Raw genomic sequence first — 65732 nt, 5'->3', positions numbered from 1 at the left:
TAGGAACGTGCACAGTGGATAGGATTCCTTCCACCCTGCCGCGAGCTACCAGATTCCCTCCCCCGGACTTTTTTACGCGCACCTCAGAGGATACTTCACCGTGAAGTATGAGAACGCCAGCGCTGTGACCGTCACCTTGTAACCTCAAACACCTCGCTCACCCTGACAGCTTCCCCTTCCTTTCATCTCCACGAGCCTCATCCCCGCCCCCACCCCAAATCCCTACCAAACGTCATCTCCACTCTCAGAATCTATAGCAGGAGTATATTGAACTACCACCGTGACCCCAACTTCCTACTGGGAGCTGGGAGGGAACATCAAACAGAACCCAGAGCCCTCAAACACATACGATCTAGGTGGGGAGGGCCATCACATACCTGCGCAAAAGAAGTCGCCTGTATATCTCTATTAGTTTCCTTTTGCTGCTCTAACAAATCACCACGAATGTAATGGCCTCAAGCAACAAACATTTATTATTGCATGGTTCTGTAGGTCAGGAGTCTAAAAATGGATCTCACTGGGCTAACATCAAGGAGATGGCAGGGGAGAATCTGTTTCCTTGCCTTTTCCAGCTTCTAGAACCACCCACATTCCTTGACTCAGGGTTCTCTTCCTTTATCTTCAAAGCTAACAGTCACGTTACCCTGACCTCTGCCTGTGTTGTCACGTCTTCTCTCTTGCTGACTCTGCTGCCTCCCTCTTCCCTTGTAAGGACACTTGTGATTAAGAACCTGGGTAATCCAAGCTAGTTTTTCCATCTTAGGATCCTTTAATTTAATCACACCAGCAAAATCTCTTTTGCCATGTGAAGTAACATATTCACAAATTCTGGAGACTGGGGCATGAACATGTCAGGGAGGCAATTATTCTGCCCACCACACCCTTCCAGAAGGTAAACTCCGTGAGCCAGGGACCTTCTCACTTCCCCTCCCATGAACACCTCCAAGAGTGCCTGGCACATAGTAGCCCCTTAGTGAACATTGTTGAATATAGATGAATGCGGTGGATGAGGGAAGCATTAAGTAATGGTAAATGTGAGGGGCGCCTGGGTGGCTCAGCCGGTTAAGCATCGGACTCTAGATTTTGGCTCAGGTCATGATCAGGTCGTCACATAGAACCCCACATGGGGCTCCTCGCTGAGCGTGGAGCCTGCGTGGGATTCTCCTTCTCTCTCTCCCTCTGCCCCTTCCCTCCCCACGCAAACGTTCAACCTCTCTCTCTCTCCAAAACAAACAACAGCAACGACTTAAAAAATAAATAATGATAAAGGTGATCATCACAAGGAGTCCAGGCAGGGCATGATTAATTGCCCAAGAAGTGATATAAACCATGGAAACCACGTTTGCCTTACTTCAGAATAGTCTGGGGAGCTTCTTAAAAAAAAAAAAAAAAAAAAAAAAAAAGACCCTCCATCCATGGCTTGGAAGGCATATTTTTATTTTATTTTTTTTAACTTTTATTTATTTTTGAGACAGAGAGAGACAGAGCATGAACGGGGGAGGGGCAGAGAGAGAGGGACACACAGAATCGGAAGCAGGCTCCAGGCTCTGAGCCGTCAGCCCAGAGCCCGACGCAGAGCTCGAACCTGCGGACCGTGAGATCGTGACCTGACCCGAAGTCGGACGCTCAACCAACTGAGCCACCCAGGCACCCCATTGGAAGGCATACTTTTTAATGAGAAGTAATTTTCATGTGGTAAGCTCAGCACCCAACCCTTCTTGGGGAGCCAGTGATGGAGTCAGAGGAGGGAGCAAGCCCCGTGGGCCAGGGTGCGCTGCCATAGGTGGCTTCAGAGCTGGCTTACAGGGATAACACTCCAGGCAGAGGGAACAGCATGTCTGCAGCCCAGAGGGGAGAAATAACATGGCAGATTCAGATTCAGGAAACTAGAAATAGTTTGCGGTCAGTGGATGGAGTGGTGGGTTTTGAAGTCAGAAAGGTTCTGAACATAAAAGGCCTTTGCGCTCTGCTCGGGAGGCTGTCCTCCTCCTCGGGGGAGGGAGGTAAGAATTCTGTGTTCTAGAAATGTGCCCAGAAACTAGCATGAGGATGAACTGCCTGTGAAAAGACTAGGAGTAGAGAGCTCATCTGGACAAGTCCTTCACCTGTCCTGTGCCTTAATGACCTCATCTGTAAAGTGGAGACAGCCGTGATATCTACTTTGAGTTTTGTGATGAGGGGCCGGTGCTTAGAAGAGTGCCTGTCACTTAGTAAATGCTCAATTAAATGTCAGCAAGTATGATTAACAGTAGCGGTATGGCTGCCAGGGCAAGAGATGAGGGGAGTCTGAAAGGTGAGAGGCAGTGAGAATGAAAAAGAAGTAACTGACTTGGGGCGCCTGGGTGGCTCAGTCGTTTAAGCATCCGACTCCTGATTTCGGCTGAGCTCATGATTTCGCGGTTCATGGGTTGGAGCCCCGTGTAGGGCCCCACACTGCTTGGGATTCTCCCTCTCTCTGCCCTTCTCCTGCGTGTGCTCTCTCTCTCAAAATAAATAAATTAAATTAAATTAAAAAGAAGGAACTGATGTCACGGCTATTGAAGCTATTTGAACTTTAAAGGTCGTATAGGAATTAATTAGCGGGGCAGACAGAAAGGAGGAGACCACAAATGTTATGAGTAGACACGGTGGGAGTATTGCAGAGCAGTGAGCAAACGTGTCATGCTGCAGTATGAGACTGTACAAGAAATGAAGGAGAAATAATGATCTAACCATAGCTGGCCCAGGTCGTACAAAATGGTTAAGAGCAGGCTGAAACTTCTTGATTGCAGAGGCAATGTGGTACCGTCGGAAGATCTTACACTCAGATGGGGTCACCACTCACTGCATGACCCTAAGCAGGTTCCCATAACTCAACTGAACTTTTTGCCAAGAACAGGCCCTATGTCTACACTGTCCAAAATATTTGCTACTACATATACGCAGCTACTGAGTATTTGATACGCAGCTAGCGTGACCGAGGAGCTGGATTTTTCATTGTTTTCCATTTTAATTTAAATAGCCACGCATGGGGGCGCCTGGGTGGCGCAGTCGGTTAAGCGTCCGACTTCAGCTCAGGTCACAATCTCACGGTCTGTGAGTTCGAGCCCCACGTCGGGCTCTGGGCTGATGGCTCAGAGCCTGGAGCCTGCTTCTGATTCTGTGTCTCCCTCTCTCTCTGCCCCTCCCCCATTCATGCTCTGTCTCTCTCTGTCTCAAAAATAAATAAACGTTAAAAAAAAAAAATTTAAATAGCCACGCATGGCTAGTACCTACCGTGTTAGACGGCACAGGGACTTCTCAGGACCTCTGTCTGTATAATGGGAATGATGATGATACTTCATAGGCTTGTTATAACAACTGAGATATGTCGAGACACCGCAGTTAAAGTACTTGACACGGTAGCTCAACGAGTTATTGTCACCGCTCTTAAAATTGTTGTTATTGGGGCGCCTGGGTGGCTCCGTCGGTTAAGTGGCTGACTTCGGCTCGGGTCGTGATCTCTCGGTCCGTGAGTTCGAGCCCCGCATCAGGCTCTGTGCTGACAGCTCAGAGCCTGGAGCCTGTTTCGGATTCTGTGTCTCCCTCTCTCTGACCCTCCCCTGTTCATGCTCTGTCTCTCCGTGTCTCAAAAATAAATAAAACATTTAAAAAAAAATTTAAAAAAATTGTTGTTATTGTCATCATTGAACAGACGTAGCATGACACAAGCCAGGCCTTAGGAAGGTTATTTAGACTGTGATATCCAGGTTAGATTTGACGGGAGAAGAAAATCGTAGCAGAGAAAGCATTCATGAGGCTATTTCGGTGGTCAGGTGTGGCATCATTAAGATCTTACCTGGAGAAAGGCCATGAGAATGGGAACGAATGGAAGGATTCTGTTCTGTTCTGTTCTGCAAAGTACATGAGTGTGCCCCACACCTACACGTCTTCCTACGTCAGCTTCTTTTCCAAGGTACTTTCAGAGAGCACATGCCCATCCCAACCCGAGACAGACGGCACTGCCCGCTCCCCCAACAAGACAGATAGCCACTCTCCCTGCTCACTAATGCTCACCATTAAGGGCTCTTCTTCTGGCACATTACCCATCAAATTTGAACTTGGAACACTTCCCAGTGTCCTTGCCGTTAAATTGATGCCATGGGATTGAGTTCTGAACAACGGAATCAAAGTGGAAGCAACGTGTGCCGTTTCCAGGCTGGACCCATGAATATCTTCCATGGGCCCTCAGTTCCCTATTTCCGTTCTTTGATGGTTTGAGGGACCGCATGTTGAAGATGGCAGCACCACATGATGGCAAGAGCCTGGGACCCCTGAATGAATGAATGAATGAATGAATGAATGAATGAAACAAAACCACTCATTCTGTCCTCGTGCAACTGTAATGGGAGTGAAAACTACACCTTTGTTGTGCTAAACCACGGAGATTTGCAGGTTGTTTGTTACAGCTCACCTTGCTAAGCTAGTACACTCATCTCATTTCAGGTCATGTAAACATATCCCATTTGCATAACCTGTCTGGACTATCAGTCTCTCAGGAGTCACTTTAAATTGGGTCCCACCAATACTAAGACAGACTCTAAATCCCACCTGCAGGCATCTTGCCTCCTAAGACATTTCTTCCTCACTCCCCCAAAGCAGACACATTCCAGACATATATCTCCCCCCCACTGTCCCACGTCAAGGATAACACCACCGAGCTGTATTCCAGTTGACCGAGTTTATTGGACTTGTCAGGGCTCCCTCCTCCCTCTCCCAGACAGAGGGACCTCTCCTGCCCTCTGGGGCATGTCCCTATTTACTATGGCTCCAGCCCCAAACCCCAGCATCATTTCTGAGTCCTCTCTTTCCTTCACCCCCACATCCAATTCATTAGCAAGGACAGTCGGGTCTGCCCTGTCCTTCTTCTCCTTCTCCCGGTCACCACCCTAGTCCAGCTGCCATCATCACCACCTGCCCACTTGTAACGGCCTCCTAACCGGTCTTCCTGTGCCCATCCTTTCCCTCCAGTCCATTCTCCAGCCAGCAGCTGGTATGATCTTTTAAAACTAAGAACTGGAACGTGGTACTCCCCTGCTTAATCCTTCTGTCGGCTTCCCATCTCTCTTGGGGTAAACAGGTCAGGACCTTGTCAGCCCCCACTAATACGACTGCTCATTCCAATCCCGGTACACAGGCCTTCTTTCAGTTTCTCGCATGTGCCAAGCTTGTTCCTGCCGTGGGGTTTTTGGATATCTCTTCTCCGAGTGCCCATAAGATTGATGTCTCATCATCATTCGTCAGCTCAGACTCTACTTCCGCAGAGAGACAATGCAGTCCCCCCGTCTCAAGTACAATCCGCCACCTGATTTTATGTCTTTCATGGCATCTATCACTATGTGAAATTATGTGTGTTTTCCCTTTGACCCCTACTTCTGGAACCACTGGAATATAACCTCCAGGAGGGCGGGGGCTTTATCTGTTAGGGACCACCTCCTCTTGGTTTGGGCCAATCCTCTGGCCCAGGACTGTCCTGGTTTTACCACTAAAAGTTCCACATCCCAGGAAATCCCTTAGTGTAGGGTAAACAGTGATCGGCACGCTATTGCCTGCCTTCATTACTTCCGTATTCCCAGTGCCTAACGCCGGGTGCATGGGGAGGAACTCGACAAAGATTTGTGCAATGAATATAAGAACGGCCGGCTGTCCATTAAGAATTCTTCCATCCTAATGGCTACTGGGCTGGCTCAGTTGGTAGAGCATCTGACTCTTGATCCCAAGAATTCTTCGATCCTAGCTCTAGGGGGCAGTCTCCTCCAACCTTGTGTCCTGAGACCCAGAGTTACAAGGTTGAGCTAAAAATCTCCTGTGCTTGAATTTAGGTAGTGAGTTCCACAAGATTCTCCCCAGACATCGCATGGCCCCCTTGCCCACCCCCAGCTTTTGTGGAGTTCAAGGCTGAGAACCCTGAGTAAGATCCCCACCACACTCCATTCCCACCTCCTGTAGCTTTGTCTTTCTCCTGAGGCCAGGCTCATCGACCAGAGTGGAAAAGACTGTTCTAGAGAGGAGGAGCAGGTGACCTACCGAATGGGGCTCACTGTCTGGCCCCATCATGAGCATCCCAGCCGTCCAGACTGCAGGAAGACATTCTGAGTTGTGGGCTCACCAGGGGTCACCTTGCAAATCTCACTGCTTGTACTCCTCCCTGGGGCTGGGGCTGACTTCTGCCCCTGGAAGTGGATGTCTTTGCTTCTTAGAGTGAGAGTGAAACTAATCAGAGTCTGACTTTTTGCGGAGACCCCACTTCCTCTGCCTGCCCACGGACAGCCTAGAAGTCCACACAGTGGGCAGGATGCTGAGTGAGAAGATGCTCAGCCCAAGCAGCAGGTGTCTGAGCTCAAGTGCTAAATTAGCATCAGAGGCTAAGCCAGAGGCAGAGGGGTGGGGAGAGGAGGAGTGTGTTTGCACCCGCAGTACTGCTTGGGAGGGCATCCTGGGGCCCAGGCCTGCTAGTTTCTCCTAGCGTGCTCTGATGACCTCCGTCTTTGGATCTGAGTCCCCAGTCACAGGTACCTGCTCCAACTCTCTTTCCCTTTCCCTGTGGGGTTGCTATTGTGTGAGGAGGGAGGGAGGGGTGAGGGAGGGAGGGCGTGCCTGAACTTCACCTCCATATAGACTTACTCCCAGAGCTGTGGGGAGTGAGGGAACAGTAGGGCTGAGGGCAGGAGAGGAGCGTGCTGACCTTTCCCCACAGGACAAAGCCTGGCACAGAGTTGTATACAGCTTGTCCTTTTGATTGGAGTTTGGTGATTGGGTTGATTGACTGAGAAAGTCACCACAGAAGCCTAATCAATACATGTGGGTCCCACTCCAGTCCAGCTGCAAGGGCACTGGGTGAAGTAAAGGGACTAGAAATAAGGCTGTCACCTGCACTTGGTCCAGGGCACGGAGCCCAAGAATAGTGGCCTCAAGAGTGGCCACATTTGAGGGTGCTTCCTGGAAGAGGGAGGGGATGGACTAGAGATGGCCTGTGGCAGGGCAGGGCCAGGAATGGAGATTGGTCAAGAGCTGGATGGAAAGGTACCAGGAAGAAGACAGATGTGGGGGGAGCCACAAGGGAGGTAAAAAGGACCCACGCAGGAGACGGGGGTTGGGGGAGGTGGGGGATTCATTTACCTGCTGAACTCAAGAAACCTCTTCTGAGGAACTTCTGTGTTCAAGGCCCTGACTACAAAGGGTATGCTGGCCTGAACAAAGTAGAGCCAGTTCCTGCCCTTTGGGAGCTCACATTCTCTTGAAGGAGGGGTCACTAATAATAACTGGGAAGTGATTGAATTTGGGCTGTGGGGAGCATCCAGTGTGTGGCCCTGCCGGCCGTGGGGGCAGCTGGTTCCCAGGGCCCCGGAAGGCACCTGCCTTCAGCTAAGGCCTGAGGAGCAGGGGCCGGGGGAGAACCGAAGGCATCAGGGAGGATTAAATCAGGATTCAGGCCTCAAGAGGTCTCTGTGGAATGAGAAGAGAAATGCCAAGGGGGGCTCTGTGCCTGCCCCTGCATCGTGTTTAAGTCGAGTACGCTGACTCTCCATTTCTCTGGAGGTAAAGCCTCTCGAGGAGGGGGCGGCGCCAAGGCCAAGGGCAGGAAGGACTTCCTGAGGCCCAGGCCTGGGGTGGGAGGTCTGAGCAGCCGGTGCTGCCTCTCTGTCCCGCAGGCCATGACGGACACCAGGGGTAGAGGGAGCAACCTGTCTCTCTCTCTCAGTCACACCTGCAGATCTCCTCTCTCCTGTTTCCCTCTCTGGACCCCATCTTTGTAGCCTCCTCTGGGCTGTTACGTGTCCTCTCTGGAGGAAAGAAATGGGCAGTGCTTCTGACGTCAGATAGTTTTTGGACTTTTCAGCTTCTTCTCAGGCACCAGCCACTCCTGACTGGGATTTGGGGACAGGATTGGGGTCTGCTCTGATGCCAGGAAGGGGCTTCTCTCCATGGCCTGCGTGCCTGATTACCCACATCCCTGCCCATCCTTGGCCAGTGCTCTAGATCCAGAGAGAACTGGGCATTTCACAAGCAGCGACCAGGGCCCTCCTAGGAGCCCTCCTTTGGGCTCCTGCACCTGCTCCTGCTAGAACATTAAAAACACGAGGGCCAAGTGGGTACAGCCTCTGAGTCCTGAACGAAGGCCACGGGCCTAGGATGGGGTGGAAGACTGGAGCTGTGCAGGGCTCCAGTGTTGGGAAGAGGCAAGGGGGAGGGGGCAGTGCAGGTGGTCAGCCTCAGGGAAAGGCAGGGGCAAAGGCAGGTGTGGGCTGGAAGTTGGGACAGAGCTGCAGGAGTGAAGGAGAAGGAGAGGCACTCTGAGCCTGAGGGACAGTGGCTACAGCTGGAATGGAGCTGCCGCTTCTGAACACTGATCACTCAAGGTCAGATGCAGTGTCTTCTGGGTATTCGGAACACAGGCGCGCGCGTGCGCGCGCGCACACACACACACACACACACAACCCTTGAGAAGCAGAAGCTGGCAGGGAGAAAGCGGCTACTAATTTATGCACATTCACAGAACAGCACATTTGCCTGCTGGGCAGGCCTGTTCCCTCCCACACAGCTCTAGACCTGTCCCTGCCTTCCCTCCTGTTCTCCCAGCCTCTCCTTACCCTCCGGCCACCACAGTCACCATCACGGGCCTGTTTTCTGTGATTGTTCCCTTGCCCCTGTCACACTTGACTGGTTTGAGCACCAGCCAGGAAAGTGTGGGGGTCCCTGTTCTTGTCTCCGTCAGCTCCCCACGGATCCCCAGCCCTATCCAGTCTTCCCTCCAGTTTGCCTACCTCCCCCACCTGGAGAAGGCAGGAGCCCAATGCTCTTTTCCTCCCACTCCACCCCTGTCAAAGTGGCCCATGATCGGCTGGCTGTGACCTGCTAGTCCTGGGAAGGTTTGGCTCTGTGCCCATTAGCATTCCGCCTCCCTGCCTCTGTCCCCCACCCCCAGGAATGGGCAGGAAAGGATGGGGGAGCTGAACTGGAACCGCCCTCAGGGGAAGGTGCCTGGGCAAGTATTGAAGGACTTTAATCTTCCAGATTCCAGGAGGTAGAGCCCCCGTGAGGGTACTGGGCTCTCATTCCTCCCGCTTGTGGATCAACCACAGCCAAGGTAGAATCCCAGGGATGCTGAGGGAAGTGGAAGCAGGCCCGGGTACCCCAGCCCAGCTCTTCCATCGTCTGGTCTCCCCTTGTCTGCAGTCCCACCCGAGGCCTGTTAGTTAAATCTTCCTCTATCTTCCCACTGTCCATCCCACCAACTGACCTCAAATGACACAGGTGAGCCTGCCAGCAAAGTTTGCAGTCCAGGACAGCAGAAAAGGGTCAGTGACAGCGAAGCAGGAGGGAGATGGAACAAATTGCCCTGGAAGCTGGACCACCCGGAGCTGGAAAAGTAGCTCCTCTCCCTCCCCTGGCCTGGGGTGCAGGCCCTTGGTGGGCACCTGCTGGTCTCCCACAGTTCCTATTCATTTCATTGCCACCCCTAATCTTTCTTTTTTAAAGTTTATTTGTTTATTTTGAAAGAGAGAGAGGCCGTGAGCAGGGAAGGGGCAGAGAGAAAGAATCGCAAGCAGGCTCCGCACTGTCAGCACAGAGCCCGAGCCGATGCGGGACTCGATCCCGTGAACCGTGAGATCACGACCTGAGCCAAAATCAAGAAGCAGATGTTTCACCTACTGAGCCACCCGGGTGCCCCCCCCACCACTGATCCTTACGTCAGGCATGGTGCTGGGCAGGGAGGCCTGACCAGATAGGTGTGTGAAGGAGATAAAAGAAAATTCTGCTTGGCCCTGTGGTCCTGCAGCCCCCGGTCCGCCCAGTTGCAGATTTCCAGTTTTGAGCTGTATCTCTGGCACTCACGGTAAATGTCGCCGTGGAGTGAACCGAGGATTCCTGCGGCATCGCACGGGAAAGAGTGAGGAAGGCGAGGCTGAGAGTAGCGATGGGAGGCGGTACAAGACGGTGTGGAGCGTGAGCCCTGCAATCCCGCTGCCCAAGTCTGGCTCTACCAGACTCCATTGTGGGGCTGTGGGCAGGTTACTTCTCTCTGTGCCTCGCAGTGTCTTCCCTTGCGAGCAGAGAGTGTTCTGCAAAGTGACGTAGCACCCGGCACACGGTAAGTGCCAGGAGAGGCCACCACCGTCCCACTGCAGTGGCGGCAGGGCTGGGGCATAAGGGATGAATGTAACAGATTATGCGTTGGTCGAATCAACCAGACCTGCTGGCTGATTTGATGTGGGAGAAGGAGAGACAGAGGAATCCAGTTCCTGGCTCAGGCAGTCGTGGGGCTCCTGGAGCAGGCAGCTGGGAGACGCAGGGCAGGAGGGGGGAGTTCAGACATGCCTACCTAGAGGCACGAGGGAAGATCCGGGAAGCTGTGGGTTCACAGCTCAGCAAAGAGGCCTGGGTGGGAGGAATGCAGCCAAGTCAAAGCCAGGGGCCCGGAAGCTCTCCTTACCCATTTACTCTCCCTGATTATTGTCTGGGAGCCTCTGCACTCCTCTGAAGGGAACAGGGCAGGGTTAGGAGAGGTTCTGTCCTGGCAGAGAGCTCATTGTCTGGATAGACCAGCTTCCTCATCTGTCAAATGGGATAACAATCATACCTATCTCACAGGATTGTTGTCATGCTTAAGAAAGTAAATGTATATAAACTATTAGGAAGAGGGACGGATGCATGTTAGCAATTGTTATTATTTGTCTGTCCTAACACTCTTCCAGGCATGGAGGAGGTGTCTCATGATGTCAGGGGAAGGTGAACGTTGTACCAGGGCCTGGCATGACTGTGCCCAAGATGTTCACTATCTGTCTTGGGATGTCTTACTCAGACACATTCCCCTAGTCCCCTGTCCCCTGCAGGCCTCAGCCTTATTTAAATATCTGCTGAGTGGTCATTTTACTAGCCAGCCCTCACCTGGGAATCCTGAGAAGGAAAAACCCAGCCCCATCACCTGCCTTGGTGGAAGGCAGGAGGCTTTGCCTGCCAGCAATAAGAATGAGACAAATGGAAGGTCTGGTTCCTGTGCCCGCCCTGGCCACCAGTGAACAGGCAATCACCCCAGCCATGTTCTCAGTCTCCCAGGAGAGGGGGAAATGGGGAAGAGATGTAAAAAAGAGAAAGGTAAGGAGAGAGTAGTGTTGAGAGAGAACATGGATTGGGGGAGGGGGTAGGTTTGAGACACTTCATTTTCACTCATTTGAATGACTTTTTTTGGAGACTTGCAACCCCCCCCCCCACTTCTACACACATGCTCCATTTCCCTGTCCATAGCTCCTTCTTTTAGGAGAATGAATACAATGTATGCACAGTGCAATACAGCACGAGGGGGGCGGGTTAGTGGAGCCTGGCAACCTGGGTTCAAGCCCCAGTTCATCATTTGCTAGCTGTGTGACCTTGGCAAGTCACTTAATACCTGAGCCTCAGCTGCCCCGCGCATATAAAGTGGGAATAACGCTAGCGCTACTTTCTAGGGTACTGGCAGAGATTAAATACATGAAGCCCCTGGAACAGTGCCAGGCACTTACAGTCTATTGCGGCCTGCAGGTACGCAGATGTCCCGCTCCATTTCCCAGTTCCTTTTCCACCTGCCCAAGCAAGGGCAAGTATAAAGAAGAAATGGGGATCCCTTTCTGACCCCACTGCCGGTCCCTTGAAACTCCTCTGTCAGACCTTCTAGATCAAGTCACTAGCCCCAGCACCCTAACTTTAACTGCCCCCCAAGCCCCCCTCAGTTCTCTTCTGCATTCACCCCTGTGCCCCAGCCTGTTAGCCTTTACTCGCAACAACTAAGCTGTTCTCCCCTCTTCCAAATTCCCAGAACCGGGGTGGGTGGGTTTGGGCCTGGGGCTTCCCTCCTTCCTGAAAGGGGCATTTGAAACTCCACCACCATTTCTCAAAAGGTGAACCCAGCAGGGGTACCTGGGTGGCTCAGTTAAGCATCACATTCTTTTTTTTTTTTTTTTAATGCTTATTTATGTAGAGTTGGGGGGAGGGGCAGAGGGTGAGAGAGAATCCCAATCCTGAGCATGCTCCATACTGTCAGTGCGGAGCCCTGCTGGGGGGCTCCATTTTACCAACCATTGAGACAAGACCTGAGTCCAAATCAAGAGTCAGACACTTAACCAACTGAACCATCCAGGCGCCCCAAGGAACTGACTCTTGATTTCAGCTCAAGTCATGCTCTCAGGGTTGGTGAGGTTGCGCCCTTGCATGGGGCTCTGCACTGACCGAGAAGAACCTGCTTGAGATTCTCTCTCTTTCTCTGCCCGACACCCCGCCCCCCGAATAAATAAATAGACTTAAAAAGATGTGAACCTAGCAGATAACCTTGGGGCATTTGCTCAAAGTACAGATTTTCCATTTCGTGCCAACAGAACTGAATCTGAATTTAGGGGTAGGGAGGATTTTTAAATACACATTAAAACTGAGATTTTAATCACAATTAAAATCCGTCTCCAAGAAAATAATCATCGGTGGGAGGTAGGGGCTCAGCGTCCCAAAGCAGGCAGGATGGTTTGTTAGACAAGTGTCTTCCCCAATTCAGGCAGGCTCAGCAGCAAAGAGAAAGGGACAAGGACTGGGACCAAAAAAAAGTGAGTCCTAGAAAGCTGGGACAAAAAAAGTGAGTCCTAGAAAGCTGGGAGCGGGGCGTGTAACTCCTTTCAAACCCCTCATCAACGTCCTCACCAATTACTGGGTGCTGAGGGAGTCGCAGTCCAGGAGCCACGGTCTCTCCGCCTCTCAGAAGCTGGAGTGGGGAGAAGAGGGCGGCTCTGGGCCATCTACGCGGGGGTGGAAACTGAAGCCCAGAAGGCGACGGGCCTTGGTACAGAGCTGCTGCGGACCTTGGAATCCCGAGGCTCTGCTTCCTGACCCCCTCCCCCCAACCCCCCAATCCCCCCCCACCCTCGCCCCACGCAGGCAGCAGCCCGGGAGCACGAGGTGGGGGCGTGGTTCTCTAAAACCCTCTCTCTTCCGAAGCTCAGCCACAACTCCGGCCCCACCCATCCTGGAGAGCAGTCCTTTCCTCCGGCCTCAGTTTCCCCACCCGCGCCCGTGGTGTGTGTGTGTGTGTGTGTGTGTGTGTGTGTGTGTGTCGGGCGGGGGGGTACGGTGGGGAGGGGGATTCCCCACGGGAAAGCAGCCCAATCCCTCCCCCGGACTGTTCGAGACCCTGAACCGAAACAGGAGGCAGGACGCCCCCGGCCGGGAAGCGGCCCCAGCCCGGATTTCCCTCCCGGGTGGGGCCGCAATGACTCACCCCCCTCCCCCTTCCCCTGGTTTCCGTGTTTGCATTTCTCCTCCCGGCCACGTGGCGGCCTGCACGGCCACTCGGCACCCCTACCCCGACACTCCGGCCGCGGCCGCCGCGACACACAACCCTGGGCCGCTCCTGCCCCCCTGGGGTTTCTCAGGCCTCCGACTAGTGCCCGCCCTATAACCCCGGAGTCCAGACTCCACCCCCCGCCCAGCCCGCCCCCTTCCCTGTGCCCTCCCCCACAGTAAGGCCGGGCGCCTCCTCCCTGCCCTCCCAGCCTGTCCCGGGGAGGGGAAGGGGGCGGGCAGCGTAGGGGGTGTGACAGCTCCCGCCCGGATCAGTGCCAGCTGCAGCCTCGCTTCGGCGCCCGGTGCCAGCTGGCTCATTCGTCTGGGACGGAGGCGGAGGCTTGGGGCTCCTTGCCGCTGGGGGGGGACTCCCCCCTACGCCCCCTGCCCTCAACCCACCCAAAAGGAGCCTCTACACCCAGCCGGTCGCCCTGGCAGCCAGTCCAGCTAGGAATTAGCCCTGTTCCGCTTCGCCTGGGGCTTACAGCCCACACCCCTCCAGGAGGAGTAGGGGTCTCCATGAGGGTCTCCCCCTCCCCAACCTTTTGCTAGAGCCTGCAGGGCTGTGCAAGCTTGAGAAGGACCATGAAGGTGGGTAAAGTGGGGTCAGGGTGGGGAGGAGCAGGAGAGGAAGCTGACATGGTGGGTGGGGTGTTTGGGTGGGAAAGAGAGGGCTGGTCAGGGGTGAAGGAGAAGGGGCGAAGAAGGGTTGAGCTGCAGCTGCATTTCTGGGGGATCCAGTGAGTCGGTAGCCTCATACTGGGAGGTGGTGGAGATCCCTCCAGGGACATGGGCAGTGGGGTGGGGCAGAAGTCCAAAGAAGACCGGGAAGAAAGGCCCGATCTCCGGTCCGCCAGCTGGAGACCCCTAAGTGCGCCAGACCGGCAGGCCCCAGTGAAGGTCTTCCTGTCCCTCCCCCGGCTCCTGGCAGGGTTGCAGCACCTCCGCCTGACCAGTCCAGAGGACTCAGAGGAAGTGGTTCTGCCTGGGGCAGTTGTGCCCTGGTCCAGCTGCCCCAGTCCCAGTCCCAGCCCCAGCCCCATGGCTCTCTGCCTTCCTCCCTGCGTCACAGGTGGGCTGGCCAGGTGAGAGCCGCTGGCAGGTGGGCCTGGCTGTGGAGGACAGCCCAGCTCTCGGAGCATCGCAGGTGGGAGGCCTCCCGGACGTGGTGCCGGAGGGGACCCTGCTCAACATGGTGCTGAAGAGGATGCACCGGCCCCGGAGCTGTTCTTACCAGCTGCTGCTTGAACACCAGCGCCCCAGCTGCATCCAGGGGCTCCGCTGGGTAAGTGCCCATCGTCTGTCGGGCCAGGGCCAGGCACCAAGGACTGCAGGAGGGCCTGGACTGGGAGAAAGAGCATGTTTCTGGGGGTGTGGGGGCTCCTGCTGGGCTGGACAGTGGGTCAAGCAGCTTGGCCGCTGTGCGTGTGGGTGGCTCACACAGCTGCACCGTGTAGGTCCATGTGCATGTGGTACTCGCGTCTTCCCGTTGTGGCATGGGGCAGGGGGAGAGGGATTTGTCATTTGTGTCACCTCTGTGTGCCCTGAGGTGGGTGGTTGTGTGTTCTCCAGGTGGTGAGGGGAGGCATGTGTGAGACGCCGGGGGCCAGGTCAAGGTGGGAGGTGGGGTAAACTTGTTTACTGCTCTTGGTACATCACCGTGGCAACATTCTTCCTCAGTGACCAGCAGAACTGCGTCAATTCTGCTTGATCTTGGGGTGAGGTGGTCACGTGAACAGTGCTTGGCATCTGGCTTTGGGGGGCTCAGCGGGGGGGGGCTCTGAGAAGTTTGGAGACTGGAGCTGGAGTCTCCCTTTGCCAGTGAAGAATATCCTGGAGCTGCGAGAATGAAGGAGAGGGCGGGAGGGGAAGAGCAGTGGGGGCGGGGTGGGGGACAGCATAATGGTCGCAGGATCCAAATCAGCGGAGAAGCTCTCTCCGACCACCCAGACTTCACCGAGTTCCTTCACCTGAGATTCAGTGAGATTCAGTTGTGCGTCTGTTCTGTTGCCCACGGGGACAGCATTGGCAGGCGGCTGGGGGAGGGGGCGCCGGTACCAGGAGGGAACTTGGGCAAAGGGGTCGAGGGAAAACCAGAGCAGACGACAGAATTGGGAGAGCTTGTCACTTATGTCTCTTGTCCTCAAGTCCCTTTGAGTGGAGCGACTACCACCTTCAGCGTCTTTCCTCCCACCTCTTGCCCAACGGCCTTTATATTTATCAAAATAGGAGGCTGAGTGAGAAAAAACAAGGTCTGCGGAGGTGATGGGCTCTTCCTCAGCGTCGGAACTGGGAGGATAATCTAGGTGTCCCTAGCTCTCCCCCCAACCCCTCCTGCACTCCCTCCCTGGGTCTTCCTGGTCAGGGCCCTCTTGGGCCTGGGTCCTGCTGGAGATGGGGCTCTGGAGGGAGCAGGGGAGCTGGCCCCTTCTGGGCTAAGCTGTCTCCCCCACCCCGCCAGGTCACTGGTAGTAGCTATTGCTTGGAGCCCGTGGGCTGGAACCCTCCCTCCCTCCTTCCCTCTCAGTCTATAATTACTTGTGCATTTCCTGTCCCCTTCCCAGCTTGTAGAGGCAAGGTGGTGAGTGGGGGAAAGGTCAGGTGCCAGGACAATGAGGTCACTGGAGGATCCCTTGGGACCCAGAGTCTGGGAAGGGGTGGAAGAGGCCGCCAGGCTGTCTCCTGACTCCTTCAACCCCCAGAATCGAAGAGCTGGGGTGCACGGGGAAGCCAGAAGGGCGATGTGAGGGTTGCTGGAGTGTAAATAGGGTGAAAGTCACAGAAACACAGCCCCTCTCTAGCCAGGTGTGTGTGTGGGGGGGGGGTAGGTGGGAATTGGTGATTAAAGGGTACTTAGATTTTTAGGGCTAGGGGCTTGGGCCACACCCCGCCCTGCTGACCGTCTCTGGGGAATGGGTGAGTGGGGTGGCTTCAGCCCAGTGCGGCTGCATTTAAGAGGTTCTGGGGACCAGTCAAGTCGCTCCTGTCACCTGTGAGATGATTCGTCTGGCCTAGGAGGGGCTCACATAAGGGAAGGAGTGCTTGTCGGGGAGTGTGCACATGTAGGGTAAGGGGTGGATGTTGTAAAGGGGTGGAGCCTAGGCCAACAGTGCTAGGAGTTATTCAGGCCATGCCTGCCTCTTAGAAAACCAGGGGGAAACCCATCAACCTCCTGAGGTCTGAAGAGAGTACTTTCTGTTGCTACTAGATCAGGACAAGAGAAATGAAAGCAGGTTACAGGAGGGTGAGGTTAGACAGAGGACTGACTTACCATCGATGGCAAAAGTGACACTGGGATGGGATGGAAGAACATCTCCTTTGGGAAGCATGAGAAGGAGAGGAGATCTTGTCCAATGCCCAGGAGCCAGAGAGGGATCAATTTATCTAGAGGCAGGGGCAAGATCAGGATGACCTCTGGGGGGGGTCCTGTAATCTCAGAGAAGCCTGGGATGCTTCCCTTTGAGTGATTGTCTGGGGAGAGGTGGCTAGATTCTCTAACTCAGAAAACATGCTTTCACGCAAGCGTGTTCAAACAATGGTAGTAGCTAATAGTTGTATAATACTTGTGTCCCAGGCAGCATTATAAAACCTTTACCTTTTTCGTGTCAAGTGAGCCGACAATAGCCGTGAGCTAGATACCGGTGTCATTGTCTCCTTTTATAGATGAGAGAACAGAGGCACAGAGTGGCTAAGTGACAGGTCCAGGGTTGTACATCGGCTAAGAGACAAAGTTAGGCTTCTGTCCCAGGTGACCTGGCCATGGAGTCTGAGCTCATGGTGCACTTTCTTTTGCTGTAAATGAAAACACTGACACCCCAAAGCATCACCCTTCCCCTTGCGTCCTCTCCCTGTCCCAGCACACACAGCCCTGGCCTGAGACCCTAGCCATGGCCTAAGGGAACTGGTCTGACAGGTCCCCACGAGGCTCTCTGGCTCTGTGCCTGCCCCTTCAGCGTGGCTCTGACACTGAGTGACAGGGAGGGAAGGAGGGGGGGCAGGCTATGGCGCTGGTGCAGGGAAGCTAGCTACCCCCTCCTCTCCTACCCTGCGTCCTTCCTGTCCAGGCGGGAGAGGAGGCAGTGGTCAAGAGCCTTCCCCCTACCCATACCAGCCACTTCTTTCCAACTGAGAACCCCAAGCTGACGCTCGGGGTTATCACATCAGAGAGAGGGTCAGCCAAGGTACAACACTTCTTTGCATTGTGTCCAGGTAATAGGCACCCATCATAAAATAACGAAGTTTAATCGAGTTGCTTAACATTTACTAAGCGGTTACCACAAGCCAAGCATCGCTTTGAGTGCTTTATGTTATTAACTCATTTGATCCTCATAATTACCTGTGACATAGCTACTATTATCACGAACCCCATTTTACAGATGAGGAGACTGAGGCAGAGAGGTCAGTGAGCAGCCAGGGTCACACAACTAGCTGGTAATGGGGAACTGAGATTTGGCCAAGACACATGGATGGCGAGCCCATGCCCTTGACCGTATCCTGAATAGTACCCCCACTGCCAGCCTAGGAGGCTCCCAGTGCATATGGACATAGTCCCAGAGGGACTATGACAAACCCACAGAACTTTGTTTAACGCCGTGTCTTCCAGACTTACTTGCCCGTGGAACATTCCTGAGGGCAGAATTTACCCTTCCATAGCATGAAGTGGGACAAACATGAGGCAGTGGAGGTGCCTGGGAGATGGTGACCTGTGCTTTGGAATCAGACAGGCACAGTGTGAATCCTGGTGGCCCTGTTTACCCACTCTCAGGACAGGTTATGTAACCTCGGAGCCTCCTTCTGTCTAGCTGTGAAACAGCAGACAAACACCTACTTTCGGGGCCACTGTTGGTTATTCAGTAGGATCTTGAATTTCTGAGTAGTTGTGTGACTCAGGGTAAGTTACTTCATCTTTTCTGGGCTCCTGCTTTCCTTGGCAAATTGGGAGGGATGCCTTCAGGAAACTTCCTCACCTCTGATGGGTCAGAGCCTCCTTCTTCTGATCCTCCTGCTTATTCCCTGGGGCAGGGCAGGAAACGGTTTAAACAAGGCCTGGAGATCTGGGATCTGGGTTGTGAGCTGGCACCTCCCCTCCTGATGTGCCCTCCAGGGTCAGAATAATACCAGGAAGGGAGCATATGCTGGAGCCTGGGTCTTGGGCACCAGAGAGTTGGGGCAGGGACCGGGGCCACCTGGGCCTTTTGACATGAACAACAACAAGTCATTAGTGTTCAGCACTGTTTGTTCCAACACAGGGGGCTGGCTGGGTAGCATTCCTGCCCTTCCTCCTTCCCTGGCTCCTCCTCCTCCTCCTCCTCCTCCTCCTCCTCCTCCTCCTCCTCGTCCTCCTCCTCCTCATTTCCTGTTGCTAAGTCTCCAGGGCTCTGTGTCTGGCACCAGGCTGGGCCCCATGACCCGGGCAGGGATACCCTTGGGACACCTAGCGACTTCCGCCCAGCCCCGGGCCAGGCGCCTATGCATGCCAGACCTCAGGCCTCTGCCTGGCACACAGTGGGAAGATGCCAGGATGAGCAGAGGGGGTTCTGGCCCCGAGTCTGGTTGTACCCCAGCTTCCTAGCCAGGTCCTTTTCAGGGGCTGAGTGTAGATGGGAAAGCAGGAGAGAGAGCTGGCGAGAAGGGGGAAGGGAAGGAACCAGGCAGGTGCGGTGGGTGGGGTGAGACCAAGAATGTGAGCACTTCTGGAATTTATGCACGGCTGTCTGGCCGTCCCAAGTACGTGTGACTGAGTTACACGGGCTCTTCACCCCAAGACTTCTGTTTCTTAAGTCAAAGAGGACGGACAATCCCTGTTCTGCCTACTTGATATCTGGTCCTATTCTGTAGAGAATCAGGACATCATGGAGGGAGACATACTTTGTAAACTATAAAGTGCTGCGCCTTTGGGAGGGCTCATAGAGGGTAGGGCATCCTGTCCAGAGAGGTCCACAAATTCCAGTTTTCAGGTGGCAGCAAAAAGAAGGATCATGAGGGGCGCCTGGGTGGCTCAGTCGGTTAAACATCCGACTTCAGCTCAGGTCACGATCTCGTGGTCCGTAAGTTCGAGCCCCGCGTCGGGCTCTGGGCTGATGGCTCAGAGCCTGGAGCCTGCTTCTGATTCTGTGTCTCCCTCTCTCTCTGCCCCTCCCCCGTTAATGCTCTGTCTCTCTCTGTCTCAAAAATAAATAAACGTTAAAAAAAAAAATTAAAAAAAAAAAAAAAAGAAGGCTCATGAGGGGCTTTCCAGCAAGCAGCCCGCCCTCTGCTTCACAGATGAGTAATAATAGCTAACATGTACATACAACTCTATGCCAGGCAGTGCTTTAAACATTCGGTACGAATCACTCACATAGCCCTTCCCAAAGCCTCTGTATTGGTATTACGAGTGTTTTATAGAGTTTATGGACAAGGAAACTGAGGCAGGGAGAAATTAGCCATATGTTCAGGATCACACTGCTAGGAAATGGAGGATCAGGGATTTGAATCCAGGCGTCTCAGGGTCTTGTGGTTGGGGACAAAGCCTGGCTCAGGATCAGGCCTTGTGACTCTGGCCCAGAAGCAAGTGTTCTAGGCCTCCCTTCCAAGCCACTCACTTCCTGGCCTATCATGGGCCTTCCTTACCTCCCATCCTCATGCTCTTCAGCTCTCTCCCCTGCACAGGTGTGGTTTACCTGGGAGCCTGGGCACACCTGGGCCCTGAGTAAGCAGAAGGGGGAGCTCATCTGCGGGGGTGCAGTGTGTGAGTCTAGAAGGAAGGCAAAGTTCTGGTGATAGGGTGGAAAGAGGCGGGTGCCTGGCATACAGGGGTGGTCGGGGAGAACTAGTGTATTTGTTGACTGAGTGTTTGGAGCTGGGGACTGGGCAGGGACTGAGAGAGACGGGGGAGGGCCGAGGTCTAAGAGCTGGATTTGAAGTCCTGGCACTAACGTGCAGACCCTCCCCCTCCTCCCACCCCTGCCCTTAGACGCCACTCACGGACAGTGAGGAGTCCCTGGATTTCAGCGTGAGCCTGGAGCAGGTACCAGCCGGGAGGGGAGGAGCCGGGAGGGGACAGCACCGCCGGGGGTCAGGGCTTGAACCTGCTGTGCTGCCCCCGTCCTAGGCCTCCACGGAGCGGGTGCTCCGGGCTGGGAAGCAGCTGCATCGACACCTCCTGGCCACCTGCCCGACCCTTATCCGAGACCGGAAGTACCACCTTAGGCTCTATCGGTGAGTGGAGGCCTGAGCCGCCTCCTTGCCCACCCCCATTTTCTCTCCCTTTTGCTCTACTTTGGACATCGGGGCTGAGTCCTGCTTCTAGCCTCGGAAGGCACTTGTTTCTTTTTAAATTTTTTTTAAGGTTGATGTATTTATTTTGAGAGAGAGAGAGAGGGAGAGAGAGAGAGAGAGCACGCATAAGCAGCGGAGGGACAGAGAGAGAGGGAGAGAGAAAATCCCAAGCAGTCTCCATGCTGTCACCACAGAGGGAAGGCACCTTTCTGATGGAAAGTCTTCCTTCTGCCCTCCACCCTCCTGCCACTTAATTCTCCCTCCTCTTTGTCCCCTCACCTCTTGTAGGCAGTGCTGCTCTGGCCGGGAGCTGGTGGATGGGATCTTGGCACTGAGCCTTGGAGTTCATTCCCGAAACCAAGCTGTTGGAATCTGCCAGGTGCTCCTGGATGAAGGTGCCCTTTGCCATGGTGAGCCCGAGCCCAGGGTGGGGCCCCCGTGGGGCCGGCCGGTCCTGGGGAGCAGGCATCTGGGGGTGCCTGCAATTGCAATGGGGGCTTTGTACCCACGCGGCCTCAATTTCCTCTCCTCACACCTGGGCCTCTGCCCTGCAGTGAAACACGACTGGACCTTCCAGGACCGAGATACCCAATTCTACCGCTTCCCCGGGCCAGAGCCAGAGCCCGTGGGAGTCCATGAGCTGGAGGAGGAACTGGTGGAGGCTATGGCCCTGCTCTCCCAGCGGGGGCCTGATGCCCTGCTCACTGTGGCGCTTCGAAAGCCGTGAGTCGGGTGCCCTGCACCCCACAATCCTGGGCCTCACATGGCTCTCAGACTCTGTAGTTTCTCAGTTTCATCGCTGAGAGTTTCCCTTACTTCTCGCTGGGTCATCTGGAGTCTTCCTTCCCCACCTCTGAACCCGTTTCTTCCTCTGTAACTGTGGGTGGGGGGGCACAGCACCTCCAAAGACCTGTCCGCTCAGGTGCCACAGTGGCTGAGACGGGGGAGCTTTGGAGCCTGCAGGCAGGTTTGGGTTCAAATTCCAGTTCCGCTGGCTACTAGCTGGATGGCCTTGGGCCTCTCCGTGCCTCTCCGTGCCAGCTTCCTCTTCTGTCAAAGGAGGATAACGATGCCCACGTCAGGGGTTGTCATGAGGGCAGAAATGATGCACCCGAAGCGCCTAGCCCTTGTCTGGCACACCGTGTGCACTCAGTGGTGGCTGGCCTGTTACGGGTAACAATCCAGCTGGCCTCGGGCCCAGAACGTGGTGGGTGTAGTGGCTCCCGTGCCCTCAGACCCACGGTACACCGTGTGCCTCCCGGCCCTTCCATGCCCGCAGCCCAGGTCAGCGCACAGACGAGGAGCTGGACCTCATCTTCGAGGAGCTGCTGCATATCAAGGCCGTGGCCCACCTCTCCAACTCGGTCAGTCTGCCTGCCCTCACACTCTCCCCAGGACCCCCTCTCCCTGTGAGCCCCTGAGGCCCCAACTGCTGGGCCAGAAGACACGTCCCTCGCCTTGTGCCAATGGCTGGGAAATGTCCATCTGATTTCTTGTTCCCAGCATCCTCGTCCAGAAGTCCTTCTGCCTCTCTTAGCTCATTTCCTCCCCTTGCCCCGTATCCTGCTGAATCCCTGGCATCCGACCTAGCCACATCTCTGCCCCCGATCACTTGTGTCTTTGGACCTAACCCCCCCCACCCCCCCCGCCGCTTCGTACCCTGGGCTCACCCCACTGACCCTCCTCTCCCCACCTCACAGGTGAAGCGGGAATTAGCAGCAGTTCTGCTCTTTGAACCCCACAGCAGAGCAGGGACCGTGTGTAAGTCAGACAGGGGATAGGAAGCTGGGCAGCAGGGACCTGGATGTGGCAGAGGCCATGGAGAAGTGGGGGATGCCCACAGGAGTGTCTGATCTGTGCTTCTCTCAGTGTTCAGCCAGGGAGACAAGGGCACCTCGTGGTACATTATCTGGAAGGGATCTGTCAACGTGGTGACCCATGGCAAAGTGAGTTCTTCCTGTCTCCCCAGCCCCTGGGTTGTACCGGCTTCCCTGGTCCAAGTCCTCCCAGGAAGTACCTTCAGTGGACCCAAGGTTGCCACTCTCCAGCTTTCCTCCTGCCTTGGGGTTCTCCCACCGTGCATCTGTTCTGAGTGTTGGGGGGCCTGGCTGGGCTGTGACTGAGACCTGGTTGCAGGGGCTGGTGACCACACTGCATGAGGGAGATGACTTTGGACAGCTGGCTCTGGTGAATGACGCACCCCGGGCAGCCACCATCATCCTGCGAGAAGATAACTGTCATTTCCTCCGTGTGGATAAGCAGGACTTCAACCGTATCATCAAGGTGCCATTACTGGGGGTGGGGAGGGCAGGGGACATGGAAGGGACATGTCTTTGCAGAAGTGGTAGGGGGTAAGGTAAGGGGCGTGGACAGAGAGGGCCTGTAAGGAGCAGGGAGAGGTAGGAGATGGGGGAACTTGGAGGTGATGGCTGGAGTATGGCCAAGTGAGGAGGGCAATAGCACACTGAGGAAGTTTAGCGAAACCCAAGAACTCCAGCTCAGTGTGGGAGACTGTGGGGGTAGGGGGTCACAGAGAGGTAGGGGACTAGGGTGTGAGGGGAGGCAGTGTAATGGAAAGGGGGAGCCACAGAGGGAGGCCAGTGAGGGATGGGTAGAGAGGGGCTCAGGCTGCATGATAGACAGGACTGGTAGGGCAGATCCAAGGCCATGGGCATGGAATGGGGTGGGAGAAGGGCTGAATGCCCTTGTGGGAGCCTTGTGGGTCTGGCATGGCGGTGGAGGGAGGTGCTCTAAAATGGGGGAAAGGAGCCATGATGTGTGCTGAGCACTGGGTATGGCTTGTTGTCCAGGATGTGGAAGCAAAGACCATGAGGCTAGAAGAGCATGGCAAAGTGGTGTTGGTGCTGGAGAGAGCCTCCCAGGGTGCTGGCCCTTCTCGCCCCCCAACCCCAGGCAGGAACCGGTAACACACCCGTCATGCTCCTTCTGCACCCCTTCTCTCTTGCCCACCTTCTCTCCTTCCATTTCCCAGGCTTTCTTCCCTTCCTCCATGTCCGACCCCCGCCTGCTGGTCTCCTGGGGATGGGGGGAAGGGGCACCCAGGGATAAGATGTGCCCCCCCCAGAGCCAGCTTTCCCTCCAACCCCAAGGTGGGACAGAACTGGCAAATAGGGAAGAGTGAGATGATGTGATTGATTATTGATGTCTGTCCCAGATACGGTAGTGGGAGTGGTAGCACGTGTGCTATGGACTGGCTGTTTCTGCTAGGTATACAGTGATGTCTGGCACCCCAGAGAAGATCCTAGAACTGCTCTTGGAGGCCATGCGGCCTGATTCCAGTGCTCATGACCCAACAGGTAGGGGCAAGAGACACCCTGCCTGCTGTGTGACTCAGCGGGTGGGCAGTGTAGTCTGGGAGAGGGCCAGGCACCCTGAGTCTGACCTCACTGGCTGCTGGGCTGGTCCATGTGGTCAGTCGGCAAAAAGTACTCGTTCCTGTGCTCTTGGCTTGGGTGGGGAGAGCTGTCACACGGCTGGACGTTGCTGGCACACCGCCCATTATGGGACCGGGAGAAGGGCTACTCCAACTATGCCTATGTCAGTGCTCAGTAGACTTAATCTCTGAAGCCTCCTCCTGTCCCCCTGTCCCTGCCCTACAGAGACATTTCTCAGCGACTTCCTCCTGACCCACAGCGTCTTCATGCCCAGCGCCCAGCTTTGTGCTGCCCTCCTGCACCAATATCCTTCCAGTCCCGGGGTGACTAGGATGTCGTATGGAGCAGGGGGAAGGCATCCCTCACAGCATGGCTGTGCCGAACCCTCTGAAGTACCAGCCTCATGCCAAGGCCAGCTTGTCAGTGGGCCCCGGGCATCCTTGCCCCTCCTTTCCCGCCGTGTGGTGGGTGGTCTGGTTGGATGTTGTGGTCCCCTTGACCGGTGCCTACCTTCCACGCGGAGCCCTCAGGAGGCAGTGAGCAGGAGCACAGCACCTACGTCTGCAACAAAAGGCAGCAGGTCCTGCGGCTGGTCAGCCAGTGGGTGGCCCTGTATGGTCCCATGCTCTATGCTGACCCCGTGGCCACCAGCTTTCTCCAGGTACCTGGGAGTGAGGCAGGGCTGGACTGGGCTGCCAGCGTAGACGCAGCCACCTCTGTGTTGATGAATCTTGGCTCCTCCCAGAAACTCTCAGACCTGGTGAGCAGAGACGCCCGGCTTTGCATCCTGCTACGGGAGCAGTGGCCGGAGAGGCGGAAACACCACAGGTAACGCCTGGCTCCCAGTCAACTTTCCATATGCATGCCAGGCAGTGCATCAAGGACTGAGAACAGCACCCCTGGGGCCAAACGTGTGGCTTGAAATCCAAGCTGCACCGCCTGTAGCTGTGCCGCCCTGGGCACGTTCTTCCCTCTCAGGGCTTTGGGCTCCAGTCTGGAAAACCAGGAGAGATCCTATCTCAGGAGGACAAAATGTTAGCGTGCCTTAGGAGCACCGAGCAGTGCCTTGCACGCCCTGTGTGCTCCACGAGCGTCGGCTGAGGTTGCTCATTTGTCTAGACCTGCTCGTTCAATTAGCTGTTCTTACCAGTCCCCTTGCTGTCCACCTCACGTCATGTTCGTGCATTCTCCTGCATCACGCAGTCACTCCCATGTCATTCTCATATCCCGAGTGCACCTGCTGTCCTCACTTCCTCCACTCTGCACATATTTATTACCAAGCATCCTCAGGGCTGGTTCCTGCTGGCCGCGCCCGGTGAATTCCCTAGAGCTTATCTTGGCCCTCCCAGACATTCCCATGGGGGCAGGTGAGGTTCAGGGAGAGCTCACCTGCAGTGGCCCCTGCCCAGTCTGACACCTGGGGTACTTCCTTGAACTCTCCTTCCCCTGCTGGCCTGGGGAAATCCCAGAGTGCAGGCTCTGGGTTGCAAGCCCCCGCTTTGCCCCTCTCTAGCTGGTGCTTACCATGTGTGCAAAACTCTGAGCCTCTGAGGAGGGTGGGTGGGATCCGGAGCCAGCCCTCCCTGCCACTGCCCCTGCCCTGCCCTGCCCACGGGGGCCCCTGGTCTCATCTCACCTCCCTTCTCATTTGCTCCCCAGGATGGAAAACGGCTGTGGGAATGCATCTCCTCAGATGAAGGTGTCTGCATATGAACTGGCTCCTCTCACCTCTGTCTGGCCCCGGCTTCTTCTCTCTGCCCGCCTCCAGGACCACACGGCCCCTCCAGCCCCCACCCCAGGGGCTCTGCCTGGGAAGGGATCCCCATGCACAGACACACCCCCGGGGCGGGGACAGGTGTTCACAGAGCACGAGCCATGTGTGGCACTGGGAGCTGGCCTGATGGGAGACACAGAGGTCCAAGGTCACCTCTCCACCCCTCCCTCACCCCAAGGGGCTTCTGTTGCATTTGGGAGGGAATCCATGTTCGCAGAGCCTGTTAGCAGTTCCCTGGGAGGTGAGGGGTGGTGCCTGAAGGCAGCCTCTGAAGCCCAGGGTTCTGGGTGCCCAGCACTCTGGGAGCCAGAGATGGCCCATACCGTTCCCGGCAGGGGCCCACAGGGAGCAAAGGGGAACGAGAACAGGGGGCAGGAGCCGAGATTTCTTGAGGCATGGTAGGAAAAAAAGACTGGAAAGGTAGGATGGGGCTGGTTGTGGGGAATGCTGCCCTGGGAAGAACAACCAGGCTCTCTGTGCCCAGCTGCCTGTCCCCACTCCTGCTCCTCCTGCCGGAGACTCTCACAGCTCCTCCTCTTCTATGGGCAACGCTTGTTTCCCCCTCAGGGTCTGGAACTTTCTTTCTCTGGTTCTTTGCCCACCTGCATCCTTCCTATCTTTCCGATCTCAGCCAAAATGTTGGTTCTCAGGCCCCCCTCCCATCTCCCTATCCAGAGCATTCCCCACTCCCCGCAGGCCCCCTCTCTGCTTCCTCCAAGGTGTCTTCCATGATTCCCTTCAAAGCATTATGACCAGGTGGAGTCGTTTTGTTTCTTTGCCTACTTGCTTATTATCTGTTAGTGTCGGTCACGTCCCACTAGAATGAGGGAAGGGCCTCTGTTTCCCCAGGGCTCCCACACTGCCCGGCTCGTGCCTGATGCTCAGGAACTAGTGCGGAATCGCCCTCGTGTGCTGGGCACTGTGCTAGGTGCTGACAATGCGGTAGTAGGGGAGAGCCGCCCCTGGCCTCGTGGGGCTCATAGTCAAGTGAGGGACAGAACTGCTGAGCAGTGTCACGATGCAGGACGGAAAAGGAGGGAGTCTCTGAAAAGGGAAGGGCTGACTCAGGGTCAGGATCAGGGAGAGCGACCCCAGGAGCCGAGAGCTGCAGGGTGTGAGGATCAAGGCAGTAGAGGACTGCAGCCAGGTTCAAGGGGAAGGGAGTCCACCCGTTAGGGACCCTGCACGAGGGAGTGTGAGAAGGAGCGAGGAGACCGGGGAGGCATGCGGGGGCCACAACATGCAGGGCCCCGTGAGCCTCGGTAAGGGGTTTGGTGCTTGTTCTCCAAACCACGTGAGCAGCTGGAGGTGTCGGAGCCACGGATTGACAAGGTCAGATGTGTGTTTTGAGTAAGTCAGCTAAGGAGCCTGTGCTTTATCCAGCAGACAATGATGGCCTTGAAACTATATTAGGAAGCTTAGTCTGGCTCAGGTCAGGCAGATTGGAGGGGGAGGGCGGGAGGCGACCGAGGGCCGAGGGTAGAGAATAGTAGGGCCATTGTAACACATGAGGAGGGAGGCCACTGGGCAGGTGGAACAGGAGGTTGGCCTGGGCTGGGAGGAAGGGCGCAGAGGAACCCCCAGAACAAGATGACAAGCTGTGGGGAAGCCGGGCCAGGGGCGGGGGGCGGGGTCTGAACCTGGAGGATCTGCCACCTGCAGAGCTGGAGGAGGAAGAGTCAGTATAGGCATTGGAAGAACAGTGGGGTGGGCAGAGGAATTGCGTTCTGGAGGCGTTTGCCCATCAGGGCTGCCCCATCGGCCCAGTGTTGGGGCCCAGTGAGAAGCGGCTGTGGGACTGGACAGGGCTGGTGACACGGGGGAGTAGATCATTGGTGGGTAAGAAGGGAGGGAGGGAGGGAGGGAGGGAGGGAGGGAGGGAGGGAGGGAGGGAGGAGCAGGTTAGGATTCCAGCTGTGGCACGTACAGCTGTGTGGCCTCATGCAGGTTATTAACCTCTCTGAGCCTCATTTATCTCCTCTATAAAATGGGAATAAGAATGATGATATTTTCGTCAAAGGGCTGTTGTGAATATTTAGACACTTAGAATAAGCCTGTGCTCAGCCTGACGTGTAGCAAATAGCAGACTAGCAAATGTGAGCCAAAGGAGGAAGAGGAAGAGAAAACCAGGACCAACAGCTGAGGTGTGCTGGTATTAGAACAGCCCTGGATCTATTTGGCAAAGGGGGTGACACACATGTACTAGGCACTGGCTTGTTTGTAGCCCTGCTCTGGCTCTTCTCACGGAGCCATGGCGCCCGATGCCCGCTGGGGCTCGGATTCCGGCCGCCAGCAGACCCCATGCGTGGGCCCCATGCTCCCGTGACAGAGTCCTCTCCCTGGCTCTGCGTGCTCTCCTCTGTGTCCTCCGGGCCTTACTTTCTCTCCCTCTTAGGCCAGGAACATGCCTGTTTGGCTCCCCGGCCAGGACCAGCCCCTCCCCAGCAGCAACTGTGCCATTCGAGTTGGGGACAAAGGTTGGTGGTCCCAGCCGGCCAGGGCATAGCCTGCACCCTGCCGTCATCACCCTTGACCTTAGTTTGCCTGGCCGAGGAGGGCACGCTGGGCTCCTCGGGGTCTCTCTTCCAAGCTGCCAGAGAGAGTCTGCCCCCCGTGTGTCCCTCCGCAGCTCAGGGCCTCCCTACCTACTCCATGCAGCGAATCCCCCCAGGCTTCCCCTTGTCACCTGTCCTGCTTCCTGGGGATCCCCCGCCCCCACTGCTACCATTGCTGCCCGCTGACTTCTGGGTAGGGGCACCAAGGAGCCCCTTCCTCCAGCTCAGCCCCGTCTTCCTCTCCAGTCCCCTATGACATTTACCGGCCGGACCACTCAGTGCTGACCCTGAAGCTGCCTGTGACGGCCTCAGTGAGAGAGGTGATGGCAGCGTTGGCCCAGGAGGATGGCTGGACCAAGGGGCAGGAGCTGGTGAAGGTCAACTCTGCAGGCGGTGAGTCGTGTCTCTGGGCAGGGTGGCCCCGAGGGAGAGGCCCCTCGGATCCGTGCCCAGACTCCCCCCCATATTAAGATCATCATTTTTATCATATTCATCGATGTTAATGATGGCTAGCATTTAAGGGCAGTTCGTTATGTGTCTTCAAAGTGATCGGTGTGTGGTGTTTAAGAGCGTGAGCTCTGGAGCCTGCTGTCTGCATTTGAGCCCCTCCGTGTCTGTAGGTCCTTGGGCAGGATATTTGATCTCTCTGTGCTCTTTTTAGCACCTGTAAAATGGGGCTGATGAGAGTGCCTACTTCATAGAGGAACTGTGAGCAGTGCATGAGCTCGTTTATTTAAAGGTTTAGAATGGCGTCTGACACAGCAGTTCGTACATAGGTTTTATTATCATCATGCTCACATATCCATTTAATCTGAGTAACGACCTTATTGAGATAGGTACTTTCATCCTGTTTACAGACGGGGAAACTGAAGCTCAAAGGGGTTGTAGGCAATTTTCCCAAGTCCACATAGTAAATGAGAGACTCTGGCTTTTGACTCTAGGTAGTCCTCATTCATTCTGTCAGCCGGCAAACGTATTTGAGAGTCAGCTAATGGGCCAGTGAGGTGTTGGGAGATAGAGGCACCTTGGCAGGTGAGATAGAGGAGCTTGATGGTTAGGACCAGAAACAGGACTCCCGGACCTGGGCTGGGATCCCAGGACCCACTGCTGACTAGCTGTGTGATCCTGGTCTGAGCAGAGCGCTTATCGGATTCCTCGTCTGTCACATGAGCACTAAAACTGCACCTATCTCACAGGACTGCTGTGGCCATTAGACAAGATAACGTATATAAAACATTCAGCACGAGGAGGCACAAAGTTAGTGCTCAGAACGGGGCAGCGTGAGAATTATTTAGACCTGCTTTCAGGGAACTTGGGCCATCAGAAACCGCTGCGAGTTCTCCGTGAAGGACACAGCCCCGGGGTTGACAGCTGGAGCCCAGGGTAGACAGGAATTAGGGGTACCCAAAGAATGAGGGCAAGGAGTGGAGGCCAGAAAAGCAAAACCTTCTCCCCCTTCAGGAAGTGGGGAGACAGGATGAAGTCATGGGTGCCTGTGCTCTGTTCTGGGAAGCACCGCCCTCTGGTGGCCACCTGGAGAATTACAGTTGTCCAAGGACTTGATTGACACCCTACTATGAGGCAGAAGCTGTTTGGAGCACTGACCTTCAGATTGTTTAGATGGACTTCCATGTCAGTGACTCATATTTTGACCACAAGCCCCCTTCTATGTGTATATTTGCTTGTAAGTCATTTGCATATAGTCCTATACTAACATCGTATCAAGCTGCCTGCGATGTAAAAATGCAAAACAGATGAGAAAAATAAATATGAGGTAATATTGTTTTGGACACATGGATGGTCTCGTATATCTGGCTTTGGTGGCTACTGGCCTACAGACTGGGGACTCGAACGTGACTAAAAACACAGTCTCGGTCAGTAGGAAGTGGTGAAAATCAACACTAAGACCTCTGTAAGGCATTTCCAGTTTTCAAAGGGCTTTTCTATGCATCGTATACTTATGGCCACTACTTCCATAAATTAGTTTATTAGACTCGTGAGTAGTCGAGGTAAGTCTTGCTGTCTCCATGTGACCAAGAAGGAAGCTCAGGAAGACTCCAATATTGCCCAAGCTCTGCCTGTCTCGCTAAGAGCCCTGTCTCATCTTCCTCGGGTGTGCTGACCTGGGCAGTGCGGGTGTGTGGACACCTGCCCCTGTGCATTCAGAGCATCTGCCCAGGACTCCAACCTGGCTGCTGGCAGAAGGGGCCTCCCAGCCTCCCAAATGGGGCCTGTACCCTGCCTTCAGTGGCTCCCTGGCCTCCCTCTCTGCACCCCGACCCCTCCCAGCCCACTCTCTGCTCTCTTTGCAGATGCCATTGGCCTGCAGCCAGATGCCCGTGGTGTGGCCACATCGCTGGGGCTCAACGAACGGCTCTTTGTTGTCAACCCACAGGAAGTGCGCGAGCTGGTAGGAACAAGCAGGGTGCCAGGGAGGAGCTGTGTTTTAGGGGTGGCAGAGGTGGGTGCAGGGGAGGGTCATAGAGAGGGGAGAGGGGGGCCTGGCTCTGGCTGCTGCTGGACGTAAGGGAGAAGAGGAAGGAGTGGGCCTCAGCGGATGGGAAGGTTCCAGTTGCTGGGGAAGGGAGAGAGCCGGTTGAGAGCTCTCAAGGAGAAACAAGACCCCCCCTTGTTGGGGGCTCCCCCAGGAGACAGGAGCCGTACAAGGAGGGGGTCTCCGCACTGGGGAGCCAGCAGGAGACTAGATGCCTCTTTGGGAAGCCCTATGCCTCAGGCCCTTCCGTTCCTGGTAGCAGCCCTACCTGCCCAGACACCCCTTCAACCACAAGCATGGAGTCTCCGCCCCCAACTCTCTCCTTCCCTGCGCCTGTCCCCTGGGTTGCTCAGGCACCCTTCCTGAGCTCTCTTCCACCTGCAGACCCCGCTCCCCGAGCAGCTGGGGCCCTCCGTGGGCTCTGCTGAGGGGCTGGACCTGGTGAGTGCCAAGGACCTGGCGGGCCAGCTGACGGACCACGACTGGAACCTCTTCAACAGTATCCACCAGGTGCGGGAGCAGAGAGGGGAGGGGAGAGGCGCAGACGGCAGGGGCACCTCGCCCGGTGTGGGCTGATCTCTCCTGCTGTCCCCCATCCAGGTGGAGCTGATCCACTATGTGCTGGGCCCCCAGCATCTGCGGGACGTCACCACCGCCAACCTGGAGCGTTTCATGCGCCGCTTCAACGAGCTCCAGTACTGGGTGGCCACAGAGCTGTGTCTCTGCCCTGTACCCGGCCTGCGGGCCCAGCTGCTCAGGAAGTTCATCAAGCTGGCTGCCCAGTGAGTACCTGTGGGGCCGGTGGGTGTGTGGCAGAGCCCTGAGGCCACCTTCTCTCACATCCCCGTCCCTGCTCAGTCGAGCCCCAGGTCCCCACCCCATCTAGCCCCAGCCCCCACAGAGGCAGTGCTGGCCCAGCCTGGTCCTGGCCCCAGGCTGGCTGTTGCCTGGGTGTGGGGACTCCATGGGTGTGGCTGCTTCCCCCTGAGGGCCTCTGGGTCTTCCACTCACAGCCTCAAGGAGCAAAAGAATCTCAATTCTTTCTTTGCCGTCATGTTTGGCCTCAGCAACTCGGCCATCAGCCGCCTGGCCCACACCTGGGAGGTAGGTATGATCTGGCGAGGTGGGGGGGGGGGGGGGGCGTGCCCATCCCGGGAGTCCCAGTTGGGGATGGGGCTCCCGTCCCAGAGCAGTGACCGCTCCATCTGCCTGTCCTTTGCAGCGGCTGCCCCACAAAGTCCGGAAGCTGTACTCGGCCCTGGAGAGGCTGTTGGTGAGCGCTGGGCCTTGGCTCCTCCTTCCAGAAACCCTGATTCTGGGCTTCCCAGCAGCCCTTCTACGTGTCTTTGGTCACTTCCAGGGTTTCCAGCCCTGAGTCAGAGCCTGACTCTCTCTGGGCTGAGAGTCTGGGCTGCTGGCTGAAGGACGGAGTGTGAGCATTATGAGGGAGCTGCGCAGTGCATTATATCCCTCAGTGCAGGGAGCATTGGCCGTGGCTATGATGTCCTGTATGAAGACCAGGACAGGGCCCACGTGGGGTCTGGCCTTGGGCTCTGATGCACCAGGGGAACATCAGGGGATCGCCGGTCTCCAGCCGACCTGCCTCAGGACCCTGGAAGCAAGTCCTGGCCCCAGACCCCATGGTGCACCGGGACCTGTCAGTGGCCCCTCAGGGGATGCGAGGAGCCCGTGGGCTAAATTAGGCCAAATGATGAGGGAAGAGTAGGGGAGCCGACTGCCTCTCCCACTCCTCCTCCCTGCTAGGAATTGTTGGGGGGCTAAGAGGTTTGGAGAGTGTTCTCTTGAGAACTGGCACAAAGGTGCTTTTGTCAGCCTGGCTCTGAGCTCTTGGGAACAAAATTCCCTTTGCAGGCTCAAGAGGTTCAAAGGAATTTACTTGCTAGAGAGGGACAGGGGCAGAAACGAGAGAGAGAGAGTTTTGAAACCTGGAGGGCCCCTGAGAGACTAATGGCTGTGAAGTTTGCTTGGGGGGCTAACCAGAGGCCAGGAAGCCGCGTGCACGCTGGCTGGCCAAGTGCTTCAGGTCTCCTCCCGCCTCTGCAGAGCCCGCCGTGGTGAGACCTGGGGCCCAGGGGAAGCGGAGCTCCGAGAGGATGGTGTTTGCTTGTGTCGCGGTGCGTGGTGGGTCATGCTGAGCAGGGCCCTCCCTCGCTCACTGTGGCTTTTTCCCTCTCAGGACCCCTCATGGAACCACCGAGTCTATCGACTGGCCCTCACCAAGCTCTCCCCTCCCATCATCCCCTTCATGCCCCTTCTTCTCAAAGGTAATAGGAACAGAGCTTACCCTTCTGCCTCCCCCCTTCCAGTCCTGTGCCCGTCTGTATGTCTATCTGACCCTTGGGGTGCTGACACATTGGGGGCACAAAAATGAGTGAGTAGTTCCCAGGCTAGAAGCAGTGTTGAGACATGCAGGCAAGTGCTGGTGACATCAGATGGTCTCTGATACGAGAGGCCTAAGGGATACAAGGAAATTGCTCCAGGAGGTCAGAGGGGAACCGGAGGAAGAGGGCAGTGTGGGGCTGGGACAGACCCAAGGCTCTCATTATTGGCCCTTTGCCTTTCCTGGGCTGCAGGAAGGGGAAGAGCTTTGGGGACCTTTAAGCAAAACCCATCTCTTGGCAGACATGACCTTCATCCATGAGGGGAACCACACGCTGGTAGAGAATCTCATCAACTTTGAGAAGATGGTGAGTTCAAGGACAGTGAGAGTCTGCCCCTAGAGTGGGCTGGGGGATATGACTGTGGCCGTGGAAGGAGGTGGGGGGTGGGGCAGGAGATAGTCTAAAGGTATTATTAATAATACAGCTATGGGGGTGCCTGGGTGGCTCAGTCGGTTAAGCATCCGACTCTTGATTTCGGCTCGGGGCGTGATCTCGCGGGTCGTGAGTTCGTGCCCCACGTCGGGCTCTGGGCCTGCAGAGCCTGCTCGGGAGTCTCTCCCTCTCTCTCTGTCCCTCCCCGGCTTGTGTGCTCTCTGTCTCTCTCCAAATAAATAAACAAACTTCAAAAAATAATACAAATACGAATACTTCTTTTAAATAGCCCCTGCTTCACTCCCTTGCGTAGTGGAGAGGACAGCCTTTATCACCTCACCCTGCAACCAAGGCCCTCCAGGCCTCTTCCGCTCTAAGCCCTTCCTGATCTCTGTTCTTTCTCGCACTGCCTGCTCCCCGCGGGGCCGTTGGGTAGGCCGGGGCAAAGCAGACATGGCCCCATCTAGTCCCCGGGAGCGCCCCGCTCAAAGGGGGCTTGGTTACCAACTGACCCACGGGCCACGCCAGGGTCCTGCCCCTCAGGCCTGGTCTTCTGTCCTCACAGAGAATGATGGCCAGAGCCGTGAGGATGCTGCATCACTGCCGAAGCCACAGCAATGGTGAGAGGGCTGATAACCCTGCTAGGAGCCCCTGCCCCACCTCGTCCCCTTCCAGGCTCCGGCTCGGCCCAGTCTCCCTGACGCCCCACCCCCCTCACCCCTCGCAGTGCCCCTCTCACCGCTCAGAAGCCGCGTCTCCCACCTCCACGAGGACAGCCAGACAGCCAGGACATCCACGTGTAAGTGGGGCAGGGCTGGGTGCTGACGGGTCAGCCACGGCTGGCGTTTACAGGCACTTGCACGTATGATGCCCTGAGCTCTCCCCTACACCTCTGTGACGTAGGTAGAATGTTATCCCAGCTTACAGATGCGCAAACAGGTCAGAGCACTGAAGTGACTTGGGCAAGGCCCCACAGTTAGTGACTCCAGGCCTGATTTTTTCGGTTGGTCTTCAGCTGCGTGAAGTGGGATTAAATCATCAGCCACAGTTCATATAACACTGTCATCATCGGCCCTTTATTTTATTTTATGTATGTATATATTGTGATAATATGATGAACACCGCTGGGCCCCAGCCAAGTGTGAGCACATTGACAAGAGCTTCCTCTCCCTACAGACCGTTTCCTCTTCCTGTGCCGCTAGAATATATTTATTTAGATATATTTATAAATATATAGACATATATACACACACGTGTACGTGTACATATCTCTTTAATGTGCTTCGTATATATGTTATGAGCACAAAATATTCTTTTGTTTCAGTTGTTTTTGAATTTAGTAAAAGGCGTATTATGCTGTATGGAATCTTGGGGACCTGTTTTTTTCTGAGTCTGAGCTCTTAACCACTCTTCTGCTCCAGACTGGCGGGGGGGGGGGGGTGGACAGTCTTCAGGACTGGCTGTGGGAAGTGGCCGGGTAGGGGGGTGGAGGGCAGCAAGGGTCGTTTGCTCCTTGTGGGAGAAGGGATGGGCTCTACCGAGTGGCATGGGTGCCCCCCCCACTCTCCTCCCCACCCCCACTCCCACGTGGCATGGGTGACCCCCCCCTGACCACTCTCCCCTACGCCCTCCCCTTTCCCCACCCCCACAGGCTCTGAGCAGTCGCTGAACACCCGGAGTCCAGCCAGCACCTGGGCTTATGTCCAGCAGCTGAAGGTCATCGACAACCAGCGGGAACTCTCCCGCCTGTCCCGGGAGCTGGAGCCGTGAGGAGGCTGGGGCCCGAGCGGGCACTTCCCGTCAGGAAAGCCAGGGCACGCCCGGGGCCACGAGGCCCACAGGCTGGCCACAGCTGGGCAGGGCTCTCCGCAGAGTGGACTCAAGGCCCTGGAGCGGGCAGCATGGAGGCAGCTGTCCCCTGTGATGACGGGTGGCCAAGGAGGACCTCGGAATGGAATGAGCCGGGGCCCAAGGCCAAGGAATGGGGGGCAGAGAGGCCCTGGAGTGGGTGGGAGAGCAGAGCAGGTGCTGGGACTCTGGGTTCAATAGAGAGCTCTCCACACCAGGTTTTTCCCAGATTCTGTGTCTTGTGGCTTTGTTGTCAGGCCATCTGTAGGCGGTTTGTTTTCGCAGCGGACAGAGAGAGCCTGTCACATCTGTGCGGCGGGTGTGTGGCAGGGGCAGGGTGGCCGCCTGGGGAGGGGTGCGGGGGAGGGGCCGTCCTGCTTTTCTTCCCAGAGCACAGGAGATAAACAGTCGGGTGTGGCCAGGGCTGTTCCTACGGGCAGGGGGGCAGGCGTGATGGTCCCTGGGGAGCCTTACCATTAACATGAATTAACCGGGATGCTGTGTTCCCAGGCCAGCCCTGTTGGGGCATGGCAGTGAAGGCGACACCCTCCCAAACTCAAGAGCTGAGGAGGAGGTGCTGTGCTCCAGAGTGGACCCAGAGAGGCTGACAAACGGTCCCGCTGGTCTCTGGAGTCCAGGCAGGGCGCCAAGATGGCTGACCGCCATCCAAACCTAACCCCCTGACCACAGGGGCCGGAGCGGCTGCTGGAGCCTGGAGCCCCTGTCAGTGGCCGGCCGGGGCGACCCTTGGCTCTCCAGTGTGGTCTGTGAGCACTGTCACAGCCCAGCTGACTAACTTCCTCCACCCTCGCCTCCTGGCTGCACTTGCTGTCCCTCTCTGCCTGCAGCACGTCTCAGCCTGTTGGGTGGTCCTCACCATGAACCGAGGCCTCAGAGAAGCGGCAGGTGATGCGTAGAGAACACTGAGGCCGAGGCTTCGGAGGGGAGCCCATCCCTTTCTGAGCCACAGCCGGATCCCGGGAAATCCAGTCTCTTCTCAGGGATGAGAATGGTCCCAGCAAGCTCTGTCAGCATTCAGTCCTTCCCTCCCCTGCCCTGCAGCAACCCCCTCTCTCCCCAGGGCCTCCTTCCTCTCAGCGGGGGGAGGTGCCCTGTCTGGCCCGGAGAAGGATCTCTTGGCCTTGGGGATGACCCCAGAGTAGGTATTGAGCAGCCGGGCCCTAGGGCGTCTGGAGGCCATGGGCCCATACCTGGAGGTGGACTAGACAGCTGGTGTGGCTCTGTACTCGCTCAAGTCCTCCTCCCCTCACCCCTGCACTGCCAGACCTCTCTTCTCCCTGTGGTCATGGACACACACACAAACTGCTTCTGGAGAGAATTAGAGCCCTTCACAGGAGGCGGCACAGCTGGGATCGTACCTCAGCTTTCTGAGTGAACGTGAGCAAGTTAAGGAACAGTTCTCCGCTTCCATTTCTCCATGGGTAAGGTGGGTGTGATGGTCTCAGTCCAGCTCTAAGTGAAAAGCAAGTCGAACTATAGCTCTGCCTCAAGGGCCAAGGAGACGGCCTCGGCCTGACGGGGTGGGTGGCAGCAACGGGGTGAAGCTGGGCAGAGCCCACTCCTCCAGGGAGAGCCTGGGTAGGGCAGGTGGCAGGGTGCCCAAGCCCGTTCCCTTGCCTGTGGGTGGAGATGCAGGACCACGGGGCACGGAAGCTGCCAGAGCTGAGCAATCATGACATGAGGCCCCAGCCTTGGTGAGTCAGGACTCCCAGGGGCTCGCTTCCCTCCTGAACGCATTGTCTGCTGGGGTTTGGTCAAAGGCCAGACCGGCCTGCCGGCCACAGCCCTTCACCATCCTCTCAGACCAGGGGGCAAGACCGGCTCTGCAAAGACAGCGTGGAAGCCAAGCGTGGTCGGGGCTGGTGTCCTTGTCAGCATTCCTACTTGTCTTCTCTGGGGCCACATCGATGTCCCTTCTGCCTTGAACCACCCCACAACCTCCCAGCTGCCTCAGTCCCTTGGACATGCCTTTCGAGCCTGTTGGGAGAGGCTTTGCCAGGAAAACAGTGCCCAGGACGGGCAGGAAGTCACAGACGGGGCTCTGGAGACCCTGGTACCTGGGCTGGGTCACCATGGAGGAGGGAAAGGCTCCAGGTCACGGTGGCTTCTTGCTCTTAGGGCCACACCACCTCTGTCTCCCTGACCGCCTAGGCATGGGGGTGCTGGGGGGCATCCTCTCGTGTCCTAGCCGCCCAGGCCGTGCTCGGGGGGCTCCCAGTTGGTGTCCCGGCTTCAGGACAGCTGTGGTGGGTGGAGAAACTCGTGGGACTGCTGTGAGAAGAAAATATAAGAGGAGGCCTTTAAAAAAAAACCCTCTTACCTAAAAGGAGGTAAAGCAGAGAGGGAATGTGCGCGCGTGTGCACACGTGCTCCGAGAGGAGGAACAGAATGTAGCAGATCACTCTTCCTCTCCAGTACACCCACGTACTCACCCCTCCCTCACCCCTGACCCCTCGCTTCCTTGTGAAGGCCGGGACGCTAATTGTGGGGTGCGTCCAGGGAGGGTCACGCCTCTCCGGCAGGCCGAGCAGGATCTGGTGAAAGGGTAGGGCAGGCCGGGAGCCCAACTGTCCGACCTTCCCGTCTCCTCTAGCTTTTCTCCCCGGGAGCCAGCCCTCCTCTCTCTCTACGAGCCCTGGGCCTCTGGCCGCTAGGCTTCCCAAGCAGCAAAGATTAATCTCAATATTGCTGTTACTCAATAGTATTTCCCATGCTGATTTAGATTTGAAGAGTTTTCATCCTCTCCAGCATACTTTCACCTCTATTATCTTATTTTTATGCTGATAATAAGGCAGGTGTTTTTGCCCCACCCCACCCCCATTGTACAGTCAAATTGAGGCACAGAATGATCTGCCTAAGGTCACAGAGCTGGCTAATAAGCAGGTGGACTGGTGGAGACTGGGTGTGTTATCAGCTGGGCCCGTGCCATGGGCCTTAGCTCACCCCTGCCCTGTCCTGGTGCCCCTGGCGCTCCAGATGCAATCTCCCTGAACCCCAACATTTTCTTCTCTTATAGGAACGGGCCCAGGCATGGACATTCCCCCCTCTCTCACTTCATGTTTGAAATCTTACATAGTAGGGGCTCTGTGAATGAGACAGGCAGTCCTGGCCCTCATGGAGCAGACCACCCAGCCAGGCAGGCAGACAGACAGACACAGGATGAGGCTGTCAGAAGGGGCAGGATGTGCAGAGAACAAGTCCAGAGAGTGGAGGGTGCCTAGGGCCGTGCGGTCTCACTGCTCACCCCCAAGCATTTAGGCACAGCTCTGCCTCGCAGAGTTGGGGGTTCTCTCCACTTACCACTGGTGAGAGCCACTGAGTATCCTGAGCATCAGACAGGTATAGTGGCTGCTGGCCGGGGCAAACTCTGGCCTGATGGTTGTTCTTGATTCCTTCTTCCCTCCCACGGACCAATAGACCAGAATGTAAATGCATTTCCAAATGTATCCTCACTCCCTACCCCGTGCACAAGTGCTAGGCTTCTCACACAGCTGCCGGAGGTGGGCGGACGGGGGCATGGGCCTGACCTAACAGTCCCCTTAGGCCTGTCCAGTTGCCCCAGACAATCCAGGTATCTGCCCCTGAGATTCTAGACTCTTCGAGACCCGAGCCCCGCCCTCCTGTTTGCTCAGCTGGACAGGGCGCCTTGTGGCCCCGGTGATGAGCGGCTGTTGTCCCTCCCTGTGATGACGAGAGCAGATCCCTCTGAGAGGCTGAGTCTGACTCAGCTGTGCTCTCAGAGCATCTTGTTAGTCATGCCTGGGGCCTTCCGGGAGCAGGTGGCCCCGCTGGGGCCAGAAGGGATGCTGCTGGTGGTAGGTGGAACACTGTGGAAGGAACATGGGCCCAGTGACTCCCAGAAGAAGAGGAAAGCTGCGTCCAGAGCTCAGATCCACTTTTTAAGGGAAGGTGTGGGATTCTAGTTGCTTGTATATGTTTAGACTTTGACCAGCGTGGACACTGGGTGAAGGAGCCCTATGTATAGGGCCTCATCTGACTCTGCCCGACATGTTCTCAGCCCTTGGGGAGAACTCAAGGCCTCAGTTGTCTGGCTGGGGTGTGAGGTGTGGGCAGCCGGAGCAGTTGCTGGGTTGCTGAATGGACGAGAATGCAGGCTTTCCTGGCACCAAGGGGACTGTAGCCACCAGACGGGTGGAGAGAGGGTGACTTTTTGCTGGGGTCATGACAGCAAGGCATTATTAGCTTACTCTGCCTTCCAGAAAGGTGCCCTGTAAACCAGAGCGCAAGGCAGCACAGGTGGGTGTCAGGGCAGCCCTCTGTGGGTGGCAGCGAGTGGAGCCAGAGGGGCCTAGGCCTCAGCGGCCACGTGGCCTTGGGCAAGTCCCTTCCTCTCTCTCCCTTGCTTTCCCGATTTATAAACAGGGATATTGACTAGAAGGGTTTGGGTTGTATTCCCACTCTCAGTGTCTTGACTTAGGCTGTGCAAGGCAACGGGAGATGAGGGGGCAGCGACCCCTCTTGGTCATAAAGCTGCGACTCTCCGAGCATCTTCCCAGTGGTGGCCTCCAGCCAGGACGGAGTGTCAGCTGCGAGCAATTTTATTAGAAGGATTTTCAGAGAGTCCCCTACCCCTAAATATTGCCTCCTGCAGCCTGCCTGAGCTCTGGTTGTAGAAGGCCCCTGTTGTGTAGATACATAACTTGGGAAGATTCTAATGGTCTAATGGTCACGATTGTAATCCTTCTAATGGTCACTTCAAGGGAGAACTAGAAAGGAAGAGCCCTGAGGCAAGGCAGTAGGGGAGTTTTTATGACACTGGGCGAGGGGCAAGGCCCAGAGTATCACTTGGGTAGCACGGGGCACCCCAGGGCGAGGCAGGTGGCCGGCTTCACCTGCTCAGCTTTGCTGGGGCTGGTCCTGCAGGGGCAACCCATGCAGAACAGGAGCCTGCGGGTCCCACGTGGACTCTGGTGGCTCACGGAGGAGGTCGGCCTTCTCGATCTCTCTTCTTCTCTTCGCTCTTGACTTCTGTGCTGGGCAGCTGCTGGGAATATCATCCAAGAGATCACAGAGCCATGGATTTGTTCCCCCCCGATGCTCCTAGCTTCCCCCAGATCATGTCATGGGGCTGCAAGCCCCACGCCCAGAAAATAAGCCATCCCCTTTGGCAATCAAACCAGGTGAGCTCGACGGTGCGATTCATTGAAGTCATTCCCCCAAACTTGAAAATACTGAAAAGCGCATTACATTTTTAAAATACAAATTTGTTCATGGAATTCTAAAAAGACATCACATGATGGAGAGTTTAGGTTAGGAAAACTGGCACTTTCTCATGCTTTATGTCTGTCTTAAATGTTATTTTTTCACAGAGGCGTCCCTAGCCATCCTATCTAAATTAGATCTTTTGTGGCCCTGCATTTTTTAATTGAAGTATAATTAATCTACGGTGTTCTATTAGTTTCAAGTGTACAATAGAATGATTCAGCAGTTCTGTACATTACTCAGTGCTCATCATGATAAGTGTACTCTTAATTCCTGTCGCCTGTTTCACCCGTCCCCCCCACCCATCTCCCCTCTGGTAACCATCGGTTTGTTCTCTGTCGTTTTTTATTTGTCTCATTTTCGTTGGTTTGTTCATTTGTTTTGTTTCTTAAATTCCACATATGAGTGAAATCATATGATATTTGTCTTTCTTTCTCTGACTTACTTCACTTAGCATAACACTTTCTAGATTCGTCCATGTTGTTGCTAACGGCAGGGTTTCACTATTTTTTATGGCTGAATAATATTCCATTATGTATATATGATGTATATAATACACACACACACACACACACACACACACCACTTCTTTATTCATCCATCTATCAGTGGATACTTATGTTGCTTCTGTATGTTGACTATTGTCAACAATGCTGCAATAAACATGGGGGTCCTTATACCTTTTTGAGTTAGTTTCTGTTTTCTTTGAGTAAATACCCAGTAGTGGAATTACTGGATCACCTGGTAAATCTATTTTTAAAATTTAGAGGAACCTCCATACCGTTTTCTATACTGACTGTACTAGTTTGTATTCCTACAGTGTATGAAGGGTCCCTTCTCTCCGCAATCTTCACTAAGGCTTGTTATTTCTTGTCATTTTGAGTCTAGCCATTCTGACTGGTGTGAGATGATATCTCATTGTGGTTTTCATTTGCATTTCGCTGATGATGAGTGATGTGGAGCCTCTTTTCATGCATCTGTTGGCCATTCTTATGTCTTCTTTGGAAAGATGTCTATTCAAGCTCTGCCCATATTTTAACTGGGTTGTTTTTACGATGTTGAGTTGTGTAAGTTCTTTATATATTTTGGATATTAACCCTTTGTCAGGCATATCATTTACAAACATCTCCAATGGTTTCCTTTGCCACGCAAAAGCCTTTTATTTTGGTGTAGTCCTAATAGTTGCATTTTGCTTTTGTTTTTTTGCCTCAGGAGACATATCTGGGAAAACGTTCCTATGTCTGATGTCAGAGAGATTACTGCCCATGTTTTGTTTTGTTTTTCTACGAATTTTATGGTTTTAGCTCTCACATTTAGATCCTTAATCCATTTTGAATTTATTTCTGTGTATGGTGGAAAACAGTGGTCCTATTTTATTCTTTTACATGTAGCTGTCCAGTTTTCCCAGCACCATTTATTGAGGAGATGGTCTTTTCCCCGTTGCCTATTCCTGCCTCCTTTGTTGTAGATTAATTGACCATAGATGTGTGGGTTTATTTCTGGGCTCTCTGTTCTGTTCCATTGATCTATGTGTCTTTTTTTTTTTTTTTTTAAACACACACTTAACCTGCTGTTGCTATGTGTCAGGCACTCTTCTAAGGGCTTTGCAAGGATTAACTCATTCAATCTTCACAAAATCCTTGTCAGGCACTCCTACTTTCTCTATTTTACAGTTATGGGGAGAAACCAAGGCACAGAGAGGTCAGGAAATCCAGCCAGGCTGGTACAGCTGGCGAGTGGCAGAGCTGGGATTCGAACCCAGGCGGCTTGGCTTTTGAACCAGCGGTCTCGGCATTGTGTTCTGCTCCCCCAATCACAGCTTGCAGTGTGCTTTGTCCATGGTCTCCCTCCCCCTTTGGCAGTGGAGCTCCCTGCCCTCTCATCCACTTTGCTCAGCAAGGTCAAGTGAATGAACAAAGGCTGAGAGAGGGGAAGTGCCCATAAGCTAACTACCTTAGACACTAATTATGATACTTTTGACAGATTGTGGATCTTCACACCATGGGTAGGAACCACTCCCGTCAGTCCCAACGTCGTCTTTGTGAGGGCGGAACGGCCAGCTGTGCCAACACACCTGGGGCAAGAGGCCAGTGAGGGGCCTCGTGCCAGTGCCTGGCTCCTGCTTGGCTGCTCCTGGCTCCTCTGTCTTGCCCTTGCCCTTGCTCACTCCCTTGCCAACTCTCTGAACCTCCTTATCTCTGTCTGCCTGTCTCATCCGCTTCTCTTTGTTCCTGTCTGTGCCTCCAGACCCTCCCCCAGACTACTGAGGTTTGAGGACACGAAATAGAAATTTTATTTCATGAACACTATTGGGCAGTGTAAAACCAACATCAGCACAGCTGGCATAAGATGTAGGCAGATGGTTACTTTGGGATCCTAAAAAGCAGTTTAAGTTGAGTTATCTGTTACGTCGTGGGTTCGGAAGCTGCTGGAATCCCGGGTCCTGTCTGATCCCTGCAGTGGTGGTGCTAAGGGGTGGCTTGGGGGGTTAGATGCCCCTAAGTTTCCATTAGTTCCAAACAAATGTGCAATAATGCCAAAAATGGTGTGTTTGCTACGAAAATGTAACTACCCAGGGAATGCCTACACCCCATTTCTACCCACTGCCCATAAGCTGCCCACCCTGTGCATACTCAGGAGCCTCCAAGCCTCAGACAGGGATCCGTCTGCTCTCTGTGTTGCTCATTATCTTCCATCAAGCCTTTATAACAAGTGGGGCTGGAAGGCTCGGTTCCTTCCTTCCTTCCTTCCTTCCTTCCTTCCTTCCTTCCTTCTTGGTCCCTTGCACATGTTAACATGGTTACTGAAGATACATTCAATGACAATACAAAGTGGTAGAGGGGATCCAGAAGGCAGACTCCCTGTCACAAAGAATTTCAGAGGTGAGCTGAAGAAACAACCTGTATGGATGAAAAGTTAAATGGCAGGGCAGGGGCTAACCGACACCACATCGGCAATAACACTAGAGGCGTCGTGATATGCCAGACGCGCCCAGGACAAATATCAGGAGCTGAGTTCACAGGCAGGAGGGGTTACCCTGGCAGGAGGGCTGAAGTCAGGCTGTGTGGAAGGGTGGGTTTGTCCCGGGACAGGAGGTGAGTAGGCCATGGACAGTAGCGGGGAGGGCACTACAGGCTTGGGGTTTGGCCAGCAGAACCAGACGCACAGCCTGGGACTCTGACAAATGGCCCGGGTGGCGTGTCTGACTAATGCATCCGGGGCAGGTGGTGAGTGTGATGTTGAATATCAGGGCTGCCCACGAACCTAAAACGAAATGCCTGGAAATCCAACGGTGGCACACAACATACGAACCCATGCGAAAGAAAAACACACATGGAGCGGTTCTAAAACGCATTCAGTAAGGCGTAACTACAGACTAGGGTGGTTCACAAGCGACCGGATGTGGGTGACTGTCTTGGGTCTCGACCCTGGGTACTTCCAGGCCACAGTGACATGGAGGCTGGAGATCTAGTACCTTTAGGTGCCGGAGGTCCCCTTGGGAGGTGACTAGGTCTCACCTGCGCTGGGCCAGCTGCAGGGCCCTTCCCGTTCTGGTCTTGTGCTGAAGTGACCCAGCCTCGGTTTCACAGAGGACAAGGATGGTGGGTAGGCTGGCCTGGGTCAGTCCCTCCCATAGCCTGTTGGTTCTGAGACCCCCACCCCAACCACCTTGGTGGCCCAGAGACGCGTGAGGTCTACTTCAATCAGCAGTCTAACGCTGGGCCATCTCTGTCCTCTGTCCCACTTAGAAACCAAGGTTCTAAGAACAGCTTTCCAGCCCAGCCTGAATCCTGCCCATCCAGTAAACGGCATAGCACCAGGCACACGGTGAGCGCTCAGTAAATACTTGCTGATGGAATGCTCATTGCTCACACTGCTGACAGCCCGCCTGCCTCCTGATCCTTGCCCAGGTGGCTTCGCCCTCTAAACCTTCCACAGCGGCACGCAATCCTCACTTCCTGATGGAGAGGAGCTCCCCCCTCCGCCGTTGGTGCTCTCATCACGGGTGCACCATCTCCCGCGCACCTCTCCCCACCCCCTCCCTGCCCTCTGTCACCAGAATGCAGCCTCCTGGGCCTCCCACCTTGCTGGCTGGCCCCACGGCAAGAGCTTTCGATCAAGGGTGGAAAGCCCACGTGAAGACCCAGCCGGTGAGAGAACTCAGAAAGAGGAACAGCAGAGGTTTCTGTCTAGACCAGCTGCTGTCTGCAATACCATTTAATGCGTTCGTCTCTACGTACGTACGTACGTGCATCTAAGTTGATCTAGGAGGTGTCTTCGTGTGAACGTACAGATGTGTGTTCATACCTTGGCGGGTGGACTTTTTTCCTCCTGTCCTATACTTGTGGCCATGTCAGCGCGTCTTGGGTTGTAGAGTCCTGGGGTTTGGGGATCCGACCCGGGGAGTGGGGATGAGCAGCCCCGAGAGGCACAGAGGCATTCAGGTGGAGGCGGGATAGCCTCTCAGGATCGCATAAGGGCTTGCAACACCATACTTTAGTTGCCACTGAGTCTGAGTGCAGACCCCCTTGCATAGCAACCCAGACGCGATTAAGTGGTTGTTGATGGGTTTTGTGAGACAACGGGACGTCAGTGCCCCTTAGGATGGCCTCTGGTGGGAAGCCCCACTGCATAGCTCACCGATGTGCTCCCGACTGTGTCTCCCAACCATTCTGGGCCTCAGTTTCCTCATTGGTGAGTGAGGATAACAACGGTACCGTTAAGGGTTGCAGGGAGAGTAAAGGAGAGGGTGCACAGGGGGCGTCGTGTGTGACACGTGACACATGCTTCATTGGTGTTAACAGTTGTCCTCAACGTTGGCGTTGTAGTTCTTGCTGGGGGACCTGGGTCTGAAAGAGCCGGGTCCTCTGATGCACCCTCTGGCTCTATGGGGTCAGTCTCAACCGTCCCTGGCTCCCAGCCTTGCTCCTGGCCTACACTTCCCCTGTTGGAGGGAGGCGCTCCTGCCCCAGAAGCTCTGTCCCACAGGCAGGTCAGCTGGACAGTAGGGCCACACTGGCAGGGCTCGACAGCCTGGCCTTAGCCAGGGTTCACCCGGCCGGGCCCTTGAAGGCACCGTCCACCCCGAATTCCGAGGCGTCATTCTCCTGGCCCAGCCAGTGATAGTCTCCTTTATTCCCTAAACTAACTAGAGTCTGAGATCTGGGCCTGTGCTGCCCACCCCCAGAGGCCACGGGTTCTGGCTGGCGGGGGTCGCTGCCTGCTCTCGGCTTGTGCAGACGAAACTCAGGCAGGCCGAGCAGCCTTTCTGCTCCTACTCCTTCCACTGGCCTCCCCCCTCCAGGAAAGGGCCAGGCGGACTCGTCAGCTGTGCTTCTGCTGTGAGTCCCTCGCGAGGTGGCTTGCCGCAGGCTGTCCCCTGCACCCCGGAGACCCCACCTGTGGCCTCTTCTCCACACGGCGCAGGTGGAAGACCGTCCCTAACCAGGGGCCGGGGCGGGAAGCCCCGAAATGAAGTTGGAAGGGATTGTCAGGTCCAACCCTGTCATTTCAGAGATGGGGAGACTGAGGTCAGAGAGGGGAAGTGTCTCACATTTCAAGCACACTGGCTGAGGGGGACACGCCCTCCTACTTCACCCTTGGCAAAAAGTCACTATAGAGTAGTCTCAATCGTTCACCAATTGTGCCTTTTCATTCGAGAGTTTTCTTCTATTGAGAGGGCAGAATCTCCATGCGGCGTTCTTTCTGGAACAGGGCGTTTTACCAGATTTTACCTTCAATAGGAGGGAAAATCTGGCAGCCCCAAGTTCCTGCACTTCTGCTCTTGGACTTGGGGAGCAAGGATGCTGAGAAGCCTCATCTCTCTGGGGAGGGTCCTTGGGAAGACGAGTGTAAGTAAGGGATGCAGGGAGCAGGCTGCTGGGCCCCCAGGAGAGGAAGGGTGGGCCCTCTGGCTCCCTCTAAGGCCTCTTGCCCATCCCTGGCCTGGATGACCGTAAATCGGGAAGCTGTGAGAACCTGGAACATGTAAAACCTGAGCTGCTGACTCAGCAAGAGTTAGAGACCATTTGCACACTATTGCTGGGGTGACTGAGCTCTGTGTGGCTTGATGTTAACAAGGGCAGCCCCTCTTCCCGACCCACACCTCCTATATCTCTCCTTCTGCTGCCCTCCACGCTTGCCTGAGCACTTACTGTTTTTCAGACCTGTAATGACCACCTTTCTATGTTCCTCATATTAAACCCCAGGAACTTAAAGATGACGCGAGGCTGTAGCTCCTTGGAAAGTCAGGCCTGTGGCTTGCAGGTGGGTCGGTGTTTGGAGGGCATCACCCAAAGATAAGCCCATCAGTGCTCCCAATTTGGACAGAGGAACCCCCCCCCCCCCAAACTAGATCCATCTTGCTGTGCCTGTTGGCATGACCTATTTTTCTGGCTACAAACAGCTAGCATTACCTGTTCTAAACATCTGGAATTACCTGCCTGCTTAGTCACCTTCCCTCTGGCTTCAAACAGCTGCAGGGCCCCACCCCCTCTCCACCTCCTGTCCATCTAGGGTCCCTCCCTCCCTTTTTTCTTCCTGGAAGGATCTGGAGGTACCAGATCCACAAGTTCCGATGCCTTTAAAAGGATCAGCCTGGGAAATAAGGCTCATTTGAGAGCTGTGACGTTCACCTTGACTCTAGTGAAAGTCCAACAGCCAGTCCCCTTTTGGCCTCCAACCGGGCACCATGAGGGCCTGCGTGCCCTTGATAGTGGCCATGCTCTGCAGCCTGGCCTGGGCTGGTAAGTCGTTATCTGGTGGGGGTGAAAAGCGTCCTGCCTAGAGAAGCAGAGAGGTAGGGAACTTGGTAGAAAGTGAGGGTAGTGGGACAAGAGAGGGTCAGCTCTGTTCTACAGCCATGGAGCATCTTAGACCTGTCCCTGTTGGGAGTATAGGAGTGATCTCTGGGGTGAAGGGGACTGTGTAAAGGGGGCTGCAGGGCTGATGGACTAATGTCATGGATGCTCCTTCTTGACTCTTTGGAAGACCAGCTCCAAACATCTCTTAGTCCAACCTGACTTGTGATCTCACCAAGGTTTTGTCTGCGGGCTCACTATGTGGTATAAGGCTGGGGCTGGGGCTGGGGCCTGCTGGGTTTGAGTGGCCTGGTTGCCTTTGGTCACTGGCTCCACTGCCTGGGGTTGGGTGATGTTGTCTGGGAGTGGGGGGGGGGGGCACTGGAAAAGCCCCTGACCAGGAGGTGGGCCATGTGCTCTACCAGCTGTACAAGCAGTCAGAGGAATGGCTCTTTGACCCAGTGTCAGAGGGACCAGAGCACAGAGAAGGGTCCCGCCTGCAGTTACTAAGCGGTGCCGGTGCCGGAGGTGGGACCGGCGGCTTCCTGCCTGGTAGCTGTGCAAAATGCTGATGCCGATGTGTTAACTGACGGTTAATGGGTGAGTAGGAACGAGTGCCAAGGGAGGGGGCCGAGCTGAGAGGTGTGTGGGGAATTCTCCCCTGCCAGAGGAGAAAGAATCAGAGCTTGATATCCATCCCACCCAACCCAGGTTGTTCCTATATAGGGTTGTTGTAAGGATTAAGATAATGTATAAGAAGTACCTTACGCGGAGTGAGATCTCAATGAACTGGGTTTTAAAGAAAATTTTAATGTTTATTTATTTTAGAGAGAGAGAAAGAGAGAGCAGGGGAGGGGCAGAGAGAGAGGGAGGGAGACACAGAATCCAAAGCAGGTTCCAGGCTCTGAGCTGTCAGCACAGAGCCTGATGCTGGGGCTGGAATTCACGAACCGTGAGATCATGACCTGAGCCGAAGTCGGTGGCTGAACTGGCTGAGCCACCCAGGTGCCTCCAATGAACTGGGGTTTTGGTTGTGATTATGCTTATAAATATTCCTGGGAAAAACTCCCTCTTGGAGTCCTTTCCAGTCAGGTTATGTCTAAGGAGACCCCTAGCGGGATGCCCAAACGGAAAAGGTTTGGAGGAGAAAGCTATTCCCAGGCTCCCTGCACCGGGACGGACCGCCTCTACTCTGGCACCCACAGCAGAACAGCTGGGAGTCAGCTCTGTCTGGGCCCTGGGTGGTGGACAGCCAATAAGGGAGGGCATGAGACCTTTTAGCTTAGCGTGAAGGAGTGGCTGCTGGGTTGGCACATCCCAGTCTCAGGAGAGGAGAGCGGCTTGAGACATTTGGTCCCCGGACGGACACCCCTGAGGGCAGAGGCAACAGTGGCTTCTGAAGTGCAGGTGGACCCCTGAGTCTGGGATGGTGATCTGATCTGGCCGTGGGGTGGATGGGGAGGTGAGGAGGGGCCAGTGGGCGATGCCTTCTTTCCTAAGGTGGGAGGGAAGAGGCTCTGCTCTTGTCTCTCTGGTTCCAACATCTCAGAACTGAGATTCAAGAATGTGAATCGGATGAAGGAGTCACTGCCGGCCTCAGGACCTTGGTTGTTTCAAGTGAACTGAGGCAGGAAGCTGGTCCTAGAAATGAATCTTCTTGGTTGACTAGGTCTCCAGGGAAACAGCATCTGGGGCTCCTGGACAGCCATGGATGTAGGATGCCCCAATCATCAGAGGGCCTAATATAATAGGGACATTCAGGCTTGGGACCAGATTCTCTTGGTGGGCAGCATGGATAGGGAGGGGGCATTCTGGCATATTGAAGTCTTGAAGAGTGCACAGAAATTTAACATTTCATGGGAGAGGAGGAGAGGGGGATGGAGGGAAAACCTGAGATAGAAAAGGCCAAAACGAAGAAAGGCAGAGGCTCGGAGAGATGAGGCAGAAGGGCAAGGGACAGATGGTTGCTGAAGCAGTGACTGCACCTGACCAGTGGGTGAGGCACACAAAGAGCCTTGTGTGGCCCGGAGGCACAGGGCGGGGATGCTGGAGTGAGGAGTCAGGGTGACTAGTCCACTGAGTGTCCCCAGGACAGCACAGCAAGGCACCTACAAGGAAAAGTCCCTCCCACCTCCCCCTCTCCCCCCTCAAATCCCCAGGTCATCTGGAAGAAGACGGAGTTTACAGGGAACCCCTGGAAGGGGGTTCTTACTGGGGACAAAGTTCTTGAACAGAGATGAAAAAGTCCCCGCAGCCAGGGCCAGTGGGGGGTGTTCTGAGCTCCCCAGAACAGACCATTCACTTGGGGCCTTCTCAACTGGTGCCAGCTGCTGGAAAGAAGTGAATTCTCTCCTTGGACTCTGCTGATCTGGCCCATTGTAAATGTTGCCCTGATTTGTCTGGATTTTCTCCCTTTGGATTCTGGGTGTACTGCCAGGCTGACCGAGCGGGCAGCTGACCAAGCCTTCCTCCTGGCCTAAAAATTTCTCCTTAAGATCTCTGCATTGGGGCTCCAAGGGAGCATCATTTAGATTCAAGAGGACTTCCCCTGAGCCCCAAGGGACCAGTGGCCTTGGGCCTGGTTGTTTTTTTTAAATTTTTTTTTTTAACGTTTATTTATTTTTGAGACAGAGAGAGACAGAGCATGAATGGGGGAGGGTCAGAGAGAGGGAAACACAGAATCTGAAACAGGCTCCAGGCTCCGAGCCGTCAGCACAGAGCCCGACGCGGGGCTCGAACTCACGGACCGCGAGATCACGACCCGAGCCGAGGTCGGCCGCTCAACCGACTGAGCCACCCAGGTGCCCCGGGCCTGGTTGTTTTTAAGGACAGTCCATCGGATCAAAGGCCTGCCTTCCTGGCCACATTGGAGGCCTTGTGCGCAACTTGAGGCTGCCTCAGGATCTGGTTAACCTTGACCTGACACCTCTTTGAGGTAAAGAACACAGGCTCACAGCAATGACGTCACTGTCAGCAACATAAATGCACCAACACCCCAGTCCAAGGGATGGCCCAGCTGAAACCCGGGGAGGGAGTCAGCTAGATTACGTATGTCGACAGGGAAGACTGCTCCAGCCTGTCTGAACACTTGCCACGTTGAAGGTGGGCATGGAATATTGTCACTGTGCATTTATCGAACACACGCGGCCACTACGTGTCATGTGCTGTCCAGTGCTTTGCCAGTATCCACCCATTTCATTCTTATAAATATTCTATGAGATGGTCTCCATCGTTATGACCCCTTCACAGATAGGGAAACTGAGGCACAGATGGTCAAATAACTTGCCCGAGATCTTGTAGCTGGAAAGCCAAAGAACCAGAATTCCAGCTCCCTGTCGTTTGGGCACCGGGTCCGGTTTCTCAACCTCCCTGCTATTCCCCCCTCATTAGCACAGGATAAACCCGCCTCCCGGACCCCAAACCAGTAACTGAATCCATATCCCTAATATTCACCTCCCACCTCCCACCCACTCCAGGCTTGAGACACCGTACCTGTGTGCAGTCACAACCGGAACCAAACCCCACATCTAATCTGAGGCAAAACTGGGATAGTTTCCCTTCTCCTGATCCTGACACATTCGTGGACCCTGAAGCGGTCTTAAACCCATCCCCCACATTCCTCACCCAAACGTGGAGACAAAATTGTTACTTTTATCAACAAATGTAACTCCAGCCCAAATCCCGGTGGTAGCTCTTCGTCTCAACCTAGCCTAATCCCAACTCTGGCCCAAGTGAGGTTTCTGTTTCCGAGTTCATTCAAATTCCGATGCTAATAGTCACTCTGACTCTGATCTTGACCTCCTCCGTAGCCCACAGCCTGGCCCCCAAGCCCAGCCTTCGCTAAATCCAAACCTCAGGAACCTCAAGTGGAAACAGAGACTCTGTAATTACCCTTAAAGCTCAAAGTGGAAGGAAGGGGCCCCCAAGGCCAGCTGTAACCCTGGTGGGGCTTGCGTCTTTAGGAGTGGTAGTGGGTTTGTGCCATTGCTTTCAAGACTTTTTTGTCTCACGCCCTTCGTGACTGAAAATTTGCTTCTGCAAAAGTCATCTGGCCGGAGCTAGCGATGTGGCCTGCGGTTCCATCACAGAGCCTATTCCAGAACCCAGATCTCACCCGTACCCTCCTCGTACCCCCCCACCCCCAGCATGAACTAATTCAAACGCATTCCAAAGGCTAGCAGAAACAGAAAGCTGGGACCCAGGGGGAAACAGGGTGTGGGGAAGACCGGAGGAAGGGGAGCAAAGAACAAAGCAGCAGAAGACATAAAAGGGGCGGGATGAGAGGAAGGGGGTGGCAGAGGGGAGAGAGCAGGTGGGATCCCTGGGGCAGCAGTGACTCGCCTTCGTCCGCATGACCGGTGAAGGGTGGCCTGTGAGTCACCACCAGCCCACGGACCTCTTTCTTTGGTCTGCCTGACTTTTTTCTTTTTTTTTTTTTAAATCGGGAAATTTCACCTAAAAATGAAGGCTTCTCTTGAGAAACTAGAGGCTCGGGCAACACCGAGCCTACGTCCCGACATGGCAGCAAGTGACTGGAGCTGAGAGTGGCTGCCGATTTCAGGCAGAGCATCCCTGCCAAGTTTGTCACGGTCCCCACCTCTTCCTACCGCCCGCCCCACCCCTGCTTCTTTACCTGCTTCTACTAGCGGTCTGGTCTCAATAGGCACTTGAGTTTGTCAGCCTCATCTGTGTTACGAGCCCTGCAATACACAGTGGGTGGAAGGCGGTGAGGACGAGGCTTATGTCATGCTCGGGAGGCTACGCGTGTATCTCTCCCTTGCAGATAGCAATGATCTTCCCTGCTTCCCCGTCTGCAAACCCTACTGCAGGGGGCACCTGGATGAGGAGAATAGGAGCCTCACAGCACTGAGTTTGTGACCTTCACTGTCCACAGGAAAAATGGAGTCATGTGCGTCTCGCTGTAATGAGAAATTTAACCGGGATGCTGCTTGCCAGTGTGACCGCCGGTGTCCCCGGCACGGGGATTGCTGTGAAGACTATGACCAGCTGTGTACCGGTGAGGCTCCTTGAGGAGTGAGGGCTCTGGGAGGCACAGCACGCCAGGCCAAGTCCAGGCGCATGCCCAGCCTGCCTGAAGGGACGCTGGCTTGGGCATCCAGCGGTTCATCGCGGGGTTCAAGACTGATGACAGGGCTCAAAGGGCCCGAATGGGGACACTGAGGCACAGAGCAAGGGTCAGGGATTTGGCCACTATTCGTCCCAGGTATTTTAGGACGTCCCCATTGTAAAACCCCAACGTAAAGGAAAATAGATGGCATTTACCTGGAGTATATGTCTGAACTGTCAGGATTAACAGTCCTATCTCAGAAGTTTAAGTAATTCCCCCAACAACAAAATGAGAGCAAACGTTAATATAGTGTGAATTACGTTACCAGTTGTTATTCAACACGTTAAATCGCAGAAGTGTAATAACGGCATCGAACCTCCCGATGTTCAAGCCACCGGGAAGGCTGCGCGCGTCACAGTACTGTTGTGACTCACTCTACTTGTCCTATAATGAGTGGACCCCGTGGCTGCAACATCTCCAATCTGTCATTCCCTGCCTAGCGATTGAACGGGACATGCACCACCCTCAAAAGCCAATTGTTTCTCTGCTATGCTAACAACATAGTTTTAAAGGAATCGTTTGACAAAAGAATTTTGAATAATTCCCCCGCTTGGGTGCCTCCAATGTTGTAGAGCACCAGATAAATGGTCTTCTGCTTTGTGACACAAAGCCTTGCTAAGTTCACTGCCAAATCATGTGCCCTGCTTCTCAGTTTGGTAAACGTGATCACTGAAGCCAATGGTAGGTAATGGCCAGCAAGACCACCGCATACGGTTGTGCAGGTTGTGCACTGCACAAGGCCACCTGGCTGAGAAGGCAAGCTGGACCAAAATTGAATCGATACCCTTCTTGCTGAGCCATGTGCCCTGATGAAGAGCTCGGTCTGCTGAGAGGAAGGAGTACCTTTTCCTAATTTTCCAGAAGTAAATTCTGGTATCTGCTGACCTGGCCATGTGTTCACCGAGCTGCTTCCACCCTGAAGGAACCCTCGTTCAATTTACACAAAAACACCACCAGCAGAAGTTCTGCTGATCAGGCCCAGGTAGGGAAACCCAGGTCCGGAGCTCACTGCCAGAATCAGAGCCTGCCCCTTTCCCCTGCCTTGTGCCCTATTCAGGAGACACAGGAGAGCCCGTTCACCTTGGACCATCCGGCTGGCATTTCACAGCAGAGACAATACTTAGCTTTGGAGCCAGTCCATCTGCAAGTCTCTGATTTGCAACGCAGAATCCTTTCCCCACAGAAAAAAAAAATATAGACGATGCTCACGCTCCAGACTCTAAATCAGCCCTTGAAAGTCCATTTAGCATAACATTGGCTGCGTCGAGAACCCTGCGGATTGTCAGCACTTAGAACACGCAGCCTGGCGCAAAGTAAGTGATCAGAAGATATCGGTTGGCTGAACGAATCAGCCGACCCGCGGTTCTGATGGTAATAACACAACACTCTCCAGAAAGCTCACTAACAGATTCTGAAGTGCTTTGTAATAGTGTTGCTTCTTCGGGGCAAATTAGCGCCTGGGAGAGGAGCTCAGAGTCCCCAGGAGTAGCCTTCCTCCTCCTCCCCACCCCCCACTCCACCCACCCTGCTCTGCCCAGAGCGGGGCTGCAGTCACACAGCCTGCAGGCCAGGGAATAGGGCAGCATTAAGAACGTGCTTTTCTGTACACGCCCTCCCCCCAGACAGTCTCTGTGGCCACTGCCAAGTGTTGTAAAGAAAGAAGGGAAGTTGGTATCTCAGCAAACAGTTCTCCGTCCTGGAGGGCCTGGGTGGAGTTCACCCTTGACTCTGACGGGGAGTTGTTATAGGTAAGGGATGTTCTAAGTGAGTGAGGGCCTTGTCATTTGGAGAATGTCAAGCCTGTCCATCTACCAACTTAGACTAAAGAAAAGTCATAAGAAAATCAGAGTTTTCAGTCCAGAAGGCACCACCTCTGCCACCCCTCCCCTTTACACAGATGAACAAATACAAATAGATCTCCCGTTTCAGCCGATCCCGCCGAATACCTGAATGCTAACGTGGCAAGCAAGAGTTGTCCCCTGCGGAGATTCCTTTCGCTTTTTATACAGTCTGCAGTCATTTTCAGTCTGTCTCCTTCTTCATGTGGGCCTTACCCCCTGCGCCTCAGCCCCTGTTTTGTATTCTCTGCCGCTGCACTGCTTGTCCCTGAGGTTGGGGGATCTGAGAACCGAGATAAAGGGAAGGGACCCCACGGGGGTGGTTGGTGACTTTCTTTCTCTGACCTATAGTGGAAGAGGACCCCAATGAGCCAGAGCCATTCCTGGAGCTGGAGGAAGAGACAGAGGCCCCATCGAGCCGTAAGTTGGCCTTCCTAAAGCAGGGCCCTCAGGCCAGAGGAGTGGGGACATGAAAGGGTGACAAGGAGGGGTCAGCCATCCCGGTGGCCGCAGGCCCAGGCCTAAGCCAGATGGACGCCCCCCGCCCCAACCCAGCACCTGGAGGTGGTGAGAGGGCTGGCCTCCGCAGCCTGGGCTGTAGGCAGGAAGGGAGTCTGAGGCCCACAGAGGGAAGGGGGAAGAGATTTTATTTTTAGAGTGGGAAGATTATAAAAACAACAGGCCAGAAAGTAGAGTTCGGCCTCTCTGAAAGGGCTTCCGGACTGCGAAGGGTGTGCACCAACTTAGCTTGTTTGTTTTCCTTCCCTGGAGATCTGGAATAGGAGTGCACGAGGGCGAGGGCGAGGCTGGGGGGTTGGAGAGGGCGAACTGGCCGTCAGGTGGAGGGGCGCCCTCTAGTGGTCCGCCGCGGACACACACGCGCGCGCGCGCACACACACACACAGATGCACACACAGACACACACACACACACCCGCCCTCCCCTGTTTTCTCAGACTTGTACTCGGCGCCCAGCTCCTGCCGGGACCGCTGCCAGGAGGCCTTCGACAGGCACCAACCATGCCACTGTGATGCCCGCTGCCCAGAGTTTGGGAACTGCTGCAAGGATTTCGAGAGCCTGTGTGGCCACGGTCAGTCTCCTGCTCCCTTTAGCACAGCCCCAGAGACGGAGGAACTCTCCAGAGCAGTAGTTGTCCAGGGGGTGGTCCCTGGACCCCGCAGCAGCAGGAACACCTGAGGATTTATTAGAAATGCAAACTCTGGGGCTTCCCCCAGACCCACTGTCAGAAACTCTGGGGGTGGGGCCCCCTGACCTGTTTTAACAAGCCTTCCAGGGGATTCTGGTGCATGCCCAAGTTTGAGAACCTCCCCAGAGGAGGGGGCGGTGTGGACACTGTGTGGACATTCTGTGGGCAAGGCCACGAGCTGATTTTAAGTATCCTTTGGGCCCCAGGCCCCTGCCCTCCAACCACGAGGGTGACCCATGCGGCCTGTCTCCCTGGCCGCCGGCTTCTGGAAGTTGCCCAAGAGAGGGGGCACGCAGATCGCTGCCCCCGCCCCCGGGCCTGCCTTGGGCTGAGATACCCCTCCCGAATTCCTTCTAGAGGGCTTCTCCTACAGCAGTGACGCCATAACCAAGGAGGAGCTGCAGAGCATCTCTGAGAAGATCTACAGGGCAGACACCAACAAAGCCCAGAAGGAAGATGTCATTATTAACAGCCAAAACCGCATCTCGCCCTCGGAGACCAGAGACCAAGTGGACTGCTGCCCAGAGCCGTGAGTTCTCGTCACTCCTCTTCCAGCAAAGTCCCCCCTACCTGCTCCCACCCCGGCTTTGCTTCCTTCCCTGCCCCTGTTCTTCTCTCCTCAAGGCAGGAAGGATCAAAGGTTGAGGGAAAAAAAAAAAAGGTCTCCAGAGACAAATAAAGTCGTCTTGAGGGACTGTGGGTGTCCCGTTGGGAGGGTTGCTGTGATTGGGCCGATAATAGAACTGACCTTCCAAGAGCTGAAGGGGACGAAAAGAGTGACCTCACGTACACCCTTGGAGAGTGTCTCGAGTCCCCGCTCTGCTCCCCAACCCAACCCTCCCCTGCCTGCCCTGGCCTGTCTGGCAGTTCCCGTGGGGGGTTTTTTGCTCCATGTTCGGCCTCTCACTGAGCCTCCCTCTGCCTTCCCCAGGCTCTTCACATATGTCAACGAGAAGCTGTTTTCCAAGCCGACCTATGCCGCCTTCATCAACCTCCTCAACAACTACCAGCGGGCCACGGGCCGTGGGGAGCACTTCAGTGCCCAGCAGCTGGCCGAGCAGGATGCCTTCCTCAGAGAGGTCATGAAGACGGCAGTCATGAAGGAACTCTATGCCTTCCTCCATCACCAGAGTGAGTGAGCCTCCCCGGGCCCCAGGAGGCGGTGCTGAGGACGAGGGTGTCTGCAGGAGAGCCTGCCAGCCCTGGGGCTCCATGGTGGGGAGGTGAAGAGAGCAGGTGGGGACCGTGTAGTGGCCAGTGGATGCCTGCGAGGGGCAGGGAAGGGGCCAGCGAGGAGCCCGGGACAGACCGTGGCCCTGGGGGGCCGAAGAAGGCCTCTGTCTGGCTTGGAGGTCGCCTCTCTTTTTGATCTACCCTTAGCTGCCTCATTTATCCCCGCCACTCACTGCTTCAGTCTCAGGGTCTCTGCAGGATGGGGAGTCACCCCACTCCACCCCACCGCAGCCACTCCCAGGGGCAGCGCCACTTTCTGGGGCACATAGGGTCCCTGATTCTCCTCCCTCCTTTTTCACAACAGAAACAGCAACAGAAAATCACCAAAAGTTCAGAGAGGGACGTTCTCCCGGGAGGGGTTCTGTTTGGAGCGGCTCCAGACAGGGACACATTTGAATCAGACCAAAAAAAGGTTTGAGCCGCAGGACTTTTTGGCATGGGGTTGTGTTTGTTAGGGTCGTGCAGATGCCTCTCGTGAACTCCAGGCAGCCGGGCTCTGCCTCGTGGGCAGCTCTGTCCAGGTCTTTCCCCTGCCTCAGAGCCTCTGCATTCCACCTGCCCACCTTCCCTTAAGAGTGAGTGACATGCATTTTTAGGTAACGCCGGTGACACACAAGTAATCCCTGTGAAGAGGGCGCGAGCCGGCACCGCCCCCTGGTGCTCCTCTGCAGTAAACACAGGAGAGTGTCTTGGAGGTCAAGGCAGCCCTCCAGCTTGTCAGAGGAGAGAAGCGGAGGCTCACACGGGCTAGGTGACCTGTCTGAGACCATGAGGGAAGTTGCGAGTTCTCTGGGACCCAGGGATTCGATACTGGGGCCAGCCTGTTCCACTACTTATCCTGTCCTCACCTCTCTCCCTGTCCAAATCCAGACCGTCCTTCCAGGTCTAGCTCACATCCCACACTGCTGAAGCTGCACCTGCCCCAGCTCACTGCTGGCTTTCAGCATCTCCTCAGAGGTCAAGGGTTTGCGGTGGGGGGGTGGTGGGGTAGCCCCAAATCGCCTTGGGCCGGAGAGACCGTGCCACTTGTCGGGCAAATGATCTTCCCTGTTTGAGCCTTATCTGTGAAATGGGGTCTCGGCAGATTAATGCATGTAAAGCACCGAGGGGAAAGCCGAGCACCGGGTAAGTGGTAGCCCTTCAGATGGTGAAACCATTGTCTTATTTCATGTGTATTGTTTCTTGTTTTCTGGCTGTGCTTTAAGTCCTTGAAAGGAGGGAAGATGTCTGGTACCTCTTTGGTAGCCTCCAGCACACAATTCTGGGCGGCAGGCAGTCGATATCTGATGGCTCCCTAAATTAGAGCTCCAGCCCCAACTTTTCCCCGCTGCCTCTCTGACGTCTCACGTGGCTCTCATGGCATCTACTCAGAACTTAGTGGGGAGAGAACTCACGCTTCCCACCTCTTCTTCCAGACCTCCTTCCTCGGGCTGCGCCATCCCATCAGTGACACCACAGCTTATCCCAATGCTCAGGCCCAAACCCCGGGAATTATATTCAGTTCTTCTCTTTGCTTCACAGCTCCTCACCTCCAACTGCCCCATCAGTAATGTCCAGCACATCCTCCTTCAAGATCTACCTCCCTGCTTCTCACCCCTCCTCCATGGCTGTCACCGCGGTTTCAGACCTGGACAAGGCGTTAGCCTCAAAACTGGTGTCCCTGCTGGCTTTTTACATATACCGCCAGAGTGAGCCTTTTTTTTTTTTTTTTTTTTTTAACATTTATCTATTTTTGAGACAGAGAGAGAGACAGAGCATGAACAGGGGAGGGTCAGAGACAGAGGGAGACACAGAATCCGAAACAGGCTCCAGGCTCCGAGCTGTCAGCACAGAGCCCAACACGGGGCTCGAACCCAAGGACTGCGAGATCATGACCTGAGCCGAAGTCGGCCGCTCAACCGACTGAGCCACCCAGGCGCCCCCAGAGTGAGCCTTTGAAAACAAAGCTATCGCATAATTTCCCTGCTTAAAAACTTTTGGTGGCTCTTTGTCCTCTCAGAAGCTATGAAAGAGTCGAGAGACCAGTTGCCGTAGGTAACGATCACGTGAGCTCACGGGCCATATTTACCGGTCATTAACTGCGTGATCTTGTGTGAGTTACATAGCCTAGATCTGCCTCGATTTCCTCATTTCTAAATTGGGGATAATTAGTATCAACCTTATGTGAACCGTCAGTGTGTGGACTGAAAGCACTTAAAACATTTCAGGCACATAGAACGTACTCGGTACGTCTAAAATATTTTTGTATGATTACTTTTTGGTGACACCCAGCTTTCTTGCCATGGCTTGTGTGGGGGGCTGCTGCCTACCTCTCAGACTGCCTCTCCTACCACTCTCCCCTGCAGCCCACTATGCTCCGGCCACACTGACTTTTTCTTCGCTCTGAACACGAAGCCCAAGTCATCTTAGAGCCTTGTACCTGCTGCTCCCTCTACGTGGAAGAATCTCTCCCCCTGGTTTCACATGGCTGACTCCTTCAGGTCTCTGATTAGTGCTACCTTCTCTGAGAAGCCTTTCTGACCTTCTTTTCTAGAAGAGCCCCCTACCCCCACCCCACCTCCAGTCATCATGGGATGCTCTGCTTTATTTTCTTTATGGCACTTATTTTCAATCATATTGTTTAATATTTGTCTCTTCACTGGAACGGAAACCATGAAGGCAAGGATCTTGTCCTTGCCTTTCCCTGCTGGATCCTCAGCCTTTATCTGGCTTGGCACAAAACAGAGGCACTGTGGATAGTTATTGAATACACAACTGAATACATCTTTGATGGTTGAACCCGTGTGTCTCTTGATGTGCTGGAGCAGGAGACCCTTCCCTGCTTCCCAGGACGTGGTCCCACCTTCTCCTCTCCTAAGTCCTCCGTGTTCCTCTCCGCAGACCGCTACAGCTCGGAACAAGAGTTTGTCAGTGACTTGAAGAACATGTGGTTTGGGCTCTATTCAAGAGGCAATGGAGAGGAAGACTCAAGTGGCTTTGAACATGTCTTCTCAGGTGAGATTGTTCTGCTTGGAAAGAAAGAGTTGGAGGAAGGAAGAGAGCTTCCCTCAGGAGTAGGATGGCATTGGGCACTGATGAATCGGCAGCCAAGCCAGCTAACGGGGAGGGACACGTCTGAGGAGCCGTTTTTGAAGAACGGTCTCTTCTGGAGTATCTGGAGAGGAAAGGAGACCAGATACTGGGGCTCCCCAAGGGCACACATAGGAAGGGAGATGTGTTTGGGGGGTATGACCGTCTACCTCTGGATGGTCCTCTGCTTTCCAAGAGGGCCATGGGCTTTCTCCCCACTGTCCCACCCCATGAAGCTCCCACCAGGTTTGGCTTGCTCCTGGGGAAATGGCTGAGAGGAGTATCCAGATTGATCACCAGGGCCAGCCAGGAGGAGGAATCCTCCCAAGAGCTTGAGCTGAAAGGGTTGGGGGGGAGGCTTTCCTAGGTGAGAGTTAGGGATGTGTGGGATGCTGGGAAGTCAGGGCAAGGGACTGAGCAGGTGTGCATGCTACAAGCCAAAGCCTGAAGAAGGGGGACAGCCTCGGCATGGGAGGGGCCGTAGGGGTTGGAGGGGAGGCCCAGATCACCCACCTTGAACTCTTTATTATAGGTGAAGTCAAAAAAGGCAAAGTCACTGGCTTCCATAACTGGATCCGCTTCTACATGCAAGAGAAGGAGGGCCTGGTTGACTATTACAGTCACATCTATGACGGCCCTGTGAGTACTGAGTGATGACCCCAAGAGCTGAAGAAGCCTTATGAGTAGTCAGACTTCCTGCCCTCACTCTGCACTCCAAATAGCCAGACTTGCCTCTCATCGTGACTCTCATTGGCCACCTAGTGGGGATTGTGAATATGACTTCCTTATCTGCTGGAGAGCACGTTTAGGCAGCTGGGACCCTGAGATCCCCTTCTAAACCTGAAGGCTCCAGACTGCAGAGGGCAGGAGGCAGACAGCGCCATCTCTGGATGCGAGGCTGAGGGGAGGGGAGGATTCTCAGGGCGGGGAAGACCGCTCTCAAAGATGTGCCATTACCCCCTGCCTGAATTTCCTTAGAAGGTGGCCTTGGCTGGAAGTTTCAGCCTGGCTAGTCTGAGTTCAACCCCTTACATTTTATAAAAAAGAAATCTTTGCTGCCCTGTGCCAGGAAATAATTTGGGGGCAATACATTGTCCTCCTCCTCCACACATAATGGCCACAAGAAACAGAGCTCCGGCTGTCAGTCACAGGAATGTTGGCTCTGGCCTCCCTGGGAGATGCACACTGGCAGCTCCAGACGGAGGGTGCCGACACCTTAGCGGGCCAGACTGTCTCCTTGGTCGACGTGAAGAAGCCAGCCTCCCCAGAAAACTCAGACGGGCCATCGCCAAATCTTGGCCGGCTGCTATCGTTTGCCACGTCTCTGTCAGACCCCACTCTGCGGTATTCACCAGGCCCTCTCTGCTACTCTCCACAGTGGGATTCTTACCCCGACGTGTTAGCCATGCAGTTCAACTGGGACGGCTACTACAAGGAAGTGGGCTCAGCCTTCATCGGCAGCAGCCCTGAGTTTGAGTTTGCGCTCTACTCCCTGTGCTTCATTGCCAGGCCCGGCAAAGTGTAAGTACTGGGCCGGCCAGGCCCGGGGAGCAGGCTGGGGCCACACGTCATCCTCAGCCAGGACCGTCGGGAGAGCTGGGTTCTGTGACTCTGTGGCTCGGACAAATCACCCTTCTGGACCTCGGTTTTCTCACTTGTGAAATGGAGTTGTTAGATAAGACTGGTGGTTGCCAGGGACACCTGAGTGGCTCAGTCGGTTAAGCTTCTGATTTCAGCTCAGGTCATGATCTCACGATTCGTGGGATTGAGCCCCACATTAGGCTCTGCACTGACAGCGAGCAGCCTGCTTAGGATTCTCTCTCTCTCTCTCTCTCTCTCTCTCTCTCTGCCCCTACCTGCTAATGCACATTCGTGCTCTCTCAAAATAAATAAATCAACATTTAAAAAAAAAAAAGACTGGTGGTTGCCAAACTTTACCTTAGCAGTAGAACCACCACGTGAAATCTTATGCAGAACCTTCCTATATAAAACAGTGAGGGGCGCCTGGGTGGCTCAGTCGGTTAAGTGTCTGACTTTGGCTCAGGTCAGGATCTCAAGGCTTGTGGATTAGGGCCCCGTGTCGGGCTCTGTGCTGACAGCTCGGAGCCTGGAGCCTGCTTTGGATTCGTTGTCTCCCTCTCTCTCTGCCCCTCCCCTGCTCTCTCTCTCTCTCTCTCTTAAAAATAAACATTAAAAAAAATAAAACAGTGAGAAAATGGAGCTGCCCTGGCACCCCGAGCCTCTCTCTTTGGCACCCAAGTCTCCTAGTGGGAACCTGACATCCCAGAGAGTATAGCTAGAAACCACAGGGCCCCATGCATTCCAACATTTGAGGATTTGGGGTCCTCCTACTTCTAAAACCTTAACAAGACATTTCATTTCTGGGGGGCTCAGCCCTAGAGTCTGAGATTTTAGAATAATACTGTTCTGGAGGAGATGAGGAGCAGTGTTCTTTAAGAAGATAGAAAATAAGGCACAGATTTTGAAGGGCTGCTTGTGCTGGAGGTAGTGGCTGAAATAAAGCTGTGGCAGGTCTCTTAAAGGCTGTTCAAGTCCGGGTGGAGCCCTTCTGCATGGGTCGGGCTTGATCTTCCTAGGCAGGGGATGGGTGCGGAGAGATGTGATGGGCCCCTCTGACTTGGCCATCTTTCCCCACAGGTGCCAGTTAAGCCTGGGTGGATACCCCTTGGCCATCCAGACCTATACGTGGGACAAGTCCACCTATGGAAATGGCAAGAAATACATCGCCACAGCCTATGTGGTATCTTCCACCCAATAGAGCTTGGAGCCAGACAGGGGCATGAGGACAGTGGGAGCTCTTGCAAGACTCAGGTGCTATCTGCTCTGGGCTGGAGGAGGATGGGGAAGACTGGAGGGGGGATTCCCAAGTCTAAAAATGCCCTTACGGGAAAGAGGGAAAAGAAACAAGTAAGAAAAATGCAGAGAAACTGTCAAATCTTTGTGCTGTAGCATTTTGGAAATAGAGTCCAGACAGAGAAGATGGGAGCCCTCCATAGCCCTTTGCCCTGGTGGAGACAAGTCCTTGATGTCTCTAGGCCTCATGTTTCCTTTGAATGTAAAGGGAAGGAGTTTTCCCCCTTTCCTTTTTGGGGGGGTTGGTGAGAGGGCAAACCTGACGGTGTCGTCACCGTGAAGGTGTTTTCAATTGTTCTTAAGAAGAACAGCAGATAAAAATTTAAGGTCACTGTAACGGCTGTTATCGTACACAGCTTTGCAAACTGAAGTTCAGCCCTATGTCGGGGCCTCAAAGGACTCTGGTCATGGAAATTAAGCAGTGGCCGTTTGGTCTTTTCTAGGGCTATATCCTCTCAGAACAGGGCCTGGGAGAACGCTGATGCCTGATGGAGAGGATAATGGGTTGGCACTGTGAGTGAACCTGGGAGGGAGTGAACTTCTCCGGGCCTGGGTGTTTTTGCAGCCAGCTCAGTGCCTGCATCAAGAAGCATTCTACTTGTTTAGTGCGGGTGCAGAGGTATATTTTGACCCCACATATTTTGTGAAAGGGTCCCCCAAATAGGAAGAAGATTTTGCATCAGAACAAAGAATTTACAGCTTGGTGGCATTAACAGTTATTTTAAGGGCTTATCCAGCAGCCATCATTTTACTCTGGAATTAAAGACCAGGGAGAGTGGGACTCCCTCTTCCAACCTCAGTTTCGCATTTCTCCCTGACCTCAGGGAGAACCAGATACTGTCTCACAGAACTAGGTTTGAATGATGGTTTACAGCATTCGAGTCTCCAATTAAAGTCATTAAGAAAACCTGAAATCTGTCCCTTCTTTGTACGTGACCCCACCCAAGTGTCTGTCTCCCTCCCTGCCTTTTCCCTGGAGCAGAGCTGGGAGCGATGCTGCTGGCTTCAGTGTCTCTTCAGGATGGTGTGGGAATGTGGTATCTCTAAGTCCTTGAGGACTCACCAAGTCTCTCTAGCCAACAGGGGAAGGGAGTTCTTCCTGGTGGATTTGTAACGGGAAGAGTGGAAGGAGTGTACTTCTGGCTTCTGGTTCCACATATAAGGAGCCTGGAAGTTACTACCCCAGCCTACCAACAAATACAAAGCTGAACAGACTGAAATAGCAACAACCCTTCTTGGATCTGGAAGAGAGGAGAGGACACAGGCAAACAGATGTCCTTAAGATTGGAAAGTCAGGCAAATAAAGATTGGAATAAGTTTGGAAAGACAGCTTACTGGGGCGGAGACTCTCAGGCAGAAACCATTGCAGAAGGCAGTGACAAGACAGGAAAATCTGAACTGCAACTGATGAATTGCCTGATGGAGAGGCAGTACAGACTACTCTGAGAGTTAAAAACTCCAGGAACCCAGTCACAGGGGGATGCCACAGTATTGTGAGATTTACCTCTTGGAGTTCCGCCAGGTCCCATAGAGTGTATCAGAGAGAAACCCCCTTGGGCTTCTGGCATAGGGAGGAGAGGTGGAATCATTTTGAAATAACTAGAGCACCCTGTCCTTAACAAAGCCTGCCTTTGGGGGAAACTTGTTAGCCAGAGGCTAACCTGCTGAAATATTATTAGAGCCTAACTGATCTGGGGAAGGGAAATACCCAAATCAACCCACTTTAGCCATCCTCTCACACACAAAGGGGGAGAAAAAAAACTTCTGAGAAATACTTGTGAAATTCTCAATCCAGAGGCACAGGCTCACTAAAAGACTCAGCCACGATCATTGTAGGACGTTTCCCCTCTCCCCACACCTCACCACCACATTACTAAAGGCCTATTTACCAAGCCTGGCAATCAGCAAAGCATACCAAAAGGCAAAGTAACATAATTTGAAGCTATAGGGCAAACATCAGAAACAGACATGGCAGGGATGTTGGAATCATCAGATAAGGAATTTAAAGCAACTGATTAATATGTTAAGGGCTATAATAAATAAAGTAGACAGCATGCAAGAACTGATGGGCAAAATGTAAGCAGAGAAATGAAAAGCCTAAGAAAGAACCGAAAAGAAATTCTAGAGATGAAAACACTGTAACGGAAATGAAGAATACCTTTGATGGGCTTATTAGCAGACTGAACACATTTGAGGAGAGAATCTCTGAACTTGAGGATAGCTCAAAAGAATCCCCCAAACCAAAATGCAAGAGAACAAAGGCTGAAAAACATCCAAGACAAATATCCAAGGCCTGTAGGACAACTACAAAAGGTGTAACATACACATAATGAGAATACCAGAAGGAGAAGAAAGGGAGAAAGGAACAAAAGAAATATTTGAAACAATAATGACTGAGAATTTCCCCCAATTATGACAGACACCAGAGATCCAGAAATTTCAGAAAACACCAAGCAGAATAAATGTCAAAAAAACCCAACTCTACTTTGACATATCATATTCAAATTATAGAAAATCAAACTTAAAGAAAAATTGTGAAAGAAGCCGGGGGTGGGGGGAATCTTACCTACAGAGGAACAAAGATAAGAATTACATCTGATTTCCCCTCAGAAACCATGCAATCCAGAAGAGAATAATGTGAAATATTTAAAATGTTGACAGGAAAAAACCCACCAGCCTAGAATTCTGGACCCTGAAAAATTATTCTTCAAAATGGAAGGAGAGATAAAGACTGTCTTTTTTTTTTTTTTTTTTTTGAAGACTTTATTTTTAAGTAACATCTGTACCCAATGTAGGGCTCAAACTTACAACCCTGAGATCAGAGTCACATGCTCTTCTGACTGAGCCAGACAGGTGCCCCAAAGACTTTCTTAATTAAACAAAAATTTTTAAAAGAAGTTCTTTGGAGAGAAGGAAAAG

General features: G+C 54.5%; 2 protein-coding genes and 1 long non-coding RNA gene across 3 annotated transcripts; 2 read left to right on the top strand and 1 right to left on the bottom strand.

Moving 5' to 3' along the window:
• Window positions 1-9597: 9597 nt before the first annotated feature.
• On the bottom strand, window positions 9598-14950 carry LOC122240340. The gene is made up of 3 exons (XR_006219920.1): window positions 14555-14950; window positions 9711-9888; window positions 9598-9637 (listed from the first exon to the last, which is right to left on the bottom strand). It is a non-coding gene; the product is annotated as an uncharacterized LOC122240340 (long non-coding RNA).
• Window positions 13571-35648, top strand: RAPGEF3 (Rap guanine nucleotide exchange factor 3). The gene is made up of 28 exons (XM_007072935.3): window positions 13571-13911; window positions 14393-14605; window positions 20276-20329; window positions 20414-20520; window positions 20869-20990; window positions 21135-21303; window positions 21860-21944; window positions 22281-22341; window positions 22450-22526; window positions 22717-22863; window positions 23391-23503; window positions 23809-23897; window positions 24201-24279; window positions 24486-24636; window positions 24721-24803; window positions 25635-25674; window positions 28145-28226; window positions 28551-28697; window positions 30617-30714; window positions 31183-31308; window positions 31399-31580; window positions 31812-31902; window positions 32021-32071; window positions 32996-33083; window positions 33442-33506; window positions 34138-34192; window positions 34300-34371; window positions 35224-35648. Exons 1-28 carry the CDS (start codon window positions 13906-13908, stop codon window positions 35340-35342), a joined length of 2772 nt encoding a protein of 923 aa, XP_007072997.1. The 5' UTR covers window positions 13571-13905; the 3' UTR covers window positions 35343-35648.
• An 11707-nt stretch (window positions 35649-47355) lies between these two features.
• On the top strand, window positions 47356-62812 carry ENDOU (endonuclease, poly(U) specific). The gene is made up of 10 exons (XM_007072936.3): window positions 47356-47410; window positions 52359-52481; window positions 54782-54850; window positions 55386-55520; window positions 55995-56166; window positions 56569-56768; window positions 59751-59864; window positions 60472-60578; window positions 61318-61460; window positions 62598-62812. The coding sequence occupies exons 1-10, from the start codon at window positions 47356-47358 to the stop codon at window positions 62716-62718; spliced, it is 1239 nt and encodes a 412-aa protein (XP_007072998.1). The 3' UTR covers window positions 62719-62812.
• Window positions 62813-65732: the final 2920 nt, after the last annotated feature.

Source organism: Panthera tigris, chromosome B4 (genome assembly GCF_018350195.1).
Source record: "Panthera tigris isolate Pti1 chromosome B4, P.tigris_Pti1_mat1.1, whole genome shotgun sequence".
NCBI lineage: Eukaryota > Metazoa > Chordata > Mammalia > Carnivora > Felidae > Panthera > Panthera tigris.
This window is presented reverse-complemented; position numbering and strand designations above follow the sequence as displayed.

Bases quoted from the DNA above. Each gene is read 5' to 3' on its own strand.
- RAPGEF3 (XM_007072935.3), top strand. The intron at 20,521-20,868 runs GTGAGTGGAGGC...CACCTCTTGTAG, and splicing joins TACCACCTTAGGCTCTATCG to GCAGTGCTGCTCTGGCCGGG. The intron at 31,309-31,398 runs GTGCGGGAGCAG...TCCCCCATCCAG, and splicing joins TCTTCAACAGTATCCACCAG to GTGGAGCTGATCCACTATGT.
- ENDOU (XM_007072936.3), top strand. From the start codon at position 47,356: ATGAGGGCCTGCGTGCCCTTGATAGTGGCCATGCTCTGCAGCCTGGCC. The intron at 55,521-55,994 runs GTCAGTCTCCTG...AATTCCTTCTAG, and splicing joins CGAGAGCCTGTGTGGCCACG to AGGGCTTCTCCTACAGCAGT. The intron at 59,865-60,471 runs GTGAGATTGTTC...TCTTTATTATAG, and splicing joins CTTTGAACATGTCTTCTCAG to GTGAAGTCAAAAAAGGCAAA.